Genomic DNA, 69,932 nt, shown 5'->3' on the forward strand with positions numbered 1-69,932 from the left:
CTGGGCCCGCAGGAACGGCGCTGCCAGTCTCTGCCCTCCAAAGGCTGAGAAGGCGTGCTCTCGGGGCCTGGGCTGGCCCGGTCCCGTCCCCAGGCATAAGAGTGGGGCGTGTCTCTGAAGCCCCCAGTCACCCAGGGCACCTGGTATCCAAGAACCTCCTTCCCACTGTTCTTTCAAATGCGCCCCCCGCCCCCGGCCTGACTCTTGACCCGTTTTCTAATCGTAGTGGCTCCCCAACCTGTGGTGGTGAAGGGAAAACAACGCAGCACCGGCTCCCCCCGATCCGGGGCCCCCCCCGCTCCTGGAGGAGCCTGACAAGAGCGGCCACGTCCTCACCTCTCCTGCACCCCCATGTCTGGGGGGGGCCAACCACACCCAGCCTACCCCCTCCAGTGGGCTCCAGGACCAGTGCTCCCCTTGGACCCGTCCCCTCTCGGTCCTTTTCACTTGACCTGCCCCTGTGTAGTCACCCAGGTTCCCCACGCTTCCCTTGGCCTTCCTGAACACTGACTACTGGCAACAACTTGGGAAGGCCCAGGGGGGCCATCCCCCACAGGGATGGGCGCAGGCTTCGAAGGTGCAGGTGCCACACGGGGCTCCACTCTGGAGGCTGAGGAAGGAAGGGGGGAACCCCCAGCCCGGGCTGCAGGGGCAGAGAAAGCGGCGGCTGCCGGACCCATGGCATGCTGGGCCGCGGAACACCTCGCGCTCTGCCGCACACGGCAGCCCCCACCCCCACCCCCGGCCAGTGCGGCTTCTACCCTGAGCCGTCTGTCCGAGAAACAGCAACGGTCCTGGCTGAGTCTGCCTGAGGGAGGGGCCTCCAGCCCCCCACTGCCGGTGCCGCGGCCAGGGCCGGTGTGCAGGGCTGCTCTCCAGGAGAACGTTCTCTGCAGCACCGAGGACGGCGGGGTGCGAGCGTGGTGCAGGCTGAGGACCGGGCGCTCCCTGGGCCCGCACGGCAAAGGCAGACCACAGGAAAAGGCCCATCCGGCCCCAGAGCTCTGGGCCCCCTTGTCCCCAGGCCTGGTCCTGCTCGGGCCACATCCCCCAGCCGGGGCTATGGTGCCGTCATCACGCTCTGCTCGCCATGGTCCACGCTCCAGAGGCGGTAAAACTCAGCAAAGTCCACGTAAGGCTCCACACGGCCGCCCTCGCCAGGCGGGAGGGAGTGCACGGGCCGGGAGCGGAAGAGGCCCCCGTCCGAGCTGGAACTGCTGCTGTGTGTGTGCGTGGTGGTGGACTGCAGCGTCAGGGTCGGGCTCTGGCTGTGGGGACCGCAGGGGACAGGCAGTCAGGAACAGAGAGGCCCCTCAGGCCACGAGAGCCAGCCCGGTCAGATGTTCTTAAGGGCTGAGGAAAACTCAAACGTATTTTCCAAGCTCTAGCTCTACATGGCTCCTTAAGTTAATTAGAATTTAATAGAACGGATCACTCGGTTCAAGGGCTTGATCACCACGCATCCGAGTGGCTACAGTCTCGGACACAGAACATCTATCTCCCCTCAGAACAGTGCTGAGCTAGAGGCGATCCACTCCAGCCTCTCCAAATCCCACTGACCACAGGCAGACAAGGGCTCTTCTCCCCAAAAACTGGCTGGGTGGGACAGGCCCCCTGTTGTCAGAGCTCCCTGGGCACCCGGCTCTGTCACAAAGCACCTCACAGCCGGGCATTACCTGCGAGCCTGCCGTCCCACACACTCCTAGCACTGCCCGGAACCCAGCCCTGGCCGACCCACAGTGGGGCCCACCTAACACCCAGACACAGGCTGAAGGGAAGGGGCCGTTTAGGGTCCCCAGGAGCAGAGGTACGGCAGGATGGCTGGTTCTCCTGCCTGGCCTGGGACCCGTGCTGTCCCGCTCTGCCTCTGTGGACACTGCTGGTGGTTTCCTGCGGGCAGCCCTGCAGTTGGGATGCCCACCACTCGGCTGCCTGGCAGGCCCCTCTGGCCCCCAGCAGCAGCAGCTCTGGTGGCAGTGGGGGCAGGGAGCCGGAAGGCCCCCTGGGAGGCCGAGGCCAACAGCACCACTCCCTCCTGGGCGGCCCTTCCAATTGGCCACATCCTCTGAGTGGGCTGGGTGTGGCATCCCTATTATTCTGCGCAGGGCTGGAATGTGGAAACCAGATCCCGGTCCCCTGGGGTGGTGGGGTTGGGGGGGGTGGACATTCCACAGAAGGGAAGCGGCTGGAGGGACACAGACCTGTGAGGCAGGTCTGCAGCGAGGGGGCCAGACGGCTCACCCCTAGACTCTGGGCCTCCTACTGCCTCCGCCCCCCCCCCCCCCCGCGCCTTAAACTAGACGACTCACTCTAAAGCTAAAATGGGACGCTTGAGTCAGAGCACCGGCTGTGACCAGCCAGCAAAGGCCAAACAATGTCCCCCAAGCATGGATGCCACCGGGGAGGCTCCGAGATGGGGAGAAGATGGGAGAAGAGAAAAGAACAGGAGAACCTTCCCATTAAAGGAACACGAACCTGTGGGGCCCACGGGAAAGCACAAACAGCAGGCTGTCCGCATTAGCGGCCTGTCTCCTCCCAGCCCGCCTCGCCCACTCTGCCCCCGAACCTCCACTCCTCCCAGGTCTGGGTTCAGTGAGCTGCTGGAACCTGCAGGGCTGCCTCCTCCTGCCTCCGGGTCTGGGGAGGACCCCCAGGGATGGAGCTGGAGGATGTGAGAGGCACAGGACCCCAGCGCACCTCACCCAACATCACTCGACCCCAGGACTTGGCCCCGTGGCCACTTATGTCCAGGTACTGAGGGCTGTCCCAGGAGGCAGGCTGTCCCAGGAGGCAGGCCTGTGGGAGGCTGCGGGCGGGGTGAGGGCTTACTTGGTGAGGGTGGGAGTGGCTTCGTCCAGGGTGGACGCGCTGTGGGCCCCATTGAGCAGCTGGCCCTGGGAGGGCATGACGAGGGACAGGGTCACGCTGGTCTTGCTGGTGCTCTGGGCACTGGAGTACGGCACGGAGACGGGGTACACACGTCCTCCTGCAGCTTGGGGAGGAAGAGAGCGGAGGGCCGCAGGGAGTGGCTGAGGGGAGATCCCTGGGGTGCTGGGAACAGGGCTGCTGTGGGGCCTGCTGGGGGCAGTGTCTGAGGGGCCGAGTAGGTGGGCAGCGGCCAGGCCTGGCTCCCGACACCGCCCCTTGGGACAGTGAAGGGATGTCTGTCTCAGGGCAGACTCTACCAGACAGCAGCGGCGGCAGGGGCGGGGGGGGTTTCATCTCAGCAACAAAGCACCAGTGGTACTTAAAGCAGGAGGAGCGCATGCACTGAGCTGCCTCGAGGAAAGGGTTACTGCCAGGCTTCCCATGGTGCTCTCAGCCGAGGGGTAAGCTGAGGTTGGCCCAGCAAAAATCTGGTTGCAAAAACAAGTTAGAGAAAATCGGGTGACCCCGGTGTCTGTGGGGAAACAAATCCACTGCTCGCACGCTAAGCCCTGCTTGTCTGAAAAAAGAAAAGGAAACACAGCCCCTAGGAATTGATGGTCTTGACACTGAGCAGCCCTGGGAGAGAAACAGAAAAGGATCAGCACCTCTCTTCCTGAGCAACCTGATCACAGAATTACAAAGGCAGAAAATAAGGCGTCTCAGCCTCACCCCCGACAAGGACCAGGGACAGAGCCAGGCTTCGGGGGACCCTCTGTCCACATGTCTAACCTCACCTCCCTCTCTTCCTTCCAGAGCCTCAGCTCCTCAGTAAAAGGGGGTGCCACCTGAGCCTCGGGTTTTCAGGAGGCCTGAGGGAACTCTGTGGACCCGGTAGACACCCAAGCAGTGGCAGCTACCATCCCTATTCTGTGGCCTTGTGGCTTGGCAAAGCGCTTGTTCACGCACTCAGGCCTTTCGGAGGCCTGCCGGGCAGGTGCTAGGATCCTCATTTCACAGGCAAAAGGGAAAAAACAACAACAACAACAACAAACTCAGATCAGAAAGCTTAAAAGACTCTGAGACCAGATTAGAATGGTTCCAAGCCAGGCCTCTGGCTCCACGTCCACTCCAGGCAGCAAGGCCCACCCCAACCCCGGGCCCGGCCGGCCTCCTCAGGTAGCTCCCCGTCTACGCTGCACACATACCTGGGGCCGGGGACGGTGTGGGCTGGCTCATCTCGCCCAGCGGGTAGCCAAAGTTCCTCACCAGCAGGGTCATGTCCTCATGCCTCGGGCAGAACTTGGCACGCTCGCCGCCGCTGGCAAATGTGTCCCCATGGATGCGCTTCACCCGGTCCACCACGGCCTGGGCCACGGCATCCAGGGAAGTCTGCTTGGCGAACTCTGTGTCGATCATGGCGGCGATCTCCTGGGGAGAAGGGGGAGCTGGTGAGGAACAGGGAGGGGGCGCCCAGGACTGCAGCCCACGACTTCAGAGCTGAATCCGGATGCTTAGGGGGCATCAGCCAAGCAGGTGAAGGAAGTCTTCACCAGCCAAGCCTGTAATCCGAGCTTTTCAAGGTATTCAGGATAATTCTTCTGGAACTTTCTCATTAGAAAAGGTGTGACCTTGTGATCTCTCCAATTGTTGGCTTCCACACCAATAAAATGGGGGATAATATCCGCCTCGCTGGGTTATTAGGAGGATTAAATTGCACAGTGGATGGGAGGGCACTCTGGAGACCACAAAAAAGCCTGGTACGAATTGCTGTTATTATTAGGTTTACTTTCCTGGAACAAACTTACTGTAGACTACATTACACCATTTTTGTTAGAAATAGGGAATACAGAATGAAGACGGGGCTCAGAGAAGTCCACTATCCAGTTTATTCTAGAACCCAGCAAAAGCCACTGGGTAATTCTTTGGCGAAGACCAAAAACAAGGAAAAGAGGAAAAAAAAAAAATCACACTGACAATAAGTTCACAAACACAAACTCCTCCACATGATGGCTAGCCTGAATCTCTTGGAGGTAGGAGAGCTGGGGCAGGTCACAGATGACCCAAGCCCCATCTGGGCCCATCACTGACCAGCCATCACCTCAGAACCTCAGGCAAGCCCCTGAACTCCATGAGCCCCATGTTCCCCAACTCGACGTGGGCAGTGAGCCCCTGCCTCCTGGGTTACACGGCCACTGGCAGGAACGGTAAGACAAAATGGATGAAAAACCTTGAACATGGGTTATCAGGAGACAGGCGCATGAGACATTTTCCTCCTGATTTTTAATTAAAAAGAGGACAAAGCAGAAAAGGTTACTTTCCAGGGGCGCCTGGGTGGCTCAGTCGTTAGGCGTCTGCCTTCGGCTCAGGTCATGATCCCAGGGTCTTGGGATCGAGCCCCACATCGGGCTCCCTGCTCTGTGGGAAGCCTGCTTCTCCCTCTCCCACTCCTCCTGCTTGTGTTCCTTCTCTCACTGTGTCTCTCTCTGTCAAATAAATAAAATCTTAAAAAAAAAAAAAAAAAGAAAAGATTACTTTCCCACAGGAAGCACAAACGGAAGGAGACCCACAACCTGAATTCACTATCCAAGGTCAGGAAAGGGCAGCTTCCCTTCAAAATCATCCTTGAGGTGACTGTCTCGAAGCCACAGCGTTAGGGACAATTGTCTGGCACGTGTGCTCTCAGCACAGGAAAAATAAGTGGGTCCCACTGGCAGGGGACCTAAGCTTATCACACCTCGATCTCACCACAGCCCCCAAAAGGCAGATGTTATCACCCCCTGTGTCAGGGAGGAAGAGCAAGCTGTGAGCGAGTGCAGCTCAGAGGCGAAGGGAAGGGAGAGGAGAGGAGGGGAGGGGAGGGGAGGGGAGGCGGAGGGAGGCTCAGGCTCAGGCCATACCCTCTGGGCCCTCCTCCTTGGACCCGGGCCCTTCTCAGACACACTCCAGAGCAATGTGCCCCTGGAAATTCACTTCCAGGGGCCCTGGGGACAGACCCTGCTTCAAGCCCAGGACAAGCACGGCTTTTGGGTGGGATGGGTGTTCTCAGAGCGCTGGACATTTTCTTCCCCCAGCTTTGAACGCACAGAAGCTGTCTGGTGAGGGCATTTGAGAACCGGAGCTCTGGGTCCCTCCGTGGAGCGAGCAGGAGGGCTGCCTGGGTCCCCAGGGGAGCACACCGCTCTGCGGGCTGGCTGGCGGCGCCCTGCCCGAGCCGGGCTCACCTGGTTGGCCTGCCCGGGCCCATGGGCAGCCTCCAGAGCCTTGTAGAGCCCCTCCGACATCAGCACCAGGAAGCCAGTCACCCCATCCAGGGGCTGCGCACCATGGATTTCGGGCTCCGCGATAATCGGCTTGGACTTGGCGGCACTGTGGGAAGAGAGTGTGGGGAGAGCTGTGCTTGGAAGGGCCCCAGGAGACATTGCTTCTGCTGAAGGCAAGAATCCACCCAGGATGTAAAGTAAAATGCACATGTTAACAAGAGGAAAAGAAACAGAGGAAAGAGAAAACCAGAAAAACAGACCTATCTTCTGAGGGTGGCTCCTGACGTAAAACTCTGAGGGCCCGGAGGGCCAGTGTGGCCGCTGGGGTCAGGACGGTGAGGGTCGTCGGGTGCCTGATCCTGGCCCCGGGCCCCATCCCCTGTCCACAGCGCCCGGGCGGTGGCAGGAGGGACAGCACGAGGGTGGGGATCACTTTTAGAAGCCCACTTCTCCCGGGCTCCTCCAGAACGAGTATCCACGCATACCCCACGTCCACTCCCCAGGTGCACGGGGACCCTTCACTGAAGCACTGGCAGAGCCAGAACGTCACAGAGCTCCAACACGTGCGCACGCAGAGCCAAGTCTAAGACGTTCCTGGCAAAAGCACTTGGAAGAGCAGAGTCTGGAAATATCCTGCGTGCCCATGAGTAGGGGCCGGCGAGCGCCGCTGCAGGCCCGCTCCGGGCCCCTGGGAGCCGTTTCAGAGAGCGCCGCCAGCCTACCCTGCGCTGCGCAGGGGGGAGGACAGCATCCATCGGGAATCGAGGGGGGTGCAGGGCGCTGGAAAGGGTAGGCCAGCCCCTGTGGGCGTTTTGGGAAGGGGGCTACCCCCCCGCAAACACACCCCCACACACATGTGCACAGGAGCTCCGGGGCAGGATGCGGGAGAGACCAGCAGCTTCTGGGGAACGAGTCCAGGCTCGGGGTGGGCAGAAAACTTACTTTTCACTGTGTATCCCTGGCGCTATCTAAATTGTTTTGAACCACATATGTACTTCCCAATTAAGCAAACAGAACCCCACAACTTAAGAGACAAAAGTTTCCAAACTCAACTGCCTAAATCTTGTGAGAGTAAGGAGTTGTAATCATGCTTTCTAGGCCATGAGGAGTCTGGCTCCGATGCTGGGGACTTTGGTATGATCCCTCAAAGCTCTCTCTGGTTGTGACGGCAAATGCTGTAATGGGCAACACACACCTCCCGGTCCCCCCCAACACCTCATACACCCAAACCACACCCCCACATACATACCACAACCCCCCCACACCCCACACACACCCCACATATATACCACGCCCTTCCACACACCACAGATATACACACACACCCCCCCCACATGTCTATTTCCCAATCAATATTAAGGACGTTGCTCTGGATTCAGGACGCCTGGGTTCAAGTCCTGCCTCAGCCCCTGCTAGCCCTGTGACCGGGCAGGCTCCCTGATGTCCCTACAGCTGTTTCCTCAGATGAACACACCTTTGGGGCAACAACAGTACCTACCTCACAGGGCCGGAGTGAGGACTGAGTAAGACTGTGTGTAAAGAGCTGGGCACAGGCTTGGCACAATAACGGCCCACAATCATCACTGCTGCCCATTTGCTGCTGTGAGCCCTGGGTGGCACCCGGAAGGGAACTGTCCTCGGAGGGCCGTGTCCGCTTTGTCTCGCACCTCTGCCCCAGGCCCAGCCCCAGGCAGCACTGACCAGCAGGCCTGTGGGCTGTCCCTACCCACACCTGGTGGCTCGTGCCAACGCTGGTCACTCCTATCAGGCCCTGTGGCACTGGCTGCTGCCCTTGGCTTTGACTCAGCTCCCCAACCTGACCCCTTGCCAGCCCAGCTCTCCGGAACCCCCACTCCCGGCCTGTTGGGTCTAGGGCCACACACCAACCTCTCCGGGAGGAAGAAAAGTCTTGGGCTCTCAACTACCTCAGCTGCATCTTTGTGTCCCTAGAGCCTAAAATCTGGTTCTGCCCAGACCCTCTGGCCTTACAAACAGGGGACAGCTAGGCCGGCTGCCTACCTGAGTAGGTCGATGTCAGTGTAGCCGTATTTGACCTTGTAATCCCCGATGCGTCTGGTGCTCTCCTGCCCACAGATGATCCCCACTTGCTTGATCTTTCCTGCATCTAAACCTGCCAGAGGGAGAACAGGACAATCCCAGATCCTGTTCATCATGAAGAACGAAAAGAACGGCATACAGACATAGCCCCCAAAACAAGGCAAAGAGAACCCCCTGAACGGAAAATGAAGTCACATCAGGGCACCCTAGGGAGCAGCTCACACGAAGAGCCCCAGTGCCCTCAGTGCCCAGCCCCACCAGAACGCCCCCTCCCGCAGAGGCCCTGGGCAGGGAGGGAGCGGCTACGCTGTGGTGGCTGCAACCTTGGGACTTCTCTGGCCTCTTAGTCTCTAGCAATCATAGTACCTACTGCATGCTCAGTACTCTTAGAAGCACTTTCCACATAAGGGCTCTTAACCCTCATGATGCCCTGCGGCAGGTGTTACTACGATCCTCTTTACACAGATGGGGAAACTGAGGCACAAAAAACTTCCAAAATTCTGAACATCACCAGCTAGTAAGGGGCAGAGCTGGGATCCAACCCCAGGCAGGCTGGTCCCAAGCCCAAGGTCAGCGCCTGAGCACTTCACTCCTCTCCCTACACAGCACCCAGAAGAGGACAGAGGGTGAGCCATGGGGGCCGGCCCCACGCTGACGCACCCAGCTGAGAGAGGCGGAAGAGCTCGTCCTCATTCTCTGTGGTGTGGTCCACATTCAGCTGGGTCACCTGCAGCCCGTCCACCGTGGATTTGCATAGAAGGGCACGATTTGTACCTGCAGGAGAATTTGAGAAGCTGAGCCAAGTCTGCATAAGGGGAGGATACGGGGAGGAACAGACGTGTTGAGCGGAGGGAGAGAGAGGGAGGGAGAGAGAGAGAGAGAGAGAGAGAGAGAGAGAGAGAGAGAGAGAGGAGGCAGGCATCTCACACAGGGAAATCCTTGGAACGAGCAAAGCAAATAGGCTGAGACCACTGGGGTGAGACACCAGTCAGGGCATGCTGCTGATATTAAGGAATCAGGTTAAACTTTCCCAGTGTCATCCTAGGATAACTATGATTTTACTAGGAGACCTTCTCTCTAGAGAGACGTACTGAACTATTTACAAAGAGATAACATGACATGATGTCTGGGGTTCATGGGGACAAAGGGGTGGAGAGGAAATGAGACTGGTCTCGCGGGGGTGACTGCTGGGGCTGGGGGATGGGCACACACGGGTGTTCACTCCCTGCTTTTCACCCTATCTTTTCACATTTTTGAGTTCTGTCCACAATGAAATCTTAAGGAAAAGGGGGATATTATCAGTGGGGTCTCTACACTGCTCCTATAGTAATCTGCACCCTGTGGGTAGGACCTTCTTGGGTTCCCAGATGGCCTCTTCTTTGCCCACAAGTCCAAATATCCTCATGGCCCCTCACCCAGCCCATCTCGCCACCCTTCCTGGGATGCCGAGTGGGTCTTCCACAGCCAGGCGACCTCTTCCAGAAGAGGAAGCCACTGAGGTGACCCAGAGAGGGGACACAACTCGCCCATGGCCAGTTGGGGGCAGAGTGGGGACGAAAGCCGGGAGACCCGCCTCCTAGCCGGTACCGCTAACTCCCCGCACTGGGACTGGGGCATTCCTGTGCAGAAATAGGGAAACGGACCCCATGGCCCCAGGAGACACGGGCTGGAGGGCTTACGTGTCTGGGAAGCAGACTGTCCAAAGAACACACAGACCTTGAGGCTGATCTCTTGCCCAGCACTCCCCGCCCTGGGACACGTAGGTGGCTCACCGACATTGGCGACGTAGAGCTTGTTGTTGAGCAGGACCGCCACGACGGCCATGGCTCCTCCCGAAATCTCCCTCTCCAGTGCCTTGAGTCTTTCGAGGATCTTCTGATACTGAGGAGGCAGCTGGTGCTGAGGGACACCCTACAGGCCAGCATCAGGGGGTCAGAGCAGGCTGGGTCCTCGGAGACCATCTCACCAGCTGCCCCTCCCTTAAAAGGCAAGGATCCGAGGGCCTGGCCAGGATGAAGCCGTGCTGCGGCTCAAGGGCAGGCTTCTCGCAGGAAGGCCAGACATGACCTTACTCGTCCTGTCAGTTCTGGAAGTGCCGGGGGCGGGTGGGGGGGGGGGGGTGATGAGGGCTTATGGACAGGTTCAGGTCGAGGACTGAGCTGGAAGGGGCTTTTCTCACATCCTTCACTGCCCACCCCTATGCCGAACCCAAGTGAAGCTGCCCACAATGGGCCAGGGAGGCCCCTCGGGGGGGGGGGGTGCCTCTGCAAACGCACTGTTGCCCAGTCCCTCAGTCAGGAACTATCCCCCTAATTCCTGCCGCTCTGGCCCAGTCATGTCAATGGCTGGGGAGTGACATGGCAGGTAAGTCCCTGCTCCTCACAAAGCTGGGCCTTGGGGTGCTTCCCTGGGGTAACAGGCTGGGGAGATCACCTCTGGCAGCTGGGACTGGAGGCTCGCCTTCTCAGCCAACGCATCATCAATGGACTCCAGGAAGCTCCTTTCTACCACATCGAAGGCCTGGAGGCAAAGAGACAGGGAGGGGGATCAGGGAAAAGGCCAGTTCAAAATACCATTGTCACCAGATACTGAAATGCCTATTAATAGTGACAAATTCTGGGGGCGCCTGGGTGGCTCAGGTGGTTGAGCAACTGCCTTAGGCTCAGGTCATGAGTCCAGGTCCCAGGATGGAGCCCCGCGTCTCCCTGCTCGGCGGGGAGCCTGCTTCTCTCTCTGCCCCTCCCTCCTACTCTGCTCTCTCTTGCTATCTCTCTCTCTCTCTCTCTAATAAATAAATAAAATCTTAAAAAAAATAGTGACAAATTCTGTACGAACTGCAGGCCATCACGTGATAGGGGCTTCACAGGTAGTACTGCAAGGCCTGTGGTTCCCACAGAGCCGTGTCGGACAGAGACGTCAGCCCCATGGGGCTGGAGCCTTCTAGGTAGCCCTGCAGAGACCAGAGAGGCAGGAGCCCGCAGAGAGGTTCCGAGCAAGACTTGGAATCAGGCCACCCGGGGTGAATCCCAGCTCTGCCACTTGTCCGCCGGGCAGTCTCCATGTCATCCACGAAGGAGACAAGTGCTGCTCTGGGGGGCGGGGGGGGGGTGGGCACTGAGATAATCCACCCTGCGCACCCAGCACCTGGCTCAGCGGGAGCCAAGGGCAGTGACACCTCGTATCATCACTACATCCTGCCAGTCAACTGCCCGTCAGCCGGTCACACTGCTGCCTTTCAGGGGGTAGGGGGATGGGGGAACCAGCCGAGAATCACTGGCGCGGGGCCCTGAAGCCATGGAGGCCCTCTGGCCCAGGTGCTGAGGCTGGAAAATGGCCGGGAACACTGTTTTCGAGGAACAGGAATCCATCCTTCTCACTGAAAACTAAGTGCCTCTGGACGTGCTTCCGAAAAGAGACGCCAGGAGGAAAACCTCCAGAACATCAGCAAGCAGAAAGCAGAATTGGCCAGTGAGTCCCAGCAAACCCAAAGTGAGGAGGCAAGGCCCAGGGCTGCCTGCAGCCCCAAGAAGCTGAGCACCTAAGCCTCAGCTGGAGGAAAGGGATCATCCTAAATTACCATTCCTCAGCCCTCTCCCACCACACCCCTTTGTCCAAGGTACATCCCTGATGCCCCTCTCCCCAGGAGGATCCCTCCAGAGCCCACCCAGCCACTCATGGGGAAGGACTGCAGCTGGCTGCCTGGTCCCGGACTCTGGGGGTGTAGGGAGCCTGTGTGATGGGAACAACTTTGGAGAAAAACAACTTTGCCTTTGAGCGGCTGCCTACATGTCTGACAGTGTGACAACCCTGCTCCTAACCAGAGTCTGGACTCTTAGATAAGGGCCTGAGCTCAGGAGTCCCACCCAAAATTCCTGCTTCGCAGTTCCTGGGGCACCTTTTAAAATAACCACGTAGAGTTAAGGCTATGAGAGTAGTGACCTCCACCCCAACCACCTCGTTAGTAACAGGTGCGGGCTCCCGACCCGGGATGGAGGACTGTCCACCCACCCACCCCTGCTCAGTGGCGCCCTCTTGCTTCTAGGATCTGTAAGTAATAATAAATCTGTGGCACGTGAGATTGCACCTTGGGTCAGAACAGTCCTGTGGGTCTCCCGTCCCCAGAGGGGTGCCTGGAGGCTGAGGGAGCTACCTGCCAACCTCATGACATCATCTTAATTCAATATACCTGCTCTGGCTTCGCAGCACAACTGGTGACAAGGATGGGATTGGGGGTGGGGGCAGTCTGTCCTACATGATGCCTGGGAGCTGTGAATGGCTTGCTAACTTCCTCCCCCAGACTGATCCGGTTCTCCGGGAAGGAACCACTGCTTGCTGGCCGGCCGTCTGTGGTGTTGCCTGGCACCAAGCCGGGTGCTGCCCCAAATGCCCACCTGAAATCGTTCGTGCTGTAAAAGGTCAGGCTCCCCTGCAGAGACCTGCCAGCAGGCCCCGATCTGAGGTGGATGTGTTTCCCATTCGTCTCTAAATGAGACCCCACTGGGTGGCTGGTCTGGAGGTGACTGGTTATAATCACAGGTGAAAGTCGAGCCCCAGTGAGCTAACTAGGACAGTAGGGTTCTGCCTCTTTCCCAGCAGGGGCACAGGCTATACGGCCCCTGGGAGCCAAGGAGAGTTCCCCCAGATTAGTGCCAGAAAAGGGAGGCTGGCTGCTGGGGCCGCTGTGCTGGTGGTCGGGGCTGGCTGTTGAGCTTGGGCAGCCAGCCCTAACCGGTGGCACAGGCAACTCCACCAGGGGCATCACGGCACCCCGGGTCAGCGCCTTCTTTGTTGCTGTGTTCCCTGCTGTCACAAATCATCCCCCAACCCCAGGGGATACTGGGAGTCCCGTCCCTGGTGTGCTACAGCAGAACGAACCCTCACTAAAAGCGGGGCCCCTGAGCACACGGCTACCAGCTCCTCCCCAGTCCCCAGAGGCTGCAAAACTGCTAGGCTCTTGGAAAGCTCTGCTGAAACGGCCCGGGCCTTCCTGAGCGCCGTGGAGTGACAGGCCTCACCGAGCGCCGTGGTGTAACAGGCCCAACTGTTGCTGCTAAGTTCTCGGGGCTGGGGGGCCTTCCCAGACACGCTGGTGAGCGCTGCACCGGTGGAGCCGCTTCCCCGGACATATACCAGGCCACCCCAGAGCCAGAGGCGGCGGCACGAGTCAGGAAGGAGACAGCCGCCTAGGTGTTGAAGGAGACAACACCCAGGTGTTCCCGGCTACCTTCCATCGCACCAGCATGTCCAATGATGACCAGCGTGACCCGGAAATGGAGACCAGTAACTGTACCAGGTTGGCAATACAAGGTTTTCTAGAAACATTTGTTCAAAGTGGGGAGAAGGGTGCTGACTGACTCTTACGGGACTCTGAACTGGCTCCGAGCTGTTCTTTGCAGCGGCTGAGATGGGTCAGTTTGGCTAGCCTGGCCAACAACTCTAAAATTCATAATTGGTTAAAAAAACAAAACACCCAAGGTACTGAGGACCCATTTTATTAGAGACACCCTAGAGGACCCCCGGACTTGGCACCACAGGGCCTCCAAATGTGTCAAGCCACAAAGGCAGGAGACAGACAAAATCAAAAAAGGTGGCAGGCTCTGAGGAAGAGATCCCCGAAGGCTCAGGAGCCCTCCGAGATAAGGAAGAAGACACTCCGCCTCTCCTGACTCAGATTTAAGCCCAAATCTTGTTTGCCCCTACAGCCAGGAACCCAATGGAGGGGCCCGAGGAGATACGGAGGCTCCTGGGCCCCTTCTGGGTACCCACGGAGGGGTGGCCTGCAACCCTCCTGAGATGACCCACAGGCCTCTCTGGGTAGCTCCGGAGATCAGGGACCCTTCATGACTTGCTCTCAAGACGGCCAGGACACAAGTTAGAGGTCTTTGCTCAGGTGCTGTGTATGCTGTCACCTGCTGGCATGCCCGAGCCCCTACAGCAGGATCTGGATCCCAGGCCCTGCCCACGCCCCTGCCCCAGGGACCCAGCTGTCCCCTGGGGCCTGTCCCTCCTCCAGGAGACAACCATCCGTATACTTCTCTAATTACCCACTGGGACACATAAAGACATAAAGACATTTTACTGCTCTTGTGGACACTTCCTGGGAACCCTTCCCCACATCAGTGAGGGGCACCCTTTAAATGACAAGGCGTTAACAGGCAGGATATAGAAGGCGTTCAACCTCCATGGGATGGGATCCACCTGCAACACAGAGGTTGGGCTATTGCCCCACATAAAATTCAAGGGCCTTAATTCGTCCCGTAAAGGCAGGGAAATTCCACTTGAGCTAAACACCAATTGTGAACCATTCAGTCTCCCACCACACTAAGACAAGCCCGCCACGCCTTGCGTCTCCTCACACTTTGGAGGCAACACACACCACACTCTCCTCCTTTCTTTATCCAGGCACCAGCAAAGCAAGGAGAAGCTCCACAGCGAGTTCGAGCTTGAAAGCCCGCTGGCTCGGGGAACCTGGGTGGCTCAGTCCGTTAAGCGTCTGCCTTTGGCTCAGGTCATGATCCCGGGGTCCTGGGACTGAGCCCCACGTCGGGCTCCCTGCTCAGTGGGAGGCTGCTTCTCCCTCTCCCTCTGCCGCTTCCCCTGTGCTCACTCGCTCTCTCGGTCAAATAAAGAAATAAAATCTGAAGAAAAAAAAAAAAAAAGGAAAGCCCAATGGCTCAAAGGTCAACTCATCAAGCCCGCTCCCTTGTTCCCTCGGCTCCTTCTTCCAGGTGGCCTCGGCGTCCTGGGGACGACAGACTAACCACGGCCCCTCCTGGCTGCCTGTGGGCTTCCGGCCCAGACGGCTGCATGCCCTCAGAACCTCGGATTCTGGCTCCTTCGTGGGCTTTGTTAGCAACCGAGGCCCTCACGGACTAGGGCTGCCCTACTCACCTTCCTCACGATATCATAGATCAGGGACGGCTCCCGGCAGTGGCTCGACACCACTACAAATGCCAATTCGCCACAGCGGAAAGGGTCCCTTTGGGAACGGGCTAAATTCAGCAGGGCAGGTCTTACCCAGCTGCAGGAGGATGCGGCTTCCGCGCTCCTCAGCCCCCTGCCCACGGACCTTGGGGAAGCGGTGACAGAGCCACCACTGCCTGAGGCCCTGGCAAGCTGGGATAGCGAAGGGGGTCCGTGCGCCTCGTGGATGGCAGCGCCCCCACTGACTGTGGCAAGGCGGGGTCAGCTTGGCCTCCTCAGGACAAATGGCTGCACCGTGCACGGCTGCCCACGACATGCCTCTTGTCCATATTTTTACCGACTCCCACAGGCAGCTGCTCACAGGCTGGCGGTTTGGTCAGGCCAATGGCAGTGGGGTGACTTTCACATGCAAGGCTGACCCATCTGGGCTGTTCCAGTTTGGAGGGCACCAGGGTGATGAAGGTCACCCACACTAGAGCATATGCAAACACTAGCACACCAGAGGCTGTCTCTAAGCTCCAGATGGATTCCCTTGCCTGAATCCCAGTCACCACCCATTTGGGGCTCTCAAGCACAACCCTCCACTCCGAGGACAACTCCACCAGCTCTCCAACCCTCCACTCCACTGTTCCATACTCCTTCTTCCCTGGCCTAAGGGTCCTCTCTGGTCCCCCATCCCTTCCGGTCTTGGGGGAGCTGTGACCACAAGGGCCTGAGCTCCAGCAGGGGCACTGTGCCCCCACAGCGCTTCCAAAATGCACTGTTTTGAATTGCAAATTGTGCTACCAAACCAAAGGCCGGAAACTGCCATTCTTTGGGCCTGTGAGGGGACAAACCTCTTAGCTGCTGGCCAGTTGAATTCACTGGGCCACTTCCTCCATCGGTGGGCACGACCCGCTGCACTGTTACAAGTGTGGTACTGTACCGGCTCATGGCTGGCTACATCCACCTGGAACACCTCTGTGGGGCAGCAGTCTTTCTAAGTGCAACCTACCCCCAGCAAGGCCTCCTGACACCATGACTCAGATCCTCAGATCCAGGATCTCATGTTACTGTCCATATAACATAGCACTGGGCTCTCCAACAGGGCCTCCGTGGAACTTTCATCTCGAACACAGGCCTCTGGCATTGCTGAATGCCACAACGGGCTTTTAAAATCTTTGCTCCTTAGGACGCCTAGCTGGCTTAGTCAGAAGAGCATGTGACTCTTGATCATGGGGTTGTAAGTTTGAGCCTCACGCCCCACATTGGGTGTAGAGATTACTTTAAAAAAAATAAAATCGGGGCGCCTGGTGGCTCAGTTGTTGGGTGTCTGCCTTCGGCTCGGGTCATGATCCCATGACCCCCTGATGCGGGGAACTCGAGCCCCGCATCGAGTTCCCTGCTCAGCAAGAAGCCTGCTTTTCCTTCTCCCACTCCCCTTGCTTGTGTTCCCTCTCTTGCTGTCTCTCTCTGTCAAATAAATAAATAAAATCTTTAAAAAAAATAAAATAAAATCTTTTGGGGCGCCTGGGTGGCTCAATCAGTTAAGTATCTGCCTTTGGCTCAGGTCATGATCTCAGGGTCCTGGGATCGAGTCCCACACTGGACTCTCCGCTCAGCAGGGAGTCTGTTTCACCCTCTCCCTCTGTGCTCTCTCTCTCAAATAAATAAGTAAAATGTTTAAAAATAAATAAAATAAAATCTTTAAATAAATAAAATAAAATAAAAATAAGATCCTTGCTCCTTAAGTTACACAGCAGTAAACAGCTCCTAAACTTCCTCACTGCCCGGGGCCCTTACCACTTTAAATTCTAGGCCCCACGGCCATTACGCTCCTCACACCCTGCCACCGGGAAAGGCTCCCAGAGCGGGTTCCTCTGCAGGAGAAGGAGCCGGCAGCCCCTTCAGACCAAGCCTGGCTAACCCAGCACTTTGCAGTTGCCGGGCTGAGCTCCCGGGGGACCCGGTCAGCCAGCCCGAGCAACGCTACCTGCAGCAGCACGCGCCGCACGTCCGCCTCGGTGTGCTCGGCGCTGAGCTGGCCCAGCAGGAGCTCAGCAGACAGCCGCTGGGCCACGAAGCTGGTCACTCGGTTGCCATCATAGCCGTTGAAGACCCCGTACAGGAAGCAGTTGTTCTCACTCCTGCCAGAGAGAGGGGGAGCAGCTTGAGACTGGGGGCTTACAGAAGAGTGACACCAGTTCCCAAGCGGAGGGGAGGAGGGCCAGGATTGGGGGAGGCCAAAGACACAGCAGCGGTGGCTTCAGCTGCCCACCTGAGTCTCCCCACATTGACCTTCCTTCCCCGCGGGCATGGCCTTCTGGGACACTTCCCGCCCCCACGGTAGCAGGCCCTGGGTGGGTGTGAGGTCCAGCTGTGCAAGGGACAGCAGCAGGTGCCACCTCCCACATCTCAGTGGCGAGCCCCATTTGAGAGAGGTGCAAAACTGTGGCTTTTTCTTGCCCACAGACCTGCTTCCGATGCCCAGGGGGACACCGCCGGCACACTCACCTGAACTTGAGCCAGCTGTCCTCCGGTGGGTGGCTTTCAGTGCCCTTGCCATCAGCAGAGTAGCTGCGGTTGGAGGCCGAACCAACGCCAGAGAGGTGGCAGAGCGGCAGGTCATCTGTCCAGCTTGGTTGCTGTTCCTGAGAAGGACACCAGGAGACCGAGAAGTGTCACCTTCTCCCCCAGGACAGAGCCCTCACCTTCTTCCCCAACAAAAACTAGTAGCCCCAGAGCCCCGTGGACAAGGTTCCACTTCCTCCTGGAAAACAATGCTTGTACGAACAAACACCTACAGAAGGGCCTGCATGTTTTTATGGGTAGTCCACAATGTTTTTCTCCAGGAAACCTAGAAAAGCCTAGAGCTCCCAAATTCAAGGCCCAGCAGTGGTTGCCAAGCATGAGCTGGGTTACAAAACATGAGTGAGACACACGGGTGCAGCAAACTCTTGGTAGAAAGCTCTTTGGTAGCTCCCCACCTCTCCCTGCTGCGGCTCTGACGCCAGTCCCTCGGGCACCGGTTATAACTGGAGGTCTCCAGGCCCAGCCCCCAGAGTGGCCGATCCTGGTGGGGCCCAGGATACCAGCAACAGCAGATCCTCCAGGTGACTGACTGAGGCGGCCCGGATGGCACTGGAGAAACGGTCTTTGCGAGCAAGCCTCAGTCATGCTTCATGCCACTGGGGCCTCTGCCCCTGCTCCCTGCTCTGCTCCGGTGACCTCTTCCATCTGCTCCGTGCCACATCCTTCTCCACAAGTACAAGGCCCCCAGAGCCCCACTCTTTTCCCTCTGCATGAACAGACTCCTTATCCTTGTCTAGCAATTCTCCATGCCTTCGGGACTCTGGCTCAGCAGTCACCGCCTCCAGGAAGTCTTCCTTCAGGAAGACCACCCCACCCCCAGCCAGGGCTTGACTGATAGCCCTCCCATGCACTCCTATGACACGTGGCTCCCTCACTCTGGCCTGCCTGTGTCTGACTGCCCTTCTACCCCATGGATCCCAAACCAGACTGCTCAGTATCATCACCATGGAGCTTAGAACCTTACACGCACACGCAGGTGCACACACACCTGTGGCCAGGCCTGGCCCAAACACAGATTCTGAACTGCCTAAATCTCCCCGCAGTTCATTCTGAGCATCTGCATTTTTTAAGCCTCAGAAAACAACTCTGACACAGGGCCCTGGTGCAATCCACTGCTTCTCACTGACAGTCTCCCCAGAGCCGTCCCTACCCGAGTGTCAGCCCAGTTCACAGGGGCATTCCCAGGACCACCGGGCTGAACTACAGGAAACCGAAACAACTGGGAGAATAAAAAGTCAACTGCAAGGAGGACAAAGTTTGCATCGGACGCTGTACTGAAATATTAAACAGGCATGGCTACTGTGTGCGACTGCTCGCAAGGTAGCAGTCCGAGCCTTCAAAGGAGGCCGTGAAAACCACTTCGATGGGCTTTTGCAATCAGGTATGTAAAAGGCCTGGGGTTAGCTTGTGACTCTTGTGTCACCCCTTTGTAGCCACACCCTCCCCTAGCCCTGTGCTAGGCCACTACGTTGTCTTTTCAGTAATATCTTTGGTGAGGGGCGCCTGGGTGGCTCAATTCTTAACGTCTGCCTTCGGCTCAGGTCATGATCCCAGGGTCCTGGGATCGAGCCCCGCATCGGGCTCCCTGCTCGGCGGGAAGCCTGCTTCTCCCTCTCCCACTCCTCCTGCTTGTGTTCCCTCTCTCGTTGTCTCTGTCAAATAAATAAACAACATCTTAAAAAAAAAAATCTTCAGTGAAATTAAGCAGTACATGACTTTTTTTTCTTTTTGTGATAAAATGCATTTAGCAAAATTCACCATCTTAACCATTTTTAAGGGTATAGTTCGGGGTACTAAATATTCAGTGTTGTGCAGCCGGCCCCGCCACCCATCCCCATGGCTCTTTCCATCTTGTAAAACTGAAACTCTGTCCCCATCGAACACTAACTCCCCCTCCCCAGCCCCGGCACCCACCACTCCGCTCCTGGTCTCGAAGGGCATAACCTTTTGAGACGGGCTCCTCTCCCTCAGCACCATGCCTCAGAGATACCTGCCATAAGTTGCTGTGGCAGCAGGTTTGTCCCTTCATCACAGAGTTTTCCATCAGATGGATGCAGAAGCCCATCCGCTCATCCACTCAAGGGCATCTGGGCTGTTTCCAGTTTGGGGCAATTATGGAGGGCCGGTATGAACAGTCATGGGCAGGTTTTTGTGTGAACATGACCTTTCACATCCCTAGAGGAGGGATGAGATGGCTGTCTAATTTTGTAAGAAATTGCCAACTGTTTCCCAAAGTGGTGTACCATTTGCGCTCCCGCCAACAAATGCACAAGGAGAGTTCCAGGGGCTCCGCATCCTCACCACTGTAGCGTCTCCTTTGTTAAATGGAGACATTCTAGGAAGTGGGTAGTGCTAGCTCATCAGGGCTTTGATCTGCGTTTCCCTGGTGGCTAATAATGGTGTTAAGCATCTTTTCATGTGCTTCTTTGCCATCGCCACAGCTTTGGTGAAGCGTCTGTTTTAAGTCTTATGCCCATTTTTTTTTCTTATGTCCATTTTTTATGTGGGTTGTTTTTTCACCTGCCGAGTTCTGAGAACTCTTTTATGTTTTTTGGATAAAGTCCTTTGTTGGACATGTGATTTGCAAATATTTTTTCTCAGTCTGTAGCTTCTTTCTTTCTTTCTTTCTTTTTTTTGCAAGATTTATTTACTCTGAGAGAGAGAGAGAGAACGAGCAGGGGAGGGGCAGAGGGAGAGAATCTTTCAAGCAGACTCCCCACTGAGTGGGGAGCCCGACTCAGGGCTCTATCCCACAACCCATGAGATCATGACCTGAGCTGAAACCAAGAGGCAGAGCTTAACCGACTGAGCCACCCAGGTGCCCCTGTAGCTTATTTTATTTGCTTATTGGTATCTTTTGCAGGCCAAGAGTTTTTAGTTTTGATGAAATCCATTTTATCAGCTTTTTCTCTCACGGTGCATGCTTTCTAACTATCTGCCTGGCCCCAGCCACAGAGACCTAAGTTTTTCTTCTGATAGTTTCACATTTAGACCGGTGATCCATTTGGGGTTAATCTCTGTATTAGACAGGAAGTTTAGGTCTAAGGTTTTTTTTTTGTTTCACATATGGATATCCAATTGTTCCAACACCATTTGTTGAAAAGACTGCCCTTTCTCCATTAAGTTATCTCTGCACCTCTTTCAAAAAAATTAACTGGCCATCCTTGTGTGGGTCTCTGTCCTCCACTCTGTTCCATGGATCCATGTGTCCATCCCTCCACCAATTCCATGCTCTTGATTACCATAGCTTTATAAATCTGTATCTAAAATCTCCATTATCAAACCTACATTTTATTTATAATCTATATTATACAATTGGGTAGTGGCTTGCTTCTAACTTCATTCTTCTTCAAAATTATTTCAGTCATCCTAGTTCCTTTGCTTTCTCTATAAATTTTAAAATTAGCTTGTCTGTATCTACAAGAAAATCTTGCTGGGATTTTGACTGGAATTGTTTACAGATCACTTTGAGATCTGACATCTTCACTGTGCTGAATCTTGCAATTCATCAACATGGTGTGTCTTTAATCTTACTTACTTTTTTTTTTTAAAGATTTTATTTATTTATTTGACAGACAGAGACAGCGAGAGAGGGAACACAAGCAGGGGGAGTGGGAGAGGGAGAAGCAGGCTTCCCGCGGAGCAGGGAGCCCGATGCAGGGCTCAATCCCAGGACCCTGAGATCATGACCTGAGCCGAAGGCAGGTGCTTAACGACTGAGCCACCCAGGTGCCCCTAATCTTACTTACTTCTTTATAAGACTTATTCACAAGATGTCACCACAAGTTCTGAAAAACCACTAATGCCTATTAGTAGCCTTAGAAAACAGAAAATGTGAACGAAACCTAGCCGTGGAAAAGAAACAGCAACAAGAGCTGAAATTCTGCTCAGCTTCTGAGGACACCAGGTATGAAGGGCATGTGTTCCCTCTCTCGCTGTGTCTGTCAAATAAATAAATAGAATCTTAAAAAAAAAAGACTTTATTTATTTGAGAGAGAGAGCAAGCGAGAGCGAGAGAGAGCACACATGAGCAGTAGGCAGAGGGAGAGGGAGACAGGCTTCCCGCTAAGCAAGGAGCCCAACGTAGGGCTGGATACCTGGGATCATGACCTGAGCTGAAGGCAGACGCTCAATGGACTGAGCCACCCAGGCGCCCCTCTAGCTGGAATCCTGACCTGTCTCATTTGAAAGCAATATAAATGTCTCTCTTAATATAAATGCGAACTACCTTAATTAAGTCTTTGGAATTCACATATGACATTATGCAATTAGAGTACATTCAATGAATACAAACACGTATTCAATAAACGTTTACTGGGCATTTATAAAAGGCTGGCATTATTCTAGGTGCTGGAGCCACAGTGCAGAAAACGACTGAGGGTCCTTGTTTGAAGCCTCCTTTCTAGTCAAAGAGAAACTTCAAACATGTAATACTATAAATAAAGCTATTTGAGACAGGGATATGTGCCATATAATATATATAGTTAGGGTAAGGGGACCGTGAGTGATGGTGAGGGCTCTTTTAGATGAAATGGTCAAAAGAGGCAACCTCTGAGCCAGACCCAAATGATTATGGAGCAGTGACCATTTCAGAAAAGTGGGAAAGGAGCCTTCTAGGCAGAGGAAACAGCATGTGCAAAGACCCTGAGGTGGAAAAATAAGTGTGTGAGGTTTAAGGAGGTCCAAGAAGGCCAGCGTGGCCTCTGTAGTGACCAGAGGGGAACGTGGCTTGCTACAGTGTTCATACATGTGTGCCTGGGTGGGAACAGGGTAAGGCCTTCCATGCCATTGAAAAGAGTTCATTGCCAAGGAATTAATTATTTTTCAATGAACCGCTTTGTGCCAATTATCCCTTAGGTCTTAGATCTGACTAATATACCACCATTGTCAGAGACCTTACAAAGGCAACCTAGCAAATAAGTTTCCAAAAGAAGTTCTTTTTTTGAGTAAATATATACATATATCATCTTTTTTTTTTGATTTTATTTATTTGTTCATGAGAGACAGAGAGAGAGAGGCGGAGGGAGAAGCAGGCTCCCCAAGGGGCAGGGAGCCCGATGTGGGACTCGATCCCAGGACCCCGGGATCATGACCCGAGCTGAAGGCAGACGCTGAAGTTCTTTTTTTTTTAGGGTGTGTCTCTTGCCTCCAATTCAAGTGAGATTAAGCATGACATTAAGCACAAAAGCATCTCCCTAGTCAGGTGTGTCCCATGTCTTCCTCCTGAAAAGATGGGTCAAGAGACCAATATTCAGTACCCCAAAGCATCACAGCTGTTTTAAAGCACGGCAGAAGGGGCACCTGGATGGCCCAGTCGGTTAAGCAGTTAAGGGTCCTGGAATCGAGCCCTGCATCAGGCTCCCTGCTCAGTGGAGAGCCTGTTTCTCCCTCTCCCTCTACTGCTCCCCCTGCTTGTGTGCTCTCTCTCTGTCAAATAAATAAATAAATCTTTTAAAATAAAGCACAGCAAAAGATGTTTATACTTTCTAAAGTACAGAAAGTGATTAACTTAATCACTGTCTGTGATTAAAGATGAGATTAAGATGGATTGAACTTGTCCTCGAATAGAAGATGAACCATACAAATGTGTCATCCAGGATGCAAAACCTGTCACTGGTGCTGCGACCATGGTGCTTCCTCTGCCATTCCCTACCTCCCACAAGGGACAGGGACAGGCTTCCGAGGACTCAAATCTTTCCAACAAATTCATACTTTCCAGCAAAAAATAAATATTACCCAAGCAACTTATGGGCCCACTTGACATTGAGATAGGCTACAAAAAACACTAAGGAAAGAGTCTTTTACAAGGAAGGAAGGAAACAAACTGGAACAAATGACCGAGGAACTGGCCACGTCCGTGTTTCAGGGCACAGGGACAACTCATCTGAAAGCATTTCCCGGTGGGCGCCCATGACATTGCTACCAGGAATGGGCTGATGCTGCCTGGACCGCTGCAGCCACACTCAGCTCGTGTGGGAATAGCAAGCCCTCCCAAATCCGAAAAATTGTATGACAGTGGTCAATCTACTTACAATCATCTTGTTCTTCCATATTTATGACTAGTGCCTGGCCACCTCTACAATGTTAAGTGCTCTTTTTGAAATCTGATTTTCCTAATGTTGAGCTAGCAATATTTTGGAAATATGGTTGACTCTTGAACAATGCTGAGGTTGGGGCACCAACCTCCTGCACAGTCTAAAGTCCACATGCAACTTCTGACTCCCCAAAAACTTAACTATATTGACATAGGCTACTAGTGACTGGAAGCCTTACCAATAACATAAACAATTAATTGACATGTTTTGTATGTCATATGTATTATATAATGAATTCTTACAGTAAAGTTAGCTAGAAAAAAGAAAATATTAAGAAAATCATAAGGAGGGTGCCTGGGTGGCTCGGTTGGTTGGGCAGCTGCCTTCGGCTCAGGTCATGATCCTGAAGTCCTGGGGTCTAGTCCCGCATCGGGCTCCCTGCTGGGCGGGGAGTCTGCTTCTCCCTCTGGCCCTCCCCCCTCTCATGTACTCTCTCTATCTCATTCTCTTTCTCAAATAAATAAATAAAATATTAAAAAAAAAAAAAAAGAAAATCATAAGGAATGGGGCTCCTGGGTGGCGCAGTCAGTTAAGCATCCGACTCTTGGTTTCGGCTCAGATCATGATCTCAGGGTCCTGGGAGCAAGCCCTGTGTTGGGCTCCACGCTCAGTGTGGAGTCTGCTTAAAATTCTCTTTCTGGGGCGCCTGGGTGGCTCAGTCGTTAAGCGTCTGCCTTCAGCTCAGGTCATGATCCCGGGGTCCTGGGATCGAGCCCCGCATCGGGCTCCCCGCTCAGCGGGAAGCCTGCTTCTCCCTCTCCCACTCCCCCTGCTTGTGTTCCCTCTCTCACTGTGTCTCTCTGTCAAATAAATAAATAAAATCTTTAAAAAAAAAAAAATTCTCTTTCTGCTCTCCCTCTGCTCCTCCCTCCATGCACCTGCTCACGTGCTCACTCCCTCTCTCTTGAATAAATAAATCTTAAAAAAAAGAGAAAATTATGAAGAACATACACAATACAGTACTGTATTCATAGAAAAAAATCTGCATATAAGTAAATCTGCACAGTTCAAACCCATGTTGTTCAAGGGTCAACTGTATATTATTTGATTAACTAGCAATTGGTTTTCAGATCAATGGGTATGGACTCCAGTGCTGTTTGTTTAAGGACAGTCTCTGTCCACTGCCAATAATAACACTCAAGAAAACAGTAGTCGATGGACAGTTAACATGCCATTATATATATATATGTCTACTTCCGTCGGCACTAATGCCAGCATCTTCGTGGGGAAACACCAGAGGCATTCTCATTAAGATCAGAAACACAGCAAGGATGCCCACCTTCTCCATTACTGAACACTGAACCAGAGATGTCAACCCACACAATTAGATAAGAGAAAAGAAGCTGAGCTTAAGAATTGGAGAAGTACAATTATCTCTATTTGCAGTTGATAGGATGGTAAACCTAAAGAATTAATGTTAAAATTAACTCAAATAAAAGAAATCAGTAGGGTGGTAGGACAGAAAAATCAAGACACAAAAACCAAGAGTCTTTATACACTTAAAGATCGGCATCTAGCCTCCACGTGAAAATCCCCACTTGCTGTCAACTAAAATCACAAAGTCTTTTTCCTCTGAGGTTCTCTCCAGTCAGTCTCCCCCAACCACACTCCCACAGAGGATGTTTTTAAACCTAAATTTACATTAGCTGGATTATATCTTAATGCTTTCATCTCAGCCTTCCAGCCTGTTGACATAATTTTGAATCTTACCCTTTGAAGATCAACAATCTCACTCAGCTGTCTATCTTGTACAGATAAGGCCTTCTATACAGTGTTCCAAACGGTTTCTAAAAAACTGTGACCAGAACAAAAAAGCGTGGGAAGCTAACCTACTTCTGGCAGGAGGAGTCCACACCAACTCAGGAGGGAAGTAACACCTCTACCAAAGGTTTGCTCTACTTGAAAGGCCAAATGTATTTTGGGGACCTCAAATAAAGAGGCTACTGACCCCACAGGTACAATCACAGAAACAGGCACACACTTTAAAACATATCAACTATTTGAATACATTAAGCTTGCTGAGCAAAGTCCTACTTATTTCATACTGACACTCTTTAAACTTAAAGTTCCTAGCCAATTGGACTTGACTTGCTCTTAAAGGAGAAATAAGAAAAAATTACCCAAAATCATATTAAAAAAAGTATCCATGGTGAGACAAGGCCTCCCTCCCCTTTTCTTGCCTTTCCGAGTCTGTCCACCTCCAAAGGCCCTGCTCAGATCCAACCAGCGCCAGAGGCCCATGTTTCCCAAACCTCAACCAGCCGTTCACTATCTTCAAGGAATTACCCACTTCGTATTTTTTCTTTATACTGCCACATTTTCTTTTACTCAAATGACTTCATTTTGAATGTAAACATTTTCAGTATTATAAGTAGAAAACCAGTATCACTTGCTGTATCTTGAAGATAATAAAAAATGAAAACAAGATTATTAAATTCTAGCTGAACCTACTGCCTGCATTAGACTCTGAGCCAGAGCCCTGTTCTCGCTGTTTAAAAAAAAAAAAAAAAAAAAAAAAAAGGCGGGGTTAGGACACCTGGCTGGCTCAGTCGGTGGAGCATGTGACTCTTGATCTCAGGGCTGTGAGTTCAAGCTCCACACTGGGGGTAGAGATTACTTAAAACTAAAATTTTAAAAACAAAAACAGGGAGGAGACTAGCAAGAATCAAGAAAGGTGTTAAGGACATACTAGGACCAAACCAAGTCTTTCTCTCTTGATCTCATCAGAGTTTGAAAGAGAGCTGAAAAGCAAATAACCTGTGTGATATATAACAATGAGTTTTATGCCAGCACACACCAAACCCTCTCACTGTACGTGTCCCACACTCTGGGAAAATAACCACCCAAGGCTGCAGGGCCCCTTCCCTGAGAAATCCATCCTAGTGGTTCATGAGGCAACCTGGTCATTAACCATTTGGTGTTTTGGCAACTTTCATGCTATCGTTTGGTATTGGTTTCTTGGTTTTTGTTTTTTAAGTTTATTCATTTAAGCAATCTCTACACCCAACATGGGGCTTAAACTCACGACCCTGAGATGAAGAGTCACAAGCTCTTCTGACTGAGCCAGCCAGGGGTCCCTGTTCTGTTGCTGTTGTTTTATAGCCTAGTACTGTTAATTAAGCTACTTATTTTGCTGATTCCAAGACGTGTATTCTCAATCTTTTAATATCTGAAGTTGATGCGTTACACGTTAATTAGCAAAGTGTTTTCTTTCTTAGTAGTATATAAAATAATGATGGGTCCTTATAATTAATGGTGTCTTGGATCCAAAGATATATGGACAATTTCTCATATAGTTATGAGTGCTCCTTCAGTGGGAGGCCCTGCCTAGAATGCAGTCCCCACAGCACCTCAGACGTTCAATGACAAGTGGCCAGAGAATTCCAGGAGGTTCTGCCCAGGCGGGAGTGGGACAGTCCTCGGTCTTCCCTGACGTCAGCAATGGCCCCGAAATCACACTGACGCTGCTGTGGCCGGGTGAGCAGCCATCCTGCTGCCGCAGCTCTCTCCCCTCCATTGGGGATTAGCCACACCAACCCTCCCCCGCTGATTCCACCCCACTGCCAAGTCTCTTGCTTCCTTCCTCCACATTTCTGGAACAATTTTCAGAAAGGTCATGTATTTCCTATTCACACAAACCACCCCCTTCCTCACCCCTGCACGCACTGATGCATACTTCCTCCCACACCCACAAATGCCAGGCCTGCCAGCAGGAGCGGCGATGGGTGCCTCAGCACCCGCACCCGGAGCCGAGATGGGGGTGCCTTGCGCTCACATAGCCTCATCACAGAGCTGCATAAATACACTCCACAGTGAGCCTGCACCTCTTTCTCTGGTGGGTTCCAAGTTATTTCTCAGAAATTGAACACAAAATACAGTAAGAAAGAAGGCTGTTTCAAAATGCCGAATTTTGGGGCACCTGGGTGGCCGAGTCGGTTGAGTGTCTGCCTTCTTCGGCTCGGGTCATGACCCCAGGGCCCTGGGATTGAGCCCCGCGTGGGGCTCCCTGCTCCACGGGAAGCTTTCTTCTCCCTCTCCACCTGCCTCTCTCCCCTGCTCCGCTCTCTCTCTCACTCACTCCTTGAAATAAATAAAATCTTAAAAAAAAAAAAAAAAAAGCCTAATTTTGACTTGTGTGAGGGAGCTCCCAAAATTCGTATTTTGATGTGAAAAGTATTGATAGTGATCCAATTGCAACCTAAGTGAAGGGTGTTACAACCTCTGTATGCACATACCCTTAAGCAACCTCATTCACATATGTGACCGTGTCACAGAGGAACAGTCTGTAACAGTCCCCACAGAGATTCATCTCAAACTCCTGGGCAGCAAAAGTGGACAAAGCATGGTTCCAAGTTCAGGCCACAGCTTGAATATCAAATTATAGTATGAAAAGGCTGAGTGTTTTTGTGGTGAAAGCACCCGAATTCCTTGGAGGGAAAAAGGAAGCTCAGAATGAGAGAATAATGCCCCCAGGAAGATGGCTCAGGGTGGGGGGGGGGGGCAGCTGTTCTTTCTCTCCAAAAAGCTTAAAATACCCAATGCCTCCTGCCATCTCTGTCTTTCTGAATGACCCCCTTTTCCTTCCTCACTCCACCGGGACCAGCTCAACTCCTGGCCCCCACCTCTCCCAGCAGGGTTTTCATCAAAGGCTCTCTATGTTTTCATCACAAATATAGTCCTAATACATTCTTAAAGGGGCTACTAACAATTGTGGAGCACTTACTGTGGCTGGAGCAGCTGGGCCACATTCTGAAGGCGGATGAGATGGCTGTAGGTGATGGCCTCATGGATGTTTTTATTTTAATGGGGGCATTTATTACATATATTAGAAAAAATATAGAGCCAGCACCTGTGATCTTGTAGATGTAGTTGCTCAAGATTTCTGAGTTAAAAAAATTAATTTCAAGTTGCTTTTCTTTTTGTAATTAAGTACAGAATAGCATAGGCAACACCAAACACTTGATTCTCTCAGCCCCAAATGTGCTCCTCTTCCAGAGATCCTAATCTCAGTAAAGGGCACTGCTGTTGTTCCAACTGAAAACCTTGCAGTCCTTCTTGACTCTTCTTCCTCAGTCATGCACCCCACATCTGATCCACCAGCAAATCCTATCAGCTCTTCCTCCAAAATACAGCCCTTCCTAAAAACCACTGAGTTTCACAGCACACTTAGAACAGAATCCAAAGTCCACACCAGGGTCCACAAAGGTCCCTTGGACCTTGGCCACCCCCACTCCCCCCAATGCACTCTACTCCAGCCATGCTGGCCTCCTTGGTGCTCCCCAAACACAAAAGCCTTTGCATCCCTATTCCCTCAAGCAGAATACTCCCTCCCAAATCCCCTCCTTCATCCCATCAAATGTTGAGAGGTCGTTCCCCTACCACTCTAAAACGGCCCCTCCACCATTCTATGAATCCAGACTATTCTTCCTCACAGCACCAACTGATGCTACAGATATTATATTGTTTACAATCTGTATTTACTCATTGTGACTGTCTCCCTTATTAGAACAGAGGCTTCATGAGGAAAGTGTCCCCTGTACCTACACAGTATCGGCCACATAGCAAGTGCTCAGTGACACGTGAATGCTCTGAACTGAAGGTGGAACTTCATGGCCGGACTGGGACCATGCTGGGCTTAGGACAGTAATGTGTTAGTTCATTTAATCCTAACAGCACTCCTGGGAGTCCTTTCTTTTGGGAACCAAGGTTCAGGGACGTTAGTTAAGTGACTTGCCCAAGTCCATATGGGACTTGTACTTTTTGTTAGGCTGCGAAGGGCCCAAGTTCCCTTGAACACATCAAGCTACCTTTAAAAGCTCTTCTTTTCTTCAAAAGACCTTTTAAGGTACCATGCTGGCTAGGGACCAAAGGTGAAGCTCCCCAGTGCTCTGCCATCTGGCCCCAGCACACCCTCCCAGCACCACGTTGTCAGCAAATCCCCGGCCCTTCTGCAAGCCTCCACTGTCCCAGTCAAATGAGGCCACCCACAGGCCCTCAACACTGACGACAGAGTGCCTTATGCACTGTTAGCAGTCGATGGCTCCTTCCCCCATGCTGCAAACGCAGTGAGGGTGCGCACCCATCCTCTTTATCTTTGTATCCCCAGGCCCTGCGGGACCCTCATGGCCATCTGCTCAATGCTGCTACTTGAGCTGCTCTTACCAGACTCAGGACAGTGGAGAGCAGGTCAGTGAGCCACACACGCTGCCTGGACACTCAGACACCCTGTGGGCAGAGACGTCTGGTCATCCTCAAGGTGGGAGGGGCCTTGTGTGGACATCACTGCCATCCCCTTGCCTTTCGTCACGATGCTATGCGCTTAAAGCTAATCGTCCTGTCTTGAAAGGATTCCACTTCCACCCAGGAACACATTCTGGAGCTAGCAAAGCTTCTGCTTAACCCGAGTCCCCTGGGCTCCATCACATCCAGAAGAGACGGACGCTGGAAGCCACTCCCCTCAGCAAGCCGAGTCGGCGGCCCACAGCACTCACCACTTCCAGCATTCACTACAGTCCAGCCTGTATTTCTGGAATTTTTACAATTGGTAAATTTATACAGGGGCCCTGCCCTTTGGAAGCTTACAAAGCAAAGGGCCGGCCCTACCTATCTTGATGACAAGGCTGACCCGCAGAGCACTAGTAAAATAAAAGGGCAGCCAGAGGTGTGGAGTTGGGGGCGCCTGAGTGGCTCAGTTGGTTAAGCGGCTGCCTTCGGCTCAGGTCATGATCCTGGAGTCCCGGGATCGAGTCCCCCGTGGGGCTCCCTGCTCAGCGGGGAGTCTGCTTCTCCCTCTGACCCTCTCCCCTCTCATGCTATCTCATTCTCTCTCTCAAATAAATAAATAAAATCTTTAAAAACAAACAAACAAAAAAACAAAGGTGTGGAGGGGAAGAGAGCAATCCCCACTGGGGAAACCTGGGAATTGCTCTGGTGGAAGAGCAATTTCAAAAGAAAGTCCACACAAAGCTTGTCATTAGTATACAGCAGTGACAGTCATCCCTGCCTCCAATTCTGATGCCTTAAGGCCCTCGAGAACAGGAGGGCCAGTGTCTGCTGTATCTTTAAGGCCAGGGCCAAGCCCTGCACATGTCTACAAATGCTTTTTTACAAATATTTATTGAGTGCCTGGCCCCTCGTGGTGGTAAGTGCCGGTGATACTGTTCATTGTAGATCACAAGTACAGGAGGCAGACAAGGGCACAGGCAAGCACAACAGACTGCCCCACCTGGGGAGGACCCAGAGGCCCCACAGCCTACACTGGCCGGTCAGAACAGGTTCATGGCGTCAAGAGGTGTGTGCATCCATGTGCACGTGTGTCAGGAGGATGCAGGGGCTGTAAGACACCAGCGACAAGCCCATGAGGGTCCAGACGAGGGGGTAAGAGTGAGTCTCAGGACAATCCTCCTACTGCCTGCTCTCACCTTAGAGTCAAGGAAACTGAGGCACAGTGCGTTAGAGCCAGGACCAGAACCCGGGCTGCCCCTCCGGTCACATCTTCCGTAGTGCCAAGAGGTTAACAAGGTTTCTGGGATCAGACTGCCTGGTTTTAATCCTGACTCTGCCACTTACTAGCTCTGTGGCCTTGGGCAAATGACCACCCCTCTGTGCCTCAGTTTCTCACCCGTCCAACAGGAATAATTGTAGAACCTACCTCCCGGGGCTGTTATATAAATTAAGCTTACAAGGTAAAGCCATTGGCAGAAAACCCGGGAGATGATAAGCGGTACACAAGCGGCTGCCGCGGCTATCGCTGTTATTATCCCACGGCCGCTCGCTGCCCGCGGTGGCCTCACCACCCCGGCGATCTCCGCCGCAGCGCGCCACGTTCCCTTGCGGCTCCAGGCCGCTCCCCACTCTCGACGCGCCCTTGACGCTCGGGGTCGCTGGACCACGAATCCCAGCCCCCGACGACCGGGCGGCAGCGCGCACGCGCGGACCTCGCGCGGTCGCACGCGCCCCCGGCCTCGGGAGTGAGGGGGGCCGGCCCGGGAGAGGGGAGGGCGGCGGCCACACCTCGCCAGGGAGAAGGAGGCGGCCCAACGGCGGAGAGGGAGCCGCGCCTGCACCCGACAGGCCCCCCTTGGGCTCCCAACCCCCAGCCCGGAGAGCGGGTCGGTTCCTCACACTCTGCAGCAGGCTCCTCCTCTGCGCCGCCATCTTGGAGGGACCCCCCGCGGGTGCGCCCGCCTCCCAGCAGAGCAGGCGAGAAGGGCGGCTAGAGCGGTCTGAAGCCGGCCGGGAAGTTCAGGCGCCAGGGAGCGCGCGCACAGCGCCACCCCATGGCCAAAGTGGGATGGGGCCGTAGAGGAGTGTTGGCGCAGGCGCCGTCTTCCGCTGTTTTCTCTTTTGGGAGGAAAAGGGAGGGCTTTCCTAAATGATGGCCTCTCGCCCGTTTTATTTGCGCGTTTTCTCCGGGATGCTTTTCAGGTGGGGCTCCTAAGACACCGGATTTGCGTTCTTTATGGACGCTTTGGGCGTGGGGTCCGGTGAATTATTCATTCACTCGATAAATATTGGGTGGCCATGCCTGGCCCTATGGGGTGAAGCAGCAAGCAAGACACCCTCAGAAAGCTAATGTTTTAATTGGGGAGGACATCATTTACATACATAAATCATTTCGAGATGGGCTAAATGCTAGGAAGAGAAGTTTATGGATGTGGCATGGGAGTGGAGGGCGGGCCAGGCCGAGGGGACAGCTAGTGCTCAGGCACGAGAAAAGGGAGCGTGTGAGTGTGGGTTCAAGAAGCATGCGTGTCACAGAAGGCCTCTATGGCTGGAACAGAGGTGGAGGGGAAGTGAGATAAAGGGCTGTGGGGTGAGTTCTGACCTTGCCTGCTCCAGGCTGGAGTTGAGCTATTCATGTGGTGGACAAAGGAAAGCTGTTGACTTCTGAGCAAGCCAGCGACATGATCCCCTTGGTAAAAGATGTCTTCGACTTCTATGTCCAAAACATGTTTAGGAGTATTGGAGTGAAGATCAATTAAGGGACTGTTGTGTTGTTAGCTCAAGGCAAGAGATGATAGTAGTTTGAGTCGGCTGCCACTGCCAAGTCAATGGATTTTATTTAGGAGATGAAATTGTCAGAGCTTGATTCATGGATTGGTTGGCATTGATGATGGAAAGAGATTTGTCAAAGATTCTCCTAGATTTCTTGAAAGAACAGCTGGAAAATCTTGGGGGGAGGGAGAAGGGAATGAATGACCTTGAGTTCAGCTTGGACATGTTGAGTTTAGGTGCTTTTAACACATGCAAGAAAAAGGTCAGTCCTGAGATGGAGAGGGCGAGAGAAGAACACAGTGAAGGAGCAGGAGGGGCTGGAGAGGCCGGGGAGCAGAGGCACATAGAACCCAGGGTGAGGGGCGCCTGGGTGGCTCAGTCGTTAAGCGTCTGCCTTCGGCTCAGGTCATGATCCCACGTCCTGGGATCGAGTCCCACGTCGGGCTCTCTGGTCGGCGGGAAGCCTGCTTCTTCCTTTCCCACTCCCCCGGCTTGTGTTCCTGCTCTCGCTGTGTCTTTCTCTGTCAAATAAATAAATAAATAAAATCTTAAAAAAAAAAAAAAAAAAGGACCCAGGGTGAGGAAGGCAATGGCAACAGTTTCAGCTCTAGGTAGATTACTGAACAAAGTCCACTGGGTTTAGCTATCCAGAGGCCCTTGGCCCAGGCAATTCAGGTAGGAAGGTAGCACAGAAACCCAGATGCAGTGAGTTGAGGAACGGTTGGGATATGGGGACATGGAGACCTTGAGAATCGGCAGGTATTCCTGGCCGGTGGGCTGTGAAGAGGAAGAGAGAGGGAAGGGAACTTGAGGTTAGGTGTGTTTTCTTTTAGGTTGGGAGAAACTTGAGCCTGTTTAAATGCTGAAGAAAAGACTTACCAGGGAAGAGCTGACCATTTGGAAGAGGGAAGGGGAGGCCATCTAGGTCTGGGATGGTGACTCACCGTCTTGTCTTAGCAGCATGGCTCCACGTGGCCCAGGACGACTGCTTGAACTCCGGCTATTTTGTCTGGGTTCAGCCAGCAGGAAGGGAAGAGGGAAGGAAGGGAAGAAGATGGCACTTCTCTTCCTCTTTTTTTTTTTTTTTTTAATTAAACATTTACTTGCAAGCAATCTTTCCTTTTAAGGAGACTTCCAGGAGTTCCACCTGATGTTTCTCCTTACATCTCATTGGCTATAAACTAGCCCCAGGGCCACATCTAGCTATAGGGAGGTAAGGACATGCAGGCTTTGGACGAAGCTCCAACGTGCCCAGCTATAGTTTCCGTCACTAAAGAAGGGTTGAGACTTGGATACTAGGAGGTTGTGAAGAGTCCGTGCCACAAAGGGGACTGGGAGGAGCCAGACAGTTTTTTGAGGAAGAAGAGTCTGGAAGGATTCAAGATTTGGAGCCCAACCCACTCCATTCTAATCCCAACCCCATATACTTTCACCTCTGTGACCTTGAATAAGCCACCTGAGCCTCAGTGTCCTCTGTAAAATGGGGGTGACAATCTACCTGGCAGACTGCAAGGATTAAATGAGATGCTGTGGAAAGACCTGCCCTGTAGTAGGTGCTGATGTTTGTTACATTCAAATTACAATTTCATCTTTTTTTTAAGGATTTTATTTATTTATTTGACAGAGACACCGGTGAGAGAGGGAACACAAGCAGGGGGAGCAGGAGAGGGAGAAACAGGCTTCCCATGGAGCAGGGAGCCCGATGTGGGGCTCGATCCCAGGACCCAGGGATCATGACCTGAGCCGAAGGCAGACACTCTTAACGACTGAGCCACCCAGGCGCCCCACAGTTTCATTTTTTTTTTAAGATAATAAACGCACCCTGAGTGCCTCCTGTATGCCAGACACTTGCCAGATGCTTTTTCATCATAGTTATTTCTCACTCCAACCTGGTATTACAATCATCCTTAATTTTATAAAACAGGAAACTCCAGTTCAGCGAGTCACCCAACAGGTAGATGTTGGGATTGGAATCCAGGTCCAGTGACTGTGATGCTGTGATATGATGGGAAATATACATCTGGTCTTCATCTCTGGTCCTTGGCTTCCAAAGCCTTGAATGATAGGGGTTCCACCAGCATCCTTTGTTACAATATTTGGTCATCCTCATAGCTTCTGGAAGGGCTTTGGAACTTTAGTTATGGAAGCGATAGGGGCATCTTTTGTTATTCACCGAAAGCCCCTTCAGCCATCCTGGAGTTTATGAGATGACTGGTGGCTGGAAGGCCCTAGGTAACTTCAGGTGGGACGGGTTGCCAGAGGATCCAGTCATGGGATTAGAGGGTTAGAACTTTCATCCACTCCCGCCCCCACTTCCTTGGGGGGGCGGGTGTCAGATTGAGTCAATCACCAATCGCCAATGATTTAATCCATCATGCCTGTGTAACTGAACCTCTGCAAAACCCTGAACAAAGGGGTTTGGAGAGCTTCTGGGGTGCTGAATGCATCCACAGGTGGTGGATGGTGGCACACCCCAAACTCCATGGGTCCAGAAGCTCTGGCACTCTGTGGACCCTTCCAGATCTCCCCCTATGTACCTATTCATCTGGCAGTTCATTTGTATCTTTTATAATAGCCTTTTTAATAAATCAGCAAAGTAACTCTTTCCCTGAGTTCTGTGAGCTGTTTATACAAAAAAATCATGGACCCTGAGGAGGGAGTCATGAGGATTCCTGATTTGTAGTCAAATCAGACAGAAGTGGGGGTGGCCTGGGGACCCACCACATACGACAGGCTTCTGAAATAGGGACCAGTCTCATGGGACTCAGTCCTTAACCTGGGGGGTCTGGTGCTACCTCCGGGTGCTAACTGTTAGAATGGAGTGAATTACAGGGCACCCGGTTGCTCTCCACGGAGAATGGAAGAGTTGCTCGCCATGCACACACGTTTGTGGTCACAAGTCTTCCGCTCTTGTAGATAAAAACACCCTGGTGATAGATTCCAAGGCCTTTGCTGGCAGCCCTGCAAGGTCAGCAGACCCTCTAACACCCTTCACTGCCTAGCCTGGGCTAACTGCTTGAAGGCTCCCAGACAACCCCGTGTTTCCCTTCCCCCATCTTTGCAGCTCCTTTCCCACTTGACTACCTGGTGAACTTGACTGCTCTTCATGATTCCTATCAAATCAAAGTCCTTCCCGGAAACTGTTTTTTTTGTGTGTGTGTGTGTGAGTTTTTTTTTTTTTTTTATTCACACCCCAAGAATTGCTGCCTCAGTCAGTTTAAAATCACACTTATTGGGGCACCTGGGTGGCTCAGTCGTTAAGCGTCTGCCTTTGGCTCAGGTCATGATCCCGGGGTCCTGGGATTGAGCCCCACGTCGCCCAGCCTGCTTCTCCCTCTCCCTCTGCCCCTCCCCCAGCTTGGGCTTTCTCTCTCTCTCTCTCTCAAATAAATAAATAAAACCTTTTAAAAAAATTTAAAAAGGGGCGCCTGGGTGGCTCAGTCGTTAAGCGTCTGCCTTCGGCCCAGGTCATGATCGCAGGGTCCCGGGATTGAGTTTCACGTCGGGCTCCCTGCTCAGCGGGAGGCCTGCTTCTCCCTCTCCCACTCCCCCTGCTTGTGTTCCCTCTCTCGTTGTGTCTCTCTCTGTCAAATAAATAAAATCTTAATATAAATAAAGTCATATTTGTTGTTTGCAGAGGCCTTCCTGAGGGCAGGAACTGTGGCAGTTCAGCTCTTGGTCTCCTCACAGGCTCCAGAGAAACAGCTCAGCAAATGTGTGTGGCACCTAGTCGGTTGAAGAGGCAGAGCTGAATAGATACATTGGTAGACGAGGCAGCTGGGGGACAGGCCATCTGTCCCCAGGTCCCCAAGTGACTAGAGGGGAGCTGGGACTATGACTTGGGGCTTCCGCAACTCCTCTTTCCACACCTGACCACCTAAATAATCCACTGTGGTGGGTCCTCCTTCCAAAATTCCTCTGGTCTGGTTTTCCAGGTGACGTAGTTCTGGAATGTTGGTGTGTTGGAGGGATCTGGAGTCGATGGCCAAGAAAGAATTCTTGAGACGTCTTTGGTGCAAAAAAGGTGGTTTTATGAAAGCATGGGGACAGGCCCCGGGGGGCAGAAAAAGCCACACTGGGGTCGTGAGGAGTGGCCCATTATAGACTTTCAAGTTGGGAGGAGGTTAGGGATAGTGTAAATCTCTAAGGGATTTGGAGGCAAGGTTTCCAGGACCTTGAGGGGCTAGCTGTTGTTTAAAACAGGTCATTTACTGGGGCGCCTGGGTGGCTCAGCCGTTAAGCGTCTGCCTTCGGCTCAGCTCCCTGCTTGGCAGGAAGCCTGCTTCTCCCTCTCCCACTCCCCCTACTTGTGTTCCCTTTCTCGCTGTGTCTCTCTCTGTCAAATAAATAAAAAGTCTTAAAAAAAAAAAAAAGGTCATTTACTACTGTCTAGTAAAACCTTACTCAGAGACCCTTCAGATGTATATCAGGGAACCATATGCTTGGGGGATGATTGCTAACGTCTATCTTGGGGGTGGGGTGGGGGGTGGTAGAGAGAAAGGAAGTTTCCAAAGGAATTTTTACAGGATCCTGGAGGTTGGGCTAATGTCGAGCTAAGGTGGCCTTTTGCCTCCAGCAAAGTATTCACAGGGAGGTAGCTAAGGAAGGTCACCCTGTCTGTCCCAAGTACTTGTCAATGGGCTGCAAAGGAAATTTAATTTTTTCTATATTCCTTTTGCCTTTGTTCTCCACATCAGTGAGACAGGGAAATCTGCTATGGACAGTTCCCCTTCTCCTCTGGGGACAGCGTTGCCGGGGCACCAGGTTGTGACGTGGATCCTGTTTTCTCCAGGACAGCCCTGTGGTTCACACTGGGGCTTGCAGTCAATCCAACAAGCCAGAGAAGCAAAGATTCCACAGCTACTGACCTTGATAACCACTTAAACAGCCAGAGAGAGCTCCAGGCCCGCTCACCAGAGCCCAGATGGAAGGGCTGACCCGCGGGGACCAGGGTCCCAATGCGTTGTGCAGTGTACACATGGCCCAGAACATCAGATCATTCTGTGCCCCTGCACCATGACCCTTCCAAACCCCAGACCTCGGAGGAAAACCCAGCCGCACAGCACGGAAGCAGAAGCCGAGAGGGCTGGGCACAGGAGGTCGCAGAGGCCCCGTGTCACAGGGTCTGCGGCAAGGTTTTCTCTTTTTGCACTCCAGCTGGCTCCATCGGTCCCTCGTGCGGCTTCTCAGTGGCTGCCGGGACCCTGGTTTGCAGATTGCAGCTTGGAAAGATGACGCTAAGGACACCGAAGAATGTTTTGAAGGGTGTCCCACCATCTGCACACCCACCTTCCTTTTCACCGTCTCCGTTCTGTCTGGGACCCCAGGCCGGTGAACCCTGGCTGCCAAAGGAGAGCGCAGAGACCACCTGGCACCCAGCTCTTTGCCTTTCTGGATTTTTCCTGGCGCAAGTGTTTTGCCACGTGGCTGCGTGGTCTTCATATTGATCATCTTAATGGAGGTGTCATAGTCCTTTGACTGGATACACTCTTGTTTCCAAATGTTCGCCAATAAGCTTGTTTCCACTAGGGGGCTGTTACAACTAGCTCTGCAACAAACAGTCATTTATGGGTTTAAAAACTATTTATTGAATTTCTTAGAGAAGCACAATGAACTATATAAGGGGGAGGGGAATGATTTGCTTTATTTTAGCAAATAGAAAAAAGAAAACGGGAGAGCTGGGGCCAATGGGACAAAATCAGTGTAACCTGGGCTGATGGGCGTACAGGGTCTCTTGGTGCTGCTGTCTCCTTTTTCTGTATATGTTTGAGGTCTTTCATAATAAAAAATTGAAAAATGCAAACATGGTCCCTGTCCTCAGCTCACAGTCGGACGAAACAGACGAGAAACCAGGATCTAGCAGAGCAGTGTGACAAGTGCCAGGATGGGGCTAGGGGACCCAGACGAGGGCCACTTACCTCAGGCTTATGAAATCAGGGAGGGCTTCCTGGAGGAAGTGACCCCTGATGCCTGAAAGATGTGGAGGAGGTGGTCACATGACACTGAAGGGAAGGGTGTTCCAGGCAGAGATCCTGTCAGGAGCAAAGAGCCGGTAGAGAAAGAAGGTGGCCCAGATAAAGCCTGGTGCGATGGTCCATCTGGCCCGAGTGTCGGTGAGGTTGAGCCAACACTGGGGCAGGGGGCAGGGGGCAGGGGCCGGCCCAGCGGCGGGGCGTGAACCTCAGTAGGAGTCTGGGTGGCTTCCAGGTGCCCGGCAGCTGGGGGAGGTTGCAGTCACATTGGGATTAGAGGGACTCCCGTGACTCCCGGGTGAAGGACAGATTGTGCGTGGTGGAAAGAGACCAGAGCATCCTCATGTTTGCAGCTTTTTGCTTCTCCTGGATCACTTCCCTGAGATCATTTCCGGAATGCTCACCCCCTACCCCTACATTGTACCCTTGATTTCTTGGCTGTTTTTGGCTTACCTCTTCCAAGAGGCCGTGACCTCTTTGAAAGCAGAGGTTAGGTCTTACTCATCCCTGCAACCGCAGCCATTAGGGCACCCAGCCGGCACTGAGTAAATGCCTGTGAATGAGTGAACTTCCACTGAGCAGTTACCAAGTGCCAGGTACTACTCTCAGCACTTACACATAATCCTTTGTGTGCAGGGCCTTCATGACCACGCTCCTGGGATGTGTTACTGTTACCCCCAGTTAGTTCGGGTCCTCTGAGCAGCAGACAGCAAGACAGGATTTGAGGAGAAAAGGAAGGGGAGCCAGGGAAGGCAGGTCTGACTCTTGGGGGAGGGTTGGGTAAGAAGATTCTCAGACAGCAGATGGTATGGTCCCAGGAAAGTGTCAGCTGGGCAGCTGGAAAGTGGTCCAGCTGAAGTCACTGGTTAAAAGGAGCGCTGTGCCCCGTGGGAACTGGCCTGCGTAGCTCCCCTTTACCGGTTCCACTAGGCCCCCGCTGCCTACCTGAGGCTTCAGGAGCCCAAAGAAGGGGGAGTTTGCTGGAAGACGGTCAAGAGCTGACAAAGAAGACAAAAGGGGTCTTTCCTGAGCACCCAGAGGGCTATGGAAAAAAGATCAGTGTCTGAATCCCCACTGGAGCATTGCCGTAGCTGTATGTCTCCCCATTCAGCCATTCAGTCAACAGATACTTCTTACCTCCTACCTACTGTGGGTCTGACCATTATAGATGGTAGTATATGCAGTGTGATTGAGTGCACAAACTCTGGACACAGAGGGACCTGGTTCAGGTTCCAGCTCAGCCACTTACTGTGTGGCCTTAGATGAGTTGCTTAACCTCTCTGAGCTTCCTTTGCTTCCTCGGTTAAATGTAAGTAATTTTACCATCACTCTCACGGGATTTTTTTTTTTTTAAGATTTTATTTATTTATTTGAGAGAAAGAGAGCACACAAGTGGTGGGGAGGGGCAGAGGGAGAGGGAGAAGCAGACTCCCCACTGAGCAGGGAGCCTGACTGGGGGCTCGATCCCAGCCCCCCAGGAACATGATCCAAGCCGATGGCAGACACTTACCTCACCGCTGCAGGATTGTCAGGAAGATAGAAGTGCTATAAGTAAAGGGTTTAGCATACACCCAGCACCCAGTCAGTGCTCCTTGACCTTATTGCTGCTATAGAAGTCTGAGAGGAGAGTGAGGTGGAGTCCCTGCCCTTAAGAAGCATTTGTACACTTACGGAAGACAAGTGTGAATCAGCGATTACTGAACACGTCATAGGTTCAGCACAGAAGGACTGACACACTGGATGAGGTGGGGAGCGGGGTGGGGAGGAAAGAGGCTAGAGAGGCAGAAATCCAAGAAGGCTTCTTAGAGGGGCCCCTGGGTGGCTCAGTCGGTTGAGCGACTGCCTTCGGCTCAGGTCATGATCCTGGAGTCCCGGGATCGAGTCCCGCATCGGGATCCCTGCTCAGCGGGGAGTCTGCTTCTCCCTCTGGCCCTCCCCCCTCTTGTGCTCTCTTGTTCATTCTCTCTCAAACAAGTAAACAAATAAATAAATTTTAAAAAAGAAGGCTTCTTGGAGGAGGCAACAACATTGGGCAATTTATCTAACTTCTCTAAGCATCTGATCAGTTGTTTATTTTCTTTAATAAGCAACTCTTAGGCAAAACTATAGTGACCAAAAGTCGATCAGTGGTTCCTAGAGGTGGGAAGAGGTAAAAGGCCCAAGGAAATTATTCTTACTTCTCCTTCTTCTTCTTCTTCTTCTTCTTCTGCTTCTGCTTCTGCTTCTGCTTCTTCTTCATTTTATTTATTTATTTTTTTGGTTTTGGGAGTGTTCTATGACTTGGTGACAGCAGTGGTTACAAAACTGTATATTTTTGTCAAAACTTACCAAATTGTACACCTAAAAGTGGTGAGTTTTATTGTGTGTAAATTATACTTCAAGAAGACTGATTAAGAAAATTAAAAAGAGCTTTTAATGTGGTTTATATCTTATAAAAATAATACAAATTTAGGGGCGCCTGGCTTGCTCAGTCGGTTCAGCCTCTGCCTTTGGATCAGTTCATGATCCCAGGGCCCTGGGATCGAGCCCTGCATGGGGTCCTGGGTTGGGTCCTGGGATCCAGCCCCCACGTTGGGGGCCCCCTGCTCAGTGGGGAGCCTGCTTTTCCCTCTGCCCCTCCCCCTACTTGTGCACTCTCGCTCTCTCTCTCAAATAGATTCCTTAAAAAATAAGAATAATCATATTTAATGTGGAAAATGAAAAAACAAGAGCAGAGAAAAAATATTAAATTGCCATATCCCAAGACTACTTAGATATAACTACTATTAACAATTTAGTGGGATGCCTGGGTGCCTCAGTCAGTTAAGCGTCTACCTTCAGCTCAGGTCATGATGCCAGGGTCCCGGGATCGAGCCCTGCATTGGGCTCCCTGCTCAGCGGGGAGGCTGCTTCTCCCTCTGCCTCTGCAGCTCCCCCTGCTTGTGTTCACTCTCTCTTTGACAAATAAATAAAATCTTAAAAAAAAACAACAACTAGGTAAATATCCTCTGAGACTTTCACATATATATATATATTAACACATGTATATTTCATGCTTTTCTTTTACAAAAATTAGATATCACTGTACATATTATTTTATAACCTGCTTTTTCCACTGAATAGTGTACTTTGAATGTTTTATTTTATTATTCTTCTACAATAAAGTTTTTATTTCCCTCATGATATCCTGTTGTAAAGATACAACCAAGTTTAATTAACCAGTTCCCCTTGTGTGATGCCTCTGTCTGTTCTTTCCCATTTCTCAGGAGTATACTCAAGGTTGCGTCGTGCACCTGAAACCAGAATTTCTTAACCTTCTGTTTTAAGAATGCCTCTGACCACCTGGAATAGCCCCCTCTCAAAATAATATTTAAAAATGCAGAGAGAGGCACCTGGGTGGCTCAGTTGGTTAAGTGTCTGCCTTTGGCTCGGGTCATGACCTCAGGGTCCTAGGATGGAGCCCTGGGTAGGGTTCCCTGCTCAGCAGGGAGTCTGCTTCTCCCTCTCCCTCTGCCCCTGCCCCCCCCACTCATGCTCTCTCTCTCTCAAATAAATAATCTTTTTAAAAAATGCATAGAATAATATACCAATGTTTACAAAGGAAACCAATGGTATGGAAACATATTTATCAAAACATATTTTTTAATTTGTGCTACAGTGATCCAAAGGTGTGAAGCATGTGGAGCAGAACCACCCCAGCAGAGCTGGACACCCACAGTGAGACGCAGAACAGCCCCAGTCCCACCACACTGCAATCAGCTAAACCCCAGAATACTGACAGATGTGTGGTCATTGTTTTAACCTACTGAGTTTTGAAATCACGCCTTACACAGCAAGGCTATCTGATACAATGGGGTCAAGTAACCTTCCTGCAGAAAGCATCACCTAAGCTTATAGTTAAACCTGGAGCAGAAATGGCAAATAAGCATATGAAAAGACGCTCCGCATCCTGTGTCATTATGCAATGGCAAATTGAACAACAATGAGATACTACTATGCACTTACTAGAAGAGCTAAAATCCAAAACACTGACAACACCAAATACTCATGAGGATGTTGAGCAACAGGAATTTTCCTTCATTGCTGCTGGGAATGCAAAATGGTACAGACACTGGAAGTTTGGTGGCTTCTTACAAAGCTAAACACAGTCTTACCGGATGGCCCAGCAGTTGCTCACCTTAGTATTTATCCAAGTGAGTTGAAAATGACATCCACACAAAAACCTGCACACAGGTATTTATGGAAGCTTTATTTATAATTGCCCAAACTGAAGCAACCAAGATGTCCTCCGACAGGTAAGTGGATAGACAACTCTGGTACATGCCCACAATGGAATATTATCATAGATACAAAGAAATGAGCTATCAAGCCATGAAAAGACAGGGAGGAAATGTACATGCATTAGTGCTAAGTAGAGAAATCAGGAGACAAGGCTACATACTGTATAATTCCAACTATACGACATTCTGGAAAAGGCAAAACTAGAGAGAGTAAAACCAATCAGTGGTTTCAGGGGTTCAGGAAGACAAAGGGAGGGATGAACAGGTGAAGGGGAGGGGATGTGTAGGGCAGAGTACATTCTCTGTATGATACTGGAATGGTGGATGTACCACATTGTGCCTTTGTCAAAACCCATACAATGTGCAACATAAAGAGCGAACCCGATGTTAACTGATGTGGGGAAAAAAGGCAAAAGAAAAATTAAGTTTTCTGACTCCCTATAGCCCACTGACAAGCCCTTGAAACAGGCGGAGTGACCTTCCTCTAGGAACTCAGCTGCCCCAACGTTAATACTTTGCTAAGGGCAAAAGGCAATCTTCGCCCGTCCCTCAGGATCCTGTGAGCCTACCTTAACATATAAAAATTCCTTTGGAAACTTCCTTCATCTCTAAACCCCCCAAGATACATGTTGGCAATCGTCTTGCAAGCATATGGCCCACCGATATTCATCTGAAGGGTCTCATGACTAAGGTTTTATTAGACGGTAATAAATCACCTTTCCCTAACAATAACTAGCTCCCTCAAGGTCCTGGAAACCTTGCTTACAAATTCCTTGGAGACTTCGCTATTCCTAGCCTCCTCCCAACTTGAAAGCAACTTTCAAGTTCCTGGCTACTCCTCAGGACCCTGGTGCAGCTCTTTCTACCCACGGGTCCTATTCCTGTGGGCAGAATAAAACCACCTTTTTGCACCCAAGACGTCTCAAGAATTCTCTCTGGTCCATAGGCTTCAAACCCCAACATCTTTCCTACATCATTAACTATGGCAGCCTTTAGTCAACAATAATGGGTCGTTATTGCTTCATCAATGGTAAACAATTAAAGGCAGGGATGTTAATAATAGGGTAAACTCTGGGGGCCGGGAGACAGGAAGTATATGTGAACCCTAGTTCCTGCTCCATTTTTATGTAAACCTAAACCTGCTCTAAAAAATAAAGTCTATTGTGAAGTGCCAAAAAAAAGGACTATAATTATAGATATGCTGCTTCTTATTAATGCATTTAATAGCAAGACTGCCTAACTTTGAACTGGCAATGGGCCTTCAAGAGCTCCATGGCTCTGTGACTCTGTGGTCAAAGCCCCCGGTACTGCTGATTCTGCCGTGGGTGGCTGCCCGCATTCGGAAGTGCTCAATCTCATCCAGCGGTCTCTGAAAATACAGGTGCAATGTTTTTGTTCCCTGCCAGCCTCCCAGATTCCTGTTGTACAGTCAGCTTCCTTTGACCTGAGGGTAAAGTCCTAGACGTGGTTTCGTTGGGTCAGAGTCTGTACACTGGTAAACTTTGGCTGGCGATTGGAGAGGCAATTTCCAGTCGCCCAGCATGAAAAGGGCCTGTTCTCCTGCCTCCAACCTGCAGCCATGGGTCCTCAAATTCTTCATCCCCTGGGGCCACTCTGCTCTTTAACACTCCAATGGAAATGGCCTTGAGCGCCTGTTCTAGAGACTGAGCTTTCACAGGTTTGACTCCCCAGCGACTTCCAAGCAACACTTCCTCTCCCTGCTCCCACCTGGCTTGTCACCTAGGCCACCTCCCTTCCTCTGGATCACTGCCCTACTCCCCAGAAATGGGTCACCTCCTGCCATCTGGGTCCCTCTCCAGGCTTCAGCTCCCAGGATGGCTTCCCTGGGCTCTGCACCCTCCCAGAATTCCCTAAAACACAGCGGCCACCAGCCTGATGACCCTTTCCAGCAGGTTTGGGAACAGAAGGCCGATTTAAACTAGAGGTCACTGCCACCAAAGTCAGCCGTCTCCGAGTCTCCCCTGGGGCCACCCTGGTGTGTCTCTTTTCTTCTCCCTCACTACAGGGACTCCACAAGGGCATGGAAGCCCTTGGCTGAGTCTCTATTGCCTGGAGCATAGACCTCCACAGCCTCCCACTCCAGGGGGAGGAGACATCCTGCTTCAGCTTCTGCTCCCGAATCTTCCATGGTGAGAATTCTCATTTTCTTCGGGAGCAACCCCTACCCTCATCATGGGGCCTGGTCAGGCCAGACCATCACAACATATGACTGCATATCCCCAGGTCAGGCTGGCCGCACCGCTTGCCGACCGACAGCCCAGACCAGTGGTTCAGGAAAGGTCTGGCCTGCCTGGCTCAGCCATCCTCCTGTTTGCAGGTGGTGGGACCGCGCTCATGCACACACACGATTTTCCCTGCGTAGAGTGGGAAATCCAGATTAAAAAAAAAAAAAAGAAAGAAAAGTCCTTTAACTAACAGACCCAGTTTACATAACTCAACAGAATCCTTAATGTCTTAGTCTAAAGAAGCTGGCTCAGGGCTTTCTCAAGAGCGGCAGCAGCTCTCACCCCACAGCTGCCTGACCAAGAGGGTCCATGGAGGCGATCTTTCCAGAGCAATCTAGAACAAAGGGAAGGTCTTCTCTGCAAACAAATTCTCTCTCTCCTGCCCTAGAATGCAAAATATGTTTATATCTTCTTTTTAAAAAAAAGTTTAAAGTCATCTTGGTGCGCCTGGGTGGCTCAGTCGTTAAGCGCCTGCCTTCGGCTCGGGTCATGATCCCAGGGTCCTGGGATCGAGCCCCACATTGGGGTCCCTGCTCTGCGGGAAGCCTGCTTCTCCCTCTCCCACTTACCCTGCTGTGTTCTCTCTCTGGCTGTCTCTCTCTGTCAAATAAATAAATAAAAATCTTAAAAAAAAAAAAGTTTAAGTCATCTCTACACCCAACATGGGGCTCGAACTCATGACCCCGAGATCAAGAGTTCCATGCTCGGCTGACTGAGTCAGCCAGGCACCCCTGTTTATAACCTTTATTTATTTTTAAAGATGTATTGATTTATTTGGCAGAGAGGGGCAGAGGGAAAGAATCCCAAGCCGACTCCCTGACGAGGACAGATCCTGCCCCTCAGGGCTTGATCCCATGACCCTGAGATCGATCACAACGTGAGTCAAAATCAAGAGTTGGACATTTAACCCATTGAGCCACCCAGGCACCCCTATAACCTTGAACATGGCAGGTTCTAGTGATGTAGTTGGTTTGAATATTGTTGTGTTGGTGAGGTTGGTGGGGTCGGGAGCCAAAGGCCAAGAAGGAACTCTGGAGATGTCTTTGGTGCAAAAAGGTGGTTTTATGAAAGCACAGGAACAGAACCCTGGGGCAGAAAGAGCTGTAGTCTGCGCCTGCTGCGCCTTGTTGCCCTGGGATTGTGAGCTGCGTCTGGCTATAGGCCTTGGGGCTGGGGGAAGTAAAGATAAGGGAAGTTCCAAGAGGACTTTCATATGCTAAAGAAGACCCAGGCTGGGTGCCTGGGTGGCTCAGTTGGTTAAACGACTGCCTTCGGCTCAGGTCATGGTCCTGGAGTCCCTGGATCGAGTCCCACATCGGGCTCCCTGCTCAGCAGAGAGTCGGCTTCTCCCTCTGACCCTCTTCCCTCTCATGCTCTCTATCTCCCATTCTCTCTCTCTCAAATAAAATAAAAATAAACAAAATCTTAAAAATAAATAAATAAAGAAGACACAGTCTCCTGGGCAATGTTATAATCTGCCTATCTCAGGTATCCGCGAATGGGCTGCAGGTTGTAAAGGCATTTCATTTTAGCTACATTTCCTTCTGCCTTTGTTTCTCACCATCACTAGATCTGCAGTTTTATGCATTCTCCCGTGGCACCTCGTGATAGAATAATCTTATTAAAGCGAATATTTGATAATTTGGTAGATTACAAATGGTACCTCAATTCAATTTAATCTGTGTTTCTATGATTACTCAGAAAATGGAACTTTTCTGGATATGTGTATTGGCGCACTTTATTTCTTATTAAGTGAATTATCTCTTTAGATCATGAACCTATTTCTGTTAACATGTTGGAAATAGTTTTCCCAGTTTTGTATTTTCATTTTAACTCTATTTTTTTTACATACTGAACATTCACATTTTGACCAATGAGATCTCTCAGTATTTTCCTTTATGGTCTCTGTCTTCCGTGTTATGCTGAGAAAGACCTACCTGACCCCAAAGTGAAGTAAATATTCGCTTAACCACGGTCATGTTTATTCTATTTGGGGTTTAATGCAGTGGAAGGGATCCAATCTGGTTGTTTCCATACACATGGCCAATTTCCTATGAAAGCCTTTCATTGATTAATCTCTTCTTTCCCCCACTGCTTTGGAACGCTGCCTTTATTAGTTTTGTAAACCTTATGTACCAGTTTCTTTGTTTTTGAAATCCCTACCATCCAGAGATGTGACAATGATTAAGTGAAGTAACATTTTCAAAGCCTTTAGCATGGGAACACAGAATCCGCTCCAAACATGCTGGTTCTCTGCCCTTCTTCTCCAGACCATTACTCCCTCCTCATGCCATATGCTTCTACTGTTTGACCTTGGGATTCTGGGAACGGTTCCAACCACACAGAAGGTGCTTACTCAGGCCTCACCGTGTGGCCCCCAAACTTCTTTCTGGCCTGTTATCCCCTCGGCCAAGGTGACCCTGCTCAGGAGGGCTGGGTGGGTGAGCTGCCAAGGGAAGATGGTAGTTACCCAGTGCGGAGGACGTGGTGGAGGTGGGGTGGGGGGAGTCAGGGGAGACTTCACAGGAGCAGTGACTTTGGAGCTGGGCCCAGGAGGGGAGAGGACCTGGGCAGGCAGAGAAGGGAGAAAGGGCATCCTAGGCCAAAGGAATAGCGTGATCAAAGAGAGAGTGGGAGGGAGCAATGGCAGAAGTCAAGAGTGGCAGGAGGCTGGGACAAGTCAAGGAGGGGGGCGGTCTGTGCGTGGGAAAGGGTGGGGATTCACTTAAGTGGGAGAGTCCCGTGATCACACTTGTACTTTAGGAATATTAGCCCAGGCCAGATGGCAGGCAAGGAGTCCAGCACTAGGGAGCGGCTGAGATAACGCAGATGAGATGGGGCGGTGGCCAGGACTAGGGTGGTAGCCTCGAGGATGAAAGGAAATGGGCAGTTTTCAAAAACATCTAGTTAGATAAAAAGAGAAAGACTGGCAGTGGGTTGGAGGTGGTAGGGCGTTAAGGAGGACCCCCAGGTTCCCGGCATGGGCAGCTGTGTCGATGGCGGAGGATTCACTGAGACAGCAGCACTAGAAGAGGAGCACGTTTGGGCCGGGTTGGGGAGGACAAGCGGATCAGTTGAAAGGGGCGGGGGTAGAGAGGACAGGGAAAAATTCAAAATCTGCAAAACTCAGTGTATTCTTGTATGCATTCCAGGCATCTGTTACGGAAAGGCAGAACCCAGGAGGTGGCAGAAGGGGTGGTGGGAAGTGGATGGTTTGAAAAATATTTAGGAAGTTGAGTCAACAGGATCTGGCAGATGCTTTGATTTTTTAAGGGAGGGACAAAGCTCAGATATTACCTCCAGGGAGGGGAACCAAAGGCTGAAGGTGCCTATCTCTGGGATGGTGAGCGCAAGGAAAGAAGGAGGTTCGGTGGGAAGATTAATTCATTTAGGCAACAATTCTCAATTAAGCCCCTACTATATGCCAGGCACCCTGTATTTAGGATAGAGCAATGACAAAATCTCTGCTCTCACGAGACTTAAATTCAGTGAGAGCTAGACAATAAAGAAACAAACAAACATATGTCAAGTTGTAAGAAGTGTTATGGAGGAAAAGAAAGTGTTATGGAGGAAAAGAAAGCAGGGGTGGGATCTGTAATTTTTATTTTTGTTTTATTTTTAAGTAAGCTCTACACCCAACGTGGGGCTGGAATTCATGACACTGAGATCAAGACTCACACACTCTACCGACTGAGCCGGCCAGGCGCCCCTGGTCTGCAATTTTTTAAAGACATGACCAGGGATGGTCCCATTGACAAGGTGTCATGTAGGCAGAGACTCGGAGGGGGAAGAGCATTCCAGGCAGAGGAAACAGCATGTGCAAAGGCCCTGAGGCAGGAACATGCTAGATATATCCTAGGAACAGTGGGGAGGCCAGTGTGGTGGAGCAAAGAGGAGCAAAGTGGTAGAGCAAGGGGAGGAGTGACAGCTGATTGGATGGGAGGGGTAGCAGAGGCAAATCCTGTGGGGCCTTGTAGGCCATTGTAAAGACTCTGGCTTTTATGTTAAGAAAGCCAGGAAGGCTCTCTGGAGAGTTTTGAGCAGAAGAGGACCCTGAATGGCTTGTATTTTAGAGGCTTAGTGAATAAGAATTCCTTGGTCCTTAGATCCCAATTCCACCACTTTCTAGCTGGGTGACCTTGGACAAGTTGTTTAATTTCTCTGTGCCTCAGTTTCATAATCTGTAAAATAGGGATAATAACAGTAATCACTTTGTATGGTTATTGCGAGGATTAAATAAAGTTAATATAAAGAAAGCACTCGGAACAGTGTCTGGCACATTCTAAGCACTTTAGACTGGGAGCAGCAATTATGATAATTATCATCAAGGCTGCTGGTTTGAGAACAGAATGGAGGGGGCCAGGGTGGAGGCAGGGACACCATCTGGGCAGCTTCTGCAGTGGTCCAGGGGCCCAGGAGAATGGTGAGGATGGCTTGGACCAGAATGGTTATGGTGGAAGTGGAGAGAAGTGGTCAGAACGAGGAAGAGCTGATAGCATCTGCTTGTGGATCAGACATGAAATATGAGAGAAAGGGGAACCACGACAGCTCTAAGGATTTTTGTCCTGAGTGCATGGAAGCTGAAGTTGCCATTTACGGAGATGGGGAGAAACAACAGGAATCTGGTTTTGAGCGTGATAAACAGGAGACATCAACTAGGTGTCTCAGTGTAAAGGCAGGCAGTTGGATATACAAGTGGCCCAAGCTGGGGGTGTATGCTTGGGAGTCATCCATATACAGTGGATATTTCAAGCTGTGGGTTTGAAAGCCCAGACGCGCTTACCAAGGAAGCGAGTGTGGATGGAGAAGAGAGCCAAGGGTGAGCCTGGGAGTCTGCCATGCGCACAGCAAGGGCTCAGCCGATGCCACCACCCGGCTGATGTAATTTGTGAAAAGCCTGCAGAGTTTTGAAAAAGCTTGAGGAAAAGGTTCTCGGTTTTGTCAGAGATCTCTCACACGTCTGAAGTAGCATTTCTAGGACACATCATTAGGACAGGCTTGGGAAGACACCAGAGATGGGTAAGCACAGAGGAGGCTGGATGGGTGACCAAAGTTGAAGTCTTTGCTGATCCAGAAAACATTCTGAGCGGGGTCAATTTTTGTGTAAAACTGGCTTTAAGGATATGTGAAATACCAATATGACCAGATACTGGTATTAAAATAATTTAACAGGGCGCCTGGGTGGCTCAGTTGGTTAAGCGACTGCCTTCGGCTCAGGTCATGATCCTGGAGTCCCGGGATCGAGTCCCGCATCGGGCTCCCTGCTCGGCGGGGAGTCTGCTTCTCCCTCGGACCCTCCCCCCTCTCATGTGCTCTCTCTCTCTCTCTCTCTCTCATTCTCTCTGTCTCAAATAAATAAATAAAATCTTTAAAAATAATAATAATAATTTAACAAAAGGCAGTGGCTAAGAACATGGATTTTTAAAAACGATTTATTTATTTATTTGAGAGAGAGAGAGTGAGCAGGGGTGGGAGGGAGGCACAGGGAGAGGGAGCGAGAAAGAGAGAGAGAGAATCTCAAGCAGACCCCCCTCCCCCCACTAAGCACAGAGCCTGATGTAGGGCTCAATCCCACTACCCTGAGATCATGACCTGTGCCGAAGTCGAGTCGGATGCTTAACTGACTGAGCCACCCAGGCGCCCCAAGAGCATGGATTTCAAAGGTGGTAGAACTATGGTTCTTCAGGCTCTGCCCAGTGAAACCCTGGCTGTGTCACTTCTCTGGCCCAGCTCCTCACCTGTAGAACGGGCTCAGCTTGTCTCTAACACAGGCATTGAAAGAAGTGAAATACATATGCTAACAAAGCGCGTAGCATAGCTCTGGCCCTAACACACACACACACACACACACACACACAAAACACACACACACACACACACACACTTTTTCTTCTCTACTACCACTAGCACCAACACTCCTGACACCAAACATGTGGGTTTTTTCTCACATTGACCCACTCTGACACCAGCTGGGTGTCCTGTAGTTCATTCAGTTCAGTTCTGACATTCTCTACCTAGAGTTAGTGTCAGATCCCACAACTTAAGGGCTCAGTCCCAAAACTGCCTTCACTTTAGATATTAATGGAAGGTCCCAGCCTCCTCTACTTCTGATATGCTGGATATATAAATCAGGGGTTCCCATGACTCCCTCCTGAATAAGTCAATAATTTGCTAGGATGGCTCACAGAACTCAGGAAAATGCTTTGCTTTCTATTACCTATTTATTATAAAAGGATACAACTCAGGAATAGCCAGATGAAAGAGATGAATAGAGCAAAGTACGTGGGGGCGAGGGTGGGTGCAGAGCTTCCATGCACTGGGTGCATCACCCTCCCAGCACCTTGATGTGTTCACCAATCTAGAAGCTCTCAGAATCCCTTTGGTTAGGATCTTTCTGGAGGCTCCATCATGGAGGCATGCTTGATCCAATCATTGGCTATTGGTGATTGAACTCAATCTCCAGCCCCTCTTCTCTACCCAAAGGTCAGGGGGTGGGGCTGAAATTTCCAACCCTTCAACCCAGGGCTGGTTTCCCTGGCAACCCCCCCTTAAGGGTTTTCCAAAAGTTACCTCATTAACATGCTTGCAGGTGTGACTGTAAGGGGCTTGTTATAAACAACAAAAGGTGAATCCCTTAACCCTATCATTCAGAAATTCCAAGGATTTTAGCAACTCTGTGTCAGGAACTAGAACTGGGTGATCAAATTTATTATAATTATAGCCAATATGACAGGCGCACAATTAAGTGTTGCTATCTAATTGACAAGGAGACTAAAAGGAGAAAAAACCAATTCAGAATAGAAGGAAGGAGGGGCACCTGAGTGGCTCAGTTGGTTAAGAGTCCGCCTTTGGCTGAGGTCTTGATCCCAGGATTCTGGAATCGAGTCCCACGTCGGGCTCCCTGTTCAGTGGGGAGCCTGCTTCTCCCCCCCCAACCCCATTCATGTGCTCTCTCTCAAATAAATAAATAAAATCTTAAAAAAACAAACAGAATAGAATGAAGGAGCAGTGGAGAGGGGGCTGGAATCAGTATTCTGGGCAAGGCTCAACTCATAGGTCTGTGACCTATGCAGTTATAGAGGCCTCCCAGCTCAAAATGGACCCAGTTCTTCGCTTAACGCTCTGCTCTCGCCACCTTGAAATTCATAATAATTTTCTCCTTGAACCTGTGTTTCATAAAGCAAGTCCAATGGGACAGTGAAGTATGGTGTGAAGATACACCAGGTGGTAGGGAGCTGGCCCTGGCCAGCAAGTATGGCGGGTGGTGGGCAGTATGGGTGCTGAGCAGTTGGCCTGGCCACCCAGTGTGCACCCACACGGCTGGGCAGTCTGGGATCTGTGCCCAGATTGGCAGCAGCAGAATATGGCTGCAGTCCACCAAAGCCAGGGTGAGAGAGGGTACTCCCCCATGGAAGAGCCCATCCAGTAGATTCACACAAACAGAAACTCTACAGCCTAAGGCTGGGACAGGAACTGCCAGCACTTGGGCAGTAAACTGTCAGTAAATTATTACAAAACCAAAGCATACACATGGATGTTGCAATAAAGCATATCAGGGAGTTGCCAATTCTTCAGAGTTTAGAATCCTTGGTTTTGAAACCACCGCAACATTGCAAAGCAAATATTCAGAGGCTTAGGACTAGAACTCAAATTTAAAACTCACATTTTATAGAAAATAATTGTATTTTCATGTGAAGTTTCATTATTAGTGAGAAAGACAACTTTAAAATTAATTTTTCTTGTAATCAAGGATATGGCAAACAGGTGCATAAACAGTTTATTAAAATTATAGACAAATTATGAAGTCGCTTTCAGTTTTTTTTCCCCCCAGAGGAGAACATGAATGCAGGCCCCTACTATTAGAAATTACACAGTTGAGGGCGCCTGGGTGGCTCAGTCGTTAAGCATCTGCCTTCAGCTCAGGTCATGATCCCAGGGTCCTGGGATCAAGTCCCACATCGGGCTTCCCCGCTCAGTGGGAAGCCTGCTTCTCCCTCTCCTACTCCCCTGCTTGTGTTCCCTCTCTCACTGGGTCTCTATCTGTCAAATAAATAAATAAAATCTTTAAAAAAAAAAAAGAAATTACACAGTTGAGTTTCTCACATTTCCTAAATGCAATGTAAGAGCCTCACCCTGCAAAAACCACTTTGGCGATCACTTAGTATCTCCCCTGCCAGGTAAGTATCACTTTTAGTTTTTGTACAACTTCACAAGATACAGAAAATGTTAGAAGAAATATTAAAATGTCACTGTATAAACTCACATATAAAAATTAAATTCAGGCATATGTGAAGTTGATTTTTTGAAGACTTAAATATTTTGACAAATTGTTCCACAAGATTAATCAACTCTAAACGTACTGATTATAACAATTTTTTTGCAATTTTAAGTTTATGATGTCACTCGTGTAACCCCTATTTCATTTTATAAGTAATCAAATATTTTGAAAGGAAAAAATTTTTATTTTAGTACCTTTAACTGCACTTTTTTTTTTTTTTTAAACTGCTGTGTGTGTCTGTGTAAGTAGGCTCCACACCCAGCATGGAGTCCAACTCGGACTTGAACTAAAGACCCTGAGATCAAGATCTGAATTGAGATAAAGAGTTGGATGCTTAACCAACTGAGCCACCCCCGTGCTCCTTTTTATTGGTTTTTTAATAAGAGGCCCCCCAAATTATGTAGGGGCTCTGATTTTGAAAACTAGTATTTCTTTGAGAGGATTTTCATATTTTCCCAAATTATTCTGACTCTGTTAAAGCCCTTTCAGGCTTTTACTGATTTCTGTCAAGTCCAAGGAATGGCCATCGTGTTATCACGTTTTCAAACCCACATCACAGCATGGAGGACTGGTTATTTTTGAAGCAGAGATGACCACTGTGATGTCCTCCTCATCCCAAACTGGGAGCCATCTTCTCCAGACAAGGCTCATTCTTCTGAGTAGTCTGCCCTCCCCAAACCCCCCCCCCCCCCCCCCCCCCGGTGGATCCGAGTCCTTTCGATTCAGATTTTAAGTTTTGAAGTCCTTTGGCAGGTAAGGTATGTGACGAGTATTTTGGTAACTCCAGAGTGGAGGAAATAGGTGAATAATAATGACAAAAACAGAAAATGCAAAGGGAGGGCGGCGTGACTATTAGGTAATAATAATAATGATGTTATAAGTCTCGTTAACAGTGACTCTGCACATGCGCTCAGCTGTCTGGTTGGTTCACAATTCCATTAGTCTTCTTGATGCCTGGCAGGGAAGGGTTGTTACAGGTGAGGCAGCCTTCCCGGGGCAGTCAAGCTCTTGTGATTGCAAACAGTTGCAGCTCTCAGGCCTCCTGAAAGCAAGAGGAGGGAGGATGAACCCAGGAGCACTGAAACTCGCTCCGCACTTTCTCTCGGAACTGTGCCTCTTCCGGGGTCTCCTCCAGCCTCCTCCCACTCCTGATTGACCAATCCTCCCGCCCCATCGTGGAGGGAAGCAGTCTGATTGGCTTAGTCATGGAGGGAGGGTGGTGCTCTTTAGTGCCGCGTGGCACCTAGGCCCTGAGACCCATCAGCCTATGAAGGGGCATCCCGTAGATCAGGTGCTCACCTCTGTCCAGTCAGAGACCCCGCGGTGGGACTAAGGCGGGACTTGTGGACGGCCATGGTGTGGGCGTGGCCAGCACTGTGACCGACAGGCCGATACAGAGGCCGGAGACCCGGATCAGCTGAGCTCGGGCTTTTGCGGGAGAGTGGTTCTTACACCCCCCTCAGCCATCTCTTACTGATCTGCTCTTTCCCCAGATCTATCTAGATTTCCTCTATTCTCCCCATGTCCGTGGTGACCTTCCAGTCTGAACGACGGGCAGCAACCTCTTGGCTGTCATCCGACCACAGGAGTGGTCTTTTTCAAACACACGATGGTCACCCGCCCGTCAGTGGGTTCCACACCGCTCAGCGGGAACCAGACCTCCTACGGAAGACTGGAGGCCCTCCGCGGTGGGACCCCTGAGTACCCTGTGGCCTGTCCCTCCTCCTCCTCCTCTCCCCCGTGTGTCCGCCTCTCCTGCCTTCTGCCGCTCCCAAGCTCTTGCCGGGCCAGGGACCTCCGCGTTTCAGTTCCTCTCTTCAGGTCCCTCGGCAGCCCACCCCCTTGCCACTGAACACCTGCTCATCGGAGTGAGTTCCGGCGAAGGGTCACCAGCTCGGAGGGCTCTGTATCTGAGCCCAGGTCTAAACGGCATCTTCTGACGTTCTCCCAGCACTTGTCACAACTTACATTTTTGTTTGCATGTTGGTTTCACATCCATGCCTCCTGCTGGAAGACTACGTCTGCGGGGACAAGGGCTGTCTACCTTGCTCAGTGTGGACTCCTAGCGCCCGGCTCAGTGTCTAGATAAATATTGTGCCCGCTCAGGGCCATTAACTTTAAATAGTGACCTGCAAACATATGTGTAGATCTGGATGGAGGCTTGGGTGCCTCTGGAGATAGGGAACATTGACGGTGTGTGTGTGTGTGTGTGTGTGTGTGTGTGCGCGCGCGCGCATGTGTGCCTGCAATCGCACATGTAAAGCTGGGGGGGGCACTGGTTTCAACTGTAATGATCTTACTTGTATTGAACAGTAAGAACAAATAAAGCATGAGCCAGGTCAGGGGAGAGAGGGAATGGGTGATCCCAAGCCACACTCAGGAAGAACAAAAAGATTGTGACACGCCATAGTCAGCTGGTGGGTTTGTCTTCACTTTATTACTATGTCACCAGAAGTCACCACCTTCACTTGGTTCACCACAAATGGACAGATGTTGTAACGGAGGGTGCCACGGGGCCACTGGATTCACTCGAGACTTAACCGGGTGGTGGGGGAGTCCAGAGTGGGGGCCCAGGATGGGGACCGCCATTCACTGCACACACGCACACACACAGAGATATATTTGTGGAGCCTTATATTATACATCTTATATATAGAAAATATATATATTTATACTATACACAGGCAGTTATGCTGCGGGGGGACCGGGACACCCAGACAAGGGCTGTGGGCACCAGGGGATGGGGGAGTGTCACATCAAAGGGCTGCGCTGGGAGATGGCTGGACCAGCACATCCTCCCACAAACTCTTGGGAGGGGTGCTCCCCCCTTCCTCCTCCTTAGAGAATCAAAGGGGTCTTGGGCCAAGGTTGGGGGGCCCTCAAGGGGTTAACAAGTGGGGGCTCTTGTTTACATGGGGGAAGCCTGGGACCCCCAAGAGTCTTTGAAGATCAAAAATCACAGGGGAGGTTGGAGTAGGGGAGCGGATGCCAGTCCCCGGGGAATTAGTCCCTCAATTGTCACACCCCCAGGTACCAGAAGCCAGACCCAGGCAGATAGCCCATGACTGTGCAGGATGAGGGTTAACTCAGAAGCAGGAGACCTAGGTCCTCAACCTCTGACTCTGTGCGTAACTTTGGACAAATGACTGTCTTCCCGGCCGACTCTACCATCTCGAAGGGTCCTTGCAGCTCTCAACTTGGGTGGCACCCAGTTTTCCTGGGCCCTCTCCTGTGCTTGGTGGAAGGAGGGAGCCCAAACTCAGCAAGGTCAGGAGGCAGGGGGCAGCCTTCTCCAAAGAAAGGGTTGGAAGCAAGGGAGAGGCAGAGGGAGGGAGCAGGGAGGGAAAAAAGAGGACACCACTGGCTCTAAGCTTGGGGACTCCAGGGCACTGTCCTCAGCCAGTGGGAAGCAGCAGGGAATCCCTACGAACCGCCCCGGAGGGGTAGTTAGGAGCCCTGGGTCCCAGCCGAATCCCGCCCTCTGCCCGTTTCTCACCTCCACCATTGGCGGGCCCTGCCAACACCCAGCCTGATGGTGGGATCATGTCTGGGCTGTACCCCAGGCCGAGTGAGCAATGCAAAGTGAGAAGATTCTGCGCCCCTCCCTCCTGGCAGGGGTCCTGTAAACTTTCCTGGTCTGGGGTGGCAGGGAGAGTCTGTAAGAAACACCCAGGGGATCGGTGAAGCTTCAGTGGTAGCCTGCCCTCCAGCTCGGTATCACAAGCAGCTGGGCGGTGCCCAGGGAGAAGCATTGGATGGGCAGCACCCTGGGGTCTCCCGGTGTCCATCGGCAGGGGAGGTGTTTGGTGGGGAGTGGGAGCGGGGAAGGACCTCTCTCAGCCTCCCGCATGGGCACAGAGCTTCACTTTGCCAGAAGCGCACCCACAACCACCCACACCCTTACCTGCTTTGCAAACCTGGTCTGGTACAGGCTCTGCTGCTTGGCCTGGTAGATGCCACAACCCCATCCCATGCCCACTTGGGCTACTGGGGGGGGCGGTACCAGAGACAGAGCCCCTTCCCCAGATGTGGAAAACTGAAGTCCACAAAGACCAGTTGTTGCTCAGCTGTCTGGGATTCTCTCCTGTCTCTGCTGCCCCTTATGAGGACTTGAACAGGCTTAAGTTCAGATCCATGCTCCACTGCTAACTCGTTTACACTCTCTGAGCCTCAGCTTCCCCTTCTGTTAAGTGGGGACAACAAGCTACTTCTCAGCCTAGGAAATTCCTTCTCCTTCCCTCACCACCGTGCTAACTGCTGCGCATCCTCCTGGCCCCTCCTAGGGGCGCCGCATCCCTTGGCAAGCGCTCGGATAGCACTCTGCCCTCTGGTGGACCCTGAGTACAGAGGTTGGCTTGGTGCTCATCTCTGGACGGCCAACTTGCATGCCTTCTGCAAGGATAGCTGCTGAGTCCAAAGGCAAGTGAGTATCACCTGCCTCTGAGGGTTCTCATGGAGGCATGGGGTGCTGGTGGTGGGAACATCCAGCACTGTGCCAAGCCACGATCCCCTGGCCCTGCTCCCCGGGTCACTGGTCAGTGGACACAGGGACCCATGTCTCCCCACACCTCTCTCTCTCCTTCAAGACCTCCCCGTCCTTTAAGGTTCAGTGAAGAGTCCACCTGTGCAAGAGTCCCTCCCTGCCTCAACCCTTCTTGTGCCTTTGGAGACACCTGCTACAGCCTCCCCCAGCCCACCGCGCACCAGGGGCTCTCAGCGTTCACTTTGGGAGCAGTGTGTCCCATGGCAGCAGCTTGAAGGCTGGCCTTCCTGGCTCCAGAGCCCCCACCCTCTCTACTCTGACTCCCACAGAGACTGTCCTCTCATCAGGCCTTCTGGAAGGCCAGTGGAAGGACTCTCCATGCCCTTGGCCGTTCCAGCCCCTGAGACCCTGGCTAACCCCGGCTGAGGGAAAGATGACACAGTGTCCCAGATCAGTTCTGTTTCCTGGGAGGTCACAAGGGCAGGGCAGGGAATCGGGGCACCTGCTGGGTGGCTGGGGCCAAGAAACCCAGGAAGCAAGCCCAGCTCTGCCACTTATTCACTGTGACCTTGGGCCGGTCGCTCCCCGTTCTGGGCCTCCTCGTCCACCCAGCCCTGGGCAGGGACAATGGTCGGTCCTTTGGGAGGCCACAAAGAGGGTGTTGGGGCTCCCGGTGGGGCACGCACAGCACGGAGCAGTACATGGGGAAACAAGCGAGTGAGGCGAGCCCCCTTGGCCCTCCCACCCTGACTGGCGGCTGGGGGAGGGGCCGGTGGGGATGTGGGGAGAGGGGCCTGGAGGCAGAACAGGCCCCTGGCTTGCAGCAGAATCAGGGTTATATCATGGGCTGAGGTCCCCAAGGCCTCCCAGAGTGACGGGAGCACGGAGCGGTGGAGCCCCAGGCTCAGGGATGGGGAAGGCAGGGAGGACAGGGGACAGCAGCGGCTCTCCGGTCAGGTGGCCGGGGCTTAGCCCCAACTCTATCACTGGCTGCCTGAGTGACCCTGGACAAGGGACCTTGACCGCTCCAGGCCTCAGTGTCCTCAACGTAAAATGGAGACAGCCCCCATGCTCGTAGGAGGGCTGGGTGACGGCCCCTGATGTCCTGCAGGTGTTGCCACCCACCCTGGAGCCAAACCTTCCCAGCATCATCCAGGTCTATCTTTCACACCGATTCCTACCTCCGGGACCAATGGGGCTCCTCCGTCCCTCCTCTTCGCCCTTCCCGGGACCCCTGGTCTCTCACCACCGGTGTCAAGCACATACCTGACACGCAGTAGGCACCCCATGAATGCTCAGTGACACAATGCACGAATGCAAACGCCCCCAGCCCCTGCTGGACAGACTTGCACACATGTGGAGATGCACCCCCCACCCAACACCCTACCGCCCCATCCCACCCTGAGCTGCCCTGGACCTCAGGGGAACAACCCAGAGGCTGCTGAGGCGCTGGGCAGGGCAGCCTGGGAGGGAGCAGGGGTCTGGGAGTGGGCGGGGGGGGGCGCAGCTGGGGCTGGGGCAGGGGACAGGCGAGGGGCAGGTGGTCACTGCAGCTCAGTAGCCCTGAGACTGGTAGCCCTGGGGCTCGGTGTCAAAGGCGTTGGCCGGCTGCTGGTAGGTACCGCCCAGGCCGGCAGGGTCTGGCCCGGTGCTGGGCTCCACGTAGGGGGCATAAGGCATGCTGGAGTCCTGGCTGGGGTCCATGTAGTCCTGGGAGAAGAGAGCCGAGTCGGCGCCAATCTGGTACCGCTGGAAGGCCAGCACGGCCTGGCCCGCCTGGGGACGGGCGCCCGGGGGGGGGGCAAGGACGGGGTGGGGGGACGGTTAGAGGAGAGAGACAGACAAGAACAGCGGGTTAGTGGCAATTAGTTCACAGGACACAGGCAGTAGGGGTTAAATATCCTCAAAGACCCGAAGATGAAACCAAGCTTGCCTGAGGGGGGGGGTCTGTCCTGGCGGCCAGCCCTCAACAGATCCAGAGCCACACTGTCCATCCAGCCAGAAAGACCTTCAGAAGTCACCTATCCCATGTGCCCCAACCCCAAAGGTCATGATGGGTCCCCAAGCATCCTCCGCGGTGGAGTGTTAAAATGGCCCAAAGGCCACGACATCCTTCTCAAACTGTGGTCTCAGGGGTGTTAGGTGGAATGGGGAAAAAGGGTTCTCGGTGGGATAGGGAACTGCTGGTATCTCCTAAAAGCCATCCTGTCTCCCTTGCAGCTAGGTGTAAGCATGTGACGAAGTTCTGGCCAGCACGTCACCCCAGGTCCTTTGTTCCACCCTCTGACCTGACTCGAGGAATGCAGATGTGGTAGCTAGAGCTCTAATTGCCACACGGGACCGCGAGGTCCATGAGCCAAACTGGAGGGATGGAAGAGGCCCGGGTCATGAGAGGCCTTGGAGCCACTAGGTCAGTCCGGCACTGGGCTGCATTTAAACCACTGCAATTTACAGTTTCACTTGCGGCTGAACCTGATTCTAACTAAAACATTCGGTCAAACAAGTTTGGGAACAGAGTAAAATAAGTCTCAAGGCCACAGGACTTGTCAGAGCCATGACGGATGTATGCTGGGATCCCCAAGGGGAAAACTATGACAAGTGGCATGTGCCAACCTTATCTGACCAACAAAGCCCTTTCCCCACAGGACCTAGTTGGGAAAGACTTGTCTACAGCATATGTATGTAGGTGGGAAATTCTTTTTCAGTAAAAACTATCACACTGTTATTAAGGACAATGACACTGACCACACCAAGTGAGGGAATAAATTTTAAAAAATAGTTTTTAGGGGCGCCTGGGTGGCTCAGATGGTTAAGCGTCTGCCTTCGGCTCAGGCTGTGATCCCAGGGTCCTGGGATCGAGCCCCGCATCGGGCTCCCTGCTTGGCGGGGAACCTGCTTCTCCCTCTCCCTCTACTGTTCCCCCTGCTTGTGCTCTCTCGCTCCCTCTATCAAATAAATAAATAAAATCTTTAAAAAAAATAGTTTTTAGGTTTACATTGAAAGCCGCCTCCAAAGATCTTTCCAGCAGCTGGTCCGCCTGTGATGGAAAGATGCTAATCATACTCTACATACCCGCTTTTGGGCTGGAAGGACTGAGGCTTAGTTAAGGGAAACCTCATGGCAGAGTCAGTGCCAGAAGCCAGATCTGAACACAGAGGTCCTGCCTCTTCCCAGGCCAGGGCCCTCCCCATCTCTTTCCCTTTCATCAGCCCCCTGACAAGGCAATAAACCAATGAGGAACCCCAAAAGGCCATCTGGTGACAGGCAGGGGGTGAAGTGTGCTTGGCATTTTATTCTAGAGAGTTCCAGAAGCCCAGCGACTAGGCACTGACTTTCGATTTGTGTCACTGGTAAATGCTCTGAGGGGCAGCCCTTCCTGAATGGTGCCTGTTTAAAGCAGTGCAGGGGCCTGAGAAAGGTGTACCAGGTGTACCAGGGTTGAGCTGAGGAAATCAGGCCTCCCTTGGTCAGCCAGTTCAAGGCCACAACACAAGAGCCTGGGCAGTGTGGGGGTGGGAGTGGAGGTGCAGGGGGAGGGTGAGACGGACCGTGCTGGTGAGCCTGGCCCTGCTTCTTCAGAGCGGGTACACTATCTGCAGCCGTCTACACTTGTATGCCTCTCGTGTTAGGAAGCTTACTCTGTGCTTTGCTCTGGGGGCCTGTTTGCTTTAATACCCCCTCAGTTCCTACAGAGGGTGGAGGGATAGGTGGTTCCTGCCTGGGGAGCTGGAGGCTGTACAGAACTGGAGGCCAGAGTCTTTTGGAAGAACAAGGATTCACCCCATGAGAACTGTCCCCAAAGTAGGGATTATGGAGGTATCTCTGACTCCTGGCAGAGAATGAATGAATGAATGCATGAAAGAACAAAAGAACCTACATTTATTGAGCATCTCTGTGCCAGGGCCCTGCGCCGGCCTTTGCTTCATCCACACAACAGCCCTGCGAGGTTGATCCACTGGGTAGTGGACGGAGGCTCAGAGAGGCGCAGGGGTTTGCCCAGGGTCACACAGCATATAAGAGCAGAGCCAGGCAAGGCGTCCTCTGACGAGCTCGGCCTGTCCCCCTCAGCAGCCTGTAAGGTCAGCCTTCATGCTGCAGCGAGGGACAGGCTCCCCCAGTGTCCACAGCATCCTGGCAGCCCGTGTATGAGCCACCTCCCCCCATCTCAGAGCCACTGGCAGTCTGGTTAGGGGAAACTGCGATTTGTTTGTCCTCCCCTCCCCAGCCTGTGGGCTCCTGGGGCCAGGCCCCCCGTCTGATTCATCACTAGGCACAAAACAGCTCAATAAATGTTTACTGAATGAATGGACAAACGAAACATAAAGGAAGCAACAAGTGATCAAGTGGCGGGTCTGAACTGGCCTCGCAGCCGGCCTTCTCCTGCCCCGCGGGCCCTGGTATCCTGGCCACTCCTGGCAGCAGGCTGCCCCCACAACCTTGCCACTGGCCATGACACGGGGCGCCCCTGCCTCTGGAAGCCGGGCAGGCCTACGGCTGTGCCGAGGTGGAAAACAGTGTGCTGTATTCCTCCTGGAAGGTAAGGTCCTTGAATCTCCGCACGGCCAGGGCTGCGGTCAGGCTCTGCCAGGAGAGAGCGGGGGTGAGGCCAGTGGGGAAGAGCTGGGAAAGGCATTCAAGCCAGCCGTCGGCCAGCGGGCTCCTGTCAATCAGGCTCTGGGACCTGCCCCTGGAAGTCCTGCCGTCCAATCACCCACTCCTCTTCCGTGAGCCCCACCCCCATCTCGGGGCTCACTGTTCCAAACACCTCCCTGTAGGGCTGGGTGGGCTGGGACGTCCCCCCCACACACACACGGGGCACCTTCTCTGGTCTGAGATGCCCTGGGGTCGCCTGATTCTTCCGACCAGCCTTGAGGACCTGGAGGGCTGGTGTGACCACAGCTGGGGAGCTGCGGCCTGAACCACAACTGTTCTCCTCCAAACTCTGGCTCCTAATATTGCACTGGCGGGGGCGGGGGGGGGGGGGCCCAAAGAGAATGGGAATTTTGGGGGGCCCACAAGGGGCAGGAAGTCACTCCAGGACAAGCCCAGGAGGGTAGAGGGACAGGGAGGGCTGGCTGCAGCACACTTCGCAGGAGGGGCTGGGGCTGCCCGTATCCAGCCCCAGGGGCTCCCTGCAAAAGGCTGGGCCCAGGACTGCGGGGAGGCCTGGAGGGGAAGGGGCTGCACGCAGGGGAGGGAGAACCTTTGGGATGGGGGCCTGGAGCCCATGTGACCCCAGACATCTGCAGGAGGAAGATGAGGGGAGAAGAAATACATCAAGGTGACCTGGAACCAGTGGGAAAGAGGGCCCAGCCTAGCTCTAGAACTTGCCAAGGGGTGCCATCTGGCCAGTCAGGCCCAGAGACATGCTTTCTTTGACCCACATGGTATTTTTTTTTAACTTGAATAAATTGCTAACACATAAAGATCAGATTTCACACAGAAATTCAGAGTTCTGGCTTCTCTGGAAAACGGGAAGACCTGGCCTGTGTGAACCCCCATTCCTGCTCTGGAACAGGGGCCGAGGGTGCCCTTTCGGGGGGGGCATGTACCTGCCACCAGCCCACTCATAATTTCTCAGGTGCTGCCCGCCCCGTGGGCATCTGAGTTTGTGACACCCTCCCACCCCAAATCCAATCGCCTGATTTTACAGACGGGAAGACAGAGGCCCGGACAATTAGAGGCAGCCCCAAGATGTGACCCAGGTCTCCTGACGCCTAGGCCTGGGCTCCTTCCCAGCCTCGGGACTGCAAAGCCTTATCTTCCTGCCTCCGCCTCCGCTAGTGTTTATAAAAGCTCATGGCAAACGCCCACAACCCAAACACCAGACTGGTTGGGAGGGGCGTTCATGATCACTGGAGGGTGCTCTGGGCCAAAGCAAGGGTCTCCTGCCACTACGGGACTGTCCTCACCGGCACCGGCAACAGCCTCCTTCCTCAGGAAGAAGCCCTGTGTGAGCGTCCAGGAGAGACACAGGGGGCCGCTCGGGCCCCAGGAAGCAAGAGTCCCTGGCTAAGCTGCACGACCCGCAGCCTGGGAGCCTGGCTGGGGCAGGGGAGTGCGCGCCGGGCCCGCGGTATACTCACCCACGTGAAGATGGAGAAGAAGGAGAAGGTGATGGCGGCCCGGGCCGCATCTGTCCCTTCATTCATCGGGTTGTCCTTGGGCTTGGACACCTGCCACTGGTTGGCCAGGAAGCAGAAGCCCACGAACCAGAGGAAGGCCCAGAAGGCTGGGGTGTCCACCGGGACCAGGCGGAAGGGGCCACACGGGAGAGGGAGAGGGAGAGAGAGAGAGAGAGAGAGAGAGAGAGCGAGAGAGAGAGAGGGAGAGAGAGAGAGGGCGAGAGGGGAGGAACAGGGAGAGGTTCAGGAGCACATCTCCCATGCTCCCCCACCCCCAAAGGGAGGGGCAGGGCCGGGGGCGGGGAGCGGGGCAGAGAGGGGAGCACAGGAAGGTGAGACCAGAGCAGGGAGGTCGGTCAGACGCGGAGCGGGAGACAGACCACAGGGAGGAGCCCGCCGCCGTGCAGACAGCAAGGCCCGGAGCAGAGCCGGGGAGGACAGCCGGGGGCGGTGAGGGGAGCGAAGGAGGGAGAGACGGAGAAAAGTCAGTCAGCCTGTGCGGGCATTTCTGTCCCCTCAGCCTCGCAGATTTCCCAGCTGCATCCCTGCCTGGGGACCGCTGACCGCCCCGCAGCGGTCTGGGAGGGGCACTGCTCTGACCCCCCGGCCCACTGCAGCCTCCCTGAGAACTGGGCAGAGAGAGGAGGATGAGGAGGCTGGGCAGGGGGGGCAGCTCAGCTGCGCGGGTCTGAGCACCGGCTTTTCATGTGCCTGCGGCCTCACAAAGCCAGAGGTTAGGGAGGAGCCTCTTGAGCAGAGGCCTGGGGAGTTTAGCAGTGAGAGCCTCGCGGCAATGAGATCTTCTGTGGGTGCCCAGAGTCTACCCAGAGAGAACCAGAGCTGCTCCAGTAAAGCGTGTGTGTGCCAAAGGGCTGTGGTATCTAGAGACCAACGTCTCCCACAGGCACTGCTGCGGAACCCTGGGGCTCCGGGGAATACAGTTTGAGAACTACTAATTTCATTCTATCTTTCAAGTCTAAGGGACTGGCCTCACTGCTTACAAGTCAGCCAGGCTCATCCTGAGAGTCCCAGGCCCGGTAATGGGGGGAGGTCCCAGCCAGAGACCTGAGACCACAGCCAAAGCCTCACTGCCCCTCAACCAAAGCACCCAGTGATCAGACTCTCAGAACTCGTAGGGAGAGAGGTCGGGTTACCTCCACCAAAGACTGTTTCTGGAGGACAGGGGCAGCAGGTCACGGCAGGCCCCGACCCTCCCCGGGCCCGGACTGTGTGCCATGCCGTCAGTCCAGCCTTACTTCTCACGAGGCTCCACCAAGGGAGGTGGCACAGAAGCCCTGTCCCCTCCCCGCTGTGGAGCTGAGGGCTCTTCTAGCGTCTCAGGCCCAGCCCTGGGCCCACCACTCCCTGTTGCCAGCCAGGTGACCCCCAGGCTGTCCCCTCGCCCGCCTCATAGCTGTGTGTGAGGAGTGGTGGGCCCATGGCTGGGGCAGCCCTCTGCAGTCTCTGTCGTGCTGGGGGGTGCCCACGGGGGCGGGGGACTCACCTGAGACCCCAATGTCGGACAGGACGGCTTTCTTGCGGTCCTTCACGCTGCTGATCTGGGGGAAGTACACGTCCAGGGCCAGGTAGAGCAGGCAGGTGAGGAAGGCAAGCACACCCACGGTCACACCATAGCTGCAGGCGCTGGGGTTGCGGTTGTAGATGCAGAACTTCTCGCCCCCCGAGTTGCTGTTGAGGTAGCCCTCGTTCACGATGGAGCCGAACACCACAATGGAGAACACCTGTCGGGGAGGGGGAGGGGCCGGGCCGGGCATGAGACCCAGGCCGGCCCCGACCCAGCACCAGGTCTGGGGAAGGGGCGGCTACTCCCCTCGGCCTGCTGTCTGCCCCCACCCCAGCCAGCCCTCTTCACCCCAATCAGCCACAAGGCTGCTGTTAAGCAGGCGTATCAGAGGGGCGGCCCAGAGAGGGAGGGTAACTTGCTTGGGGTCACACAGCACGGGAGGGGACAATCACTTCTTTCCTCAGCCTCAGGCTCTAAGGACACTCTGACCACAGATTTGGCACTACCATCCCACCAGCCAGGTCCTGAGAGGTCCTCCTGGGCCCTGACATCAAGATTCCTCTAGAATTGTGGACTTAGCCTCCCAGAACGAGTGGTCGGTCTCATGCCCTTCTGGGAGGTGGACCTGCCAAGGCTGAGTCCTCTGGATGCTGGCACATGCCCAGCCCCATCTCCAATCATGAAGATGGGCCGAAGACAGACGCTTAACTGACTGAGCCACCCAGGTGCCCCTAAACCTGACTCTTGGTTTTAGCTCGGGTCATGATCTCGGGGTCCTGGGATCAAGCCCCGTGGCCAGCTCTGCGCTCAGCAGGGAGTCTGCATGGGGCTCCTTCCCTCTGCCCCTCCCATCGCTCATTCTCTCTCACAAATAAATACAGTAATTAAAAAAAATAATAACACCAGTCACAATCCTGCCAGTTACAGGGCAACCTGCACTCCCCCAAGGACAGTGCACGTACCTCATTTAACCCAATAACCCTCTGTGACAGGTCTATTGCAGCTGGGTAGGCAGCCGGCTGAGATTCCACCCCCCACCCCACCTCCTGGTATTCACAGCCTTGTACAACCTCCTTCCCCTTGAATGCGGCTGGGCCTTGTGATTCACTTCTAACCAATAGAATATCACAAAAAGTGATAGATAACATCTCTGCGAGGAGATTACAAAGACTTTGGCTTCCACCTTGTTTACCCTCTCTTGCCACTCCCTACTTGCTCGCTCTAATGGAAGAAGCTGCCATGTTTTGAGCCGCCCTGTGGAGAGGCCCACGTGGCATGGAACTGAGGGAGGCCTCCAGCCAAGAGTCAACAGGGAGCGGAGCCCCTCAGCCTGTAAGGAATCGAGTCGGCCAGCACCATGTAGGTGAGCTTGAAAATGGGTCCACCCCCAGCCTTCAGATTAAGACCACAGCCCTGGCTGACACCACACTGTAACCCGTGAGAGATCCTGAGGCAGAGGCACCTGGCTAAGCAGATTCCTGACATTAGAAACTAGGAAATGACAAATGTTTGTTGTTTTAAGCCACTTCATTTGGGGATATTTTGTTATACGGCAATAGCTAACTAATACATCAGTTATCATCAGCATTTTGCAGATGAGACAGTTAAGGTACGAGTATTGATTAATGTTACCAGAGTCATAAAACTGTTAAGTTTTTAGAGTCCAGGGGATAGACTCTAAAGTTCATGCTTTGGGGCGCCTGGGTGGGTCAGTCAGTTAAGCTTCTGACTTCGGCTCAGGTCATGATCTCAAGGTCCTGGGATTGAGTCCTGCATTGGGCTCCCTGCTCATGGGGAGTCTGCTTGTCTCTTTCCCTCTACCCCTCCCCCTGCTTGGATGCTTTCCTTCTCTCTCAAATAAATAAAATCTTTAAAAAAAAAAAAAAGTTCTTGCTTTTTCCTCCTGCCTCTCACCTCCCCTGAAACTGTGTGAGGGTGAAGAGGCCCAGACTCAACAGACAGCGCCTCAGGTGTGGCCTTCAGTGAGCATGAGGCAGGGGCCAGAGGGTATTTTTATTGTCTGTTTTCCACTTCTTTGTGGTTTCCAATTTTTCTAAAATAAGAAACTATAATTTCAGGCACATTTTCATCCTCAGCTAATATGCAGGATGGGCAGTAACCCCATGGCAGGTGTGGGAAAACATATGAAAAGCATTATTATTTTTTTAATCTCATCTTCCTAAGATGTCTATACTTTTTTTAAAAAAAGATTTTATTTTTTGAGAGAGAGTGAGTGAGACACAGCACACGTGAGCAGGGGGAGCGGGAGAGGGAGAAGCAGCGCCCCCACTGAGCAGGGAGCGCAATGCGGGGCTCGATCCCAGGACCCTGGGATCATGACCTGAGCCGAAGGCAGACGCTTAACCGACTGAGCCACCCAGGTGCCCCTAAGATGTCCATACTTTACATGGGTTCTGTAATGTACTGGATCTGTGTAGTAGTAATGTATATCAAACAAATACATCTACATTTAATGGGAGGATTGATTCAAAAGTTTTTCCTAAAGAATAGCACGACCAAAAGTGTGGAGACCACTGGTTCACGGCACTGTGTGCTAAGAAAAATTCTAACCCAAATGTCCATCGATAGATGAATGGAGAAACAGGTTGGGGCATCTCCACATAATGGAATAGTTTTCAGTCATTAAAACAAACAACAAAACAGTTCTGACACGTGCTACATCTGGATGAACCTTAAAAGAAGTGGAAAGAGAGGTGAAGGAAGTCCAACACAGAAGGTCAATGTTACCTGATTTCATTTCTGTCCTGTGTCCTTAATAGGCAAAACAGACAAGCAGCAGACCAGAGGTGACCAGGGCTGCAGGAGGGAGGGATGGGGAGTGACTACTTAATGAACACGGTTTTGTTTTGTTTTTTTATGGGGTGATGAAAAGTTTTGAAACTAGACAGAGGCAATCGTTGCACAACATAAATGTCACAGAACTGTGTGCTTTAAAATGGCTTCTCATGCTCTACATGAGTTTTTCTGCAGTTAGAAAGAACGACGAGACTGTGGGTCTGTGTCCTGGTTCAGCCACGAGCACATAGCTGGGCCGTGGTGGCCCGTGAGCCACATATTTGCCAATCCAGACTTGAGAATGTAAACACAGCCGCGGTCCAGCCCCGCGCGGGCAGGCTGGCTCTCGGGGTAGCCGTGTCACACGTTCTGCGTCCTCATGATCACCCCGTGAAGCGCAGAGGGCAATTCGCACTGCCCCCAATTGGCGGTGTAGGAAAACTGAGCCTCAGAAACAGCAGGTGGCACTGTTGTCAGCAGGACAGGCTGAACCTGAACCCAAGTGTAAGCTCTTTCCCACCTGACCCACCTGACCAAGTTGACTCTCAGCCTCAGGAGGTGGGCCCTGAAGGGGACAGACACCTGAGGGGCCCGTAGTGTGACTGAGAGCCAAGTCTGTGCTCAGGGGCACAGGAGCGGAGAGGCAGCAAGTCCGGATTTCACAGCAATTGTCTAAGGGACTCGTAGGCTACTGACACAGTCTGGACAAGCCAGGCAGACGCTGGACACGGGGAGGCGAAGGCGGGCTCTGATGGCCGGTTGCCAGAGCCGTGCACAGCACAACTCCAGGACTGCCATTCACGCAGCCCCTTGGACCTATGCGCTAAGAGAAGTCCAAGGTTCCTACCAGGAACCTGCCAGGTCAGGAATCTGAGGCCCAGCTCCGGATGTCACCCGTGGTCCCCAATCCAGCAGAATGGAAAAGCCTTTTGATTAGAGGGCGCTCCAGACACTGAGGAGTCATACAGGGTTGCTGGAGTCAAATCCCAGGCCTGCTGCTTATGCTGTGTGACCTCAGGCAAATGACAACCTCTCTGAGCCTCAGATTGGTCCTCTGCAAAAATTAACCTTCCCTTCAGGGATAATGGGTGAATTACATGCAAGCACCCTGAGCAGAGCAGTGCACTGTAGGGGCTTAGCAAGGATTAACTCCCTTCTCCAGAGGCCCCAGGGAAGTAGGAAGAGCACGCGCAAGGCCCTCTTGGGCAGCACTTCCTGACAGGCTCCACCAGAGGTGGGGACAAGGGTGGACGCCCCCCAGCCAAAAGCAGGCCAAGAGGAGGTGGGAGGGGAAACAGGCAGGCAGAAGTCGGGGCTTTGGGGACAAGCAGAGGAGGAACCATTCAGACAGGGTCCTCTTGGGGGGAGAGAAGCAGGGAGTCCCTGGAGAGGCCGGGAGGCAGGTGCTGGAGACACTGAGTCCCCAGGAGGGTAAGGAACAAGGTCACAACATCCTCCGAGGACCGGCGGGGCCC

The 69,932-nt window shown here is 52.5% G+C and overlaps 2 protein-coding genes across 5 annotated transcripts in view; both read right to left on the reverse strand.

Annotated features, from left to right (window-relative positions):
- Positions 1 to 222: 222 nt before the first annotated feature.
- TAB1 (TGF-beta activated kinase 1 (MAP3K7) binding protein 1) lies at positions 223 to 32,020 on the reverse strand. Of its 2 annotated transcripts, none has more exons than XM_025882024.2 (11): positions 31,901 to 32,020; positions 17,604 to 17,740; positions 17,083 to 17,236; positions 10,620 to 10,706; positions 9,959 to 10,097; positions 8,847 to 8,960; positions 8,148 to 8,259; positions 6,090 to 6,234; positions 4,074 to 4,296; positions 2,830 to 2,992; positions 223 to 1,268 (listed from the first exon to the last, which is right to left on the reverse strand). In XM_025882024.2, the coding sequence occupies exons 1-11, from the start codon at positions 31,931 to 31,933 to the stop codon at positions 1,061 to 1,063; spliced, it is 1,515 nt and encodes a 504-aa protein (XP_025737809.1). In that variant the 5' UTR covers positions 31,934 to 32,020; the 3' UTR covers positions 223 to 1,060. The 2 variants fall into 2 exon arrangements, with proteins under 2 accessions (XP_025737809.1, XP_025737808.1); XM_025882023.2 differs by lacking the exon at positions 31,901 to 32,020 and adding an exon at positions 19,672 to 19,836.
- Positions 32,021 to 55,951: 23,931 nt separating this feature from the next.
- SYNGR1 (synaptogyrin 1) overlaps positions 55,952 to 69,932 on the reverse strand; it is a 26,029-nt gene continuing 12,048 nt past the window's right edge. The window contains exons 2-4 of one of the 3 annotated variants that reach the window (XM_025881596.2): positions 65,641 to 65,878; positions 64,098 to 64,243; positions 55,952 to 59,787 (exon numbers count right to left, since the gene is read on the reverse strand). In XM_025881596.2, the coding sequence (XP_025737381.1) occupies positions 59,566 to 59,787; positions 64,098 to 64,243; positions 65,641 to 65,878 (606 nt within the window). In that variant the 3' untranslated portion in view covers positions 55,952 to 59,565. Of the gene's footprint in view, positions 59,788 to 62,287; positions 62,632 to 64,097; positions 64,244 to 65,640; positions 65,879 to 69,932 lie in introns of those variants that run through there. The other 2 variants (XM_073882751.1, XM_025881594.2) reach the window with 2 other exon arrangements.

This window comes from Callorhinus ursinus, unplaced genomic scaffold, assembly GCF_003265705.2.
Source record: "Callorhinus ursinus isolate GAN/ISIS: 27379988/994484 unplaced genomic scaffold, GSC_fseal_2.0 scaffold48, whole genome shotgun sequence".
Classification (NCBI taxonomy): domain Eukaryota; kingdom Metazoa; phylum Chordata; class Mammalia; order Carnivora; family Otariidae; genus Callorhinus; species Callorhinus ursinus.

What these genes read in the sequence shown, in the direction of transcription:
- TAB1 (XM_025882023.2), bottom strand. Translation starts at nt 19,746, where the DNA reads ATGGGCTTCTGCATCCATCTGATGGAAAACTCTGTGATGAAGGGACAA. An exon ending in TCCAGTCCCAGCTGCCAGAG is followed by an intron (nt 10,098 to 10,619) that starts GTGATCTCCCCA and finishes GCTGGCCTGTAG; the next exon opens with GGTGTCCCTCAGCACCAGCT. An exon ending in CACACCGTCCCCGGCCCCAG is followed by an intron (nt 2,993 to 4,073) that starts GTATGTGTGCAG and finishes TTCCTCCCCAAG; the next exon opens with CTGCAGGAGGACGTGTGTAC.